Genomic DNA, 50780 nt, shown 5'->3' on the forward strand with positions numbered 1-50780 from the left:
TCCATCGCCGCCCAGACGCTCGCCGATGGCTGCACCGGCGGCGCGGCACGGCCATTAATCACTGCGCCTGCCGCCGAGTGACGGGGAGGGGCGACAGGGCCGCGCTGGCCGCCAGCCAGACCCCGCGGCCCGCTCACGCTTTCCCCACCACCCGGCCCTGCTGCGCGGTGCTCCCCCGCACCCTGGGCTGCCCTGGCGACCCTGCTCAGGGCCTGCAGCTGGTCCCTAAGGGGCGGTGGGCTGGCCCCGGGATCCACAAGAGGGGGAGGAGCGGGGAGCCCGGAGCAGGTGCACGCAGGTGCACAACCGCTCTGCTCCTGGGCTGTACGGCCTCCCGGAGACCAAAAGGGAGGGCTGACCTGTCCTAACAGTGGCTACTGCGTGGCTGGACCAAGGGGGCAGCCGTGTGTCCCCTCTGGCTGCCCCAGGCCTCGCTTTTAGGCCCAGAGGCCCAGCGAGGGGCCGGCACAATGCTTTGGGAAGTCGTGGACAAAGCTCACACCTTTGTCGGTTTCCAGAGCTTGCGTGGCCCTGAGCAGGTGCTTGTCCTTCTGGACCTAACAGAAGCATCCAGCCACCTGGGATTTCTAGGTCTTTCCACAGGCCTGCTCCTGGGATAGGGAGGGGTAGAGCCTAGTTGGACAAAACTGTGACCTCTTCTTCCAAGAGATAGGGATTGGGTGCTCCTTGCCGAGTTTTACCAACCTGGAGTGCCCGATGCAGCCACACACCACCTCACCACGTCTCCACCTCACATATCCCCACATCCTTCTATGGGATACGGCTGCACCCATCTTATGGATGAGGAAGCCAAAGCTCAAGGACCAGAAGGGACCACCCTCGTCAGGACCAAGGGCCAAACCCACTCAAAATCACATCTGTGTGCACCCCTCCACCTAGACCCAGAGGCTCCTGACTCTCACCTGTCGCCTAACTGGGCTCCATCAAGAGCTGCTCGGATGGACCAGCTGCCTAGCCCAGGGCTGGCCCTGGGGGCCACTGAGGACTGCTGGGTGGCCAGTGTTTGCTGCTTTCCTGCCAGAAGCCTGCAGACACCGGGGTCAGACGTGGGGGCCAATGGAGGAGCACACTCCCACTGCTGCACAGCTCTGTTTTGCTTCTTGTTTGCTAACCGAGAAGTAACCTTCTGGTGTGACATCACCCTGTTTAGTCCTACAAAACCCCACAACAGCCTTTGAACCCATCTAGGAAGCACACCCTACGAGGTGTGGCTGTGCAAAGGCATCTGGGCTGAGAAAATGGAGGGGGACGAAAATGGAGGGGCACAGGGCTGGGGACATGGTCTCTCAGGAGCCCTTCCAGCTCTCCCATGTGTCTCTGCTTCTCCAGGGTCATTAGCACCAGCTCGGGGAGCCGGGATTGACACGCCCCAGCCACCCAATCAGCTGGGGGCAGCTGGGAGGCCCCCAGGAGAGCCTGGGCCCAGAGCGTGGAGTACCAGCCCCTTCTACAACCAGCCCCCAACCCTGCTGCACTTTAATATTACAACGATTTTTCACCCCAGAGCTGAAATAGTGCAAAAAATGGGGCTGCTGTAATTGTTGTTAGATTGCGTGTCAGCCTGATAAGATGTAACAAATATTTTCCTCCCCACCAGGGTCTGTTTCCCTCTTGGTAATGGATGGAGAAACTTCTCATAGTCAGCGAGGGATCGGTCGTAAAAACTTCGCCTGGAAGATTAATGTAATAATCACAGGCCTTGCTGGAAAAAAATAGGAGGAAAATTAAAATAACCCAACCTTCCTACCTATCCAGAACCATCTCCCTGGGCGCCCCCAAGGCCAAAATACCGGAGAAGCAGGAACGGGAGCTGTGAGCACACCCCCCTCCCCCACTCCTCGGCGCTCTGGCCATCGGAGTTCTGAGCAGCAGGGAGGGTGCTGTCCACTCCTGGGCCTGAGAGGTTGGCCAGCACCCCTCTTCTATCCTGCTCCTTTTTTTTTTAATGCTTTTTATTTATTTTTGAGAGACAGAGAGAGACAGCTGGAGCAGGGGAGGAGGGTCAGAGAGAGAGAGGGAGATACAGAATCCAAAGACAGCCTCCAGGCTCTGAGCTAGCTGTCAGCACACAGTCCGACGCAGGGCTCGAACCCACAAACCGTGAGATCTGACCTGAGCCGAAGCCGGACGCTTAACCGACTGAGCCACCCAAGTGCCCCTATCCTGCTCTTTAAACGCCGTGAAAGGTCTGGGGGCTGGGGGAAAAGGTCCAGCCAGGGCAGAGCCTGCTTTTGGCCTCTGGGCCATCCCAGCCAAGTCACCATCCTCACATCTGTTTGCCTCACCTGCCTGGTACAGAGATCAGATCTCGAAGGCCACTCCAAAACCTCACCACGGAGCAAGGTGCTTAAGCCTTCGGGGGTCAAGAGCACCAACTCCAGCCAGGCTGACTGCACATCCGGTCCCACCTCTTCCTAGCTGTGCCCACTGCTAGGACTACCATGAGGGCGTGGAAGCAAATAGAAAGCCATGACACAGGCTCTAGAACTTAGTAGCTCCTGCCACACCTTAGGTGTCCCTTTTTTTCTAGCGTGCCTTGAGTTGGGAGGGACACAGCTAGCTCAGAGGATGCAGGCCATAGAGGCAGGCCATAGCAATCAGCCCTGATTTCAGGAATCATCCTGCTGCCTCCCACCAAAGCCGGTCTCCCCTCCTAACCCCCAAAGACCCCCATGTGTGACCTCCTGCAGGGGCCAGGCCCACTCTGGCAACAGCAACCAGCTGGGGCCTTCTTGGGGCGTGCGTGTGGCCAGGGGACCCTCAGGGGGCTAGATGAACTCCCATACATGACAGCCCTCCAGCCCTCAGTGCCCTAGACATGCCCAGGTGGAGATCACCACGGAACACAGGTGGGCCCACCCCACAAGGCCCTTGTGGCTAAGTGGGATTAAAGCCCTGATAGGATCAAGATCTCCACCTTGGCCGGTCTTCTCTCCTACACATAAGGGTTCGGAGACCCGAGACGCCTGGGCAGCTCAGGTCATGATCTCACGGTTTGTGGGTTCGAGCCCTGTGTCATGCTCTGTGCTTCAGATTCTGTGTCTTCCTCTCTCTCTCTGTCCCTCCCCCACTTATGCTCTCTCTAAAATATAAATAAACGCTTAAGGAGAAAAAAAGGAGCATGGAGACCCCCCGCCCACGTGGGCAGGGAAGCCTTTACGGAGGCACCGGCCGCTGAGCTGGTGGCCGAGGGCCGGACAGGGCAGAGGCAGAATGCTGCACTCATCCTACCAGCAAGAACGTTCCACCAGGGTGTTTGTCGATCAGGGCTGCCATTTCCTCTCCAGGGGCTGAAAGCCCCGCTCAGTGGACTAACGCGTCAAAGGGACACAGGAGCCAACCAGAAGAGCTCTCAATGGCCGAAGTTGGACCTATGTGAGTAACAGAATGAGTAACGCAGTGCTGGATTAGAACCCGAAGTACGAATAAGCACCCCTCCCTGACCTGCAGCGACGTTAACGAGTGAGTTGACAGACGGGAGAGAACACAGGAGAATAGGCACCTCTGATGCAGAATTCCAGTGGTCTCTGTTGACCCCCAGTACACGAGGAGGCAGAGCGAAACCCCCACACTTCTGGGGGGGAGGTGCTGTGTTTAGCGACCTCTTCCAATGAGGACGATATAGAAGGGGGACAAGAGAAACGCGATAAACATGACCAGGGCCAGGTGGCCGCGTCAGCCATCAACAGCGGCAGATCATGGCTGTGACCTTTCGCAGAGTGATGGTGAGAAAAGCATCAAAGGCTTGTCCACAGACTACCTGGGCAGCAAACCCCCCCCCCCCCCGCCCCTGTGCCATGGGTCAGGGTCGCCAGAAACAGAGGACAGGTACGAACTGTCATAGCCAACAGGGACAGAGGAGGTAGACCAGCTAAACAAACGTGGTGTCCTGGGTGGGATTTCGGGACAGACAAAGGCATCCCTTAATGCAGGTAGGACAATGTATCCGTATTAGCCCATCAGATGTGACACACACACATATGTACACACACCCCACACCAGCACTGCGGGGTGTTCACAGTTACGGGAGCGGCGTGAGGCGCACGGAATCCCCTGCACTTCTGGAAATCAAAAACTGTCCTAGAATACATAGTTTATTTTTTTTTAATTTTTTAATGTTTTTTTTATTTAGTTTTGATACAGAGAGAGACGGAGCATGAGAGGGGGAGGGGCAGAGAGAGAAGGAGACACAGAACCAGAAGCAGGCTCCAGGCTCTGAGCAGGCTGTCAGCACAGAGCCTGACGCGGGGCTCGAACCCACGAACGCGAGATCTGACCTGAGCCGAAGCCGGAGGCTTAACCGACTGAGCCACCCAGGCGCCCCCATAGTTTATTTTTAAAAAATTCAGAGAGAGACATGGCCTTAAAATAACCTACAAGGATTTATTAGAGAACATTCCAGGTGAGGCAGGGCTCCTTCAGAGCAACCACAGAAGTTATGGTAATTTAAAAAGAAACACTTTCCACGCTGAGCTGATGCCGGGCCCAACCGCAGCCGAGTGGGGACAGAGCCTGCGCGCGGGGCGGCCTCCCGCGGGGCCCCAGGCCGGGCCTGCGCGGGCAGCCTCAGAGCGAACCTCGGCTGTCTCACTTCATGTACTTATCCTGCTGGTCAGCCAGGATTTTGGCCGAGGACTTGGCATCATAGAAGAGCTCACTGATCTCCTCGACGTGCTCCTTCTCAATACTGTCCTTCCCGTTGATCTTCGCCAGCAGGTTGGCTGGGGTCAGCAGCTGCACTGAGTACCTAGAGGGGCCGGGGCCAGGGCACGAGTGAGATGGGGCCACATATGGGAGCCCCCTAACTCGCCGCATCAGAGGAGGGCCACAAGTCACAGGACATGTCCTTGCCCCCAAATCTCTGCCACAGTCTAAATGTGCCGGGTCAGCCTATAACTGTGGCTACTCAAAAGAGACCAGAGGGGCCCTGGCTGGCTCAGTCGGTGATGTGTGAGGCTTCATCTCCGGGCTGTGAGTTCGAGCCCCATGATGGGTGTACAGATTACTTAAAAATAAAAGGGACCACAAACTGTGGTGTACGCAGGTGCAGGCCAGGAACGCTAAGGCCCAGACTAGACACCGAACACTGTAGACGGCAGGCAAACAAACACATAGCCAATCAAAAGCACGTTCCCCAGCAAGGGCATAGAAATCCCGGAGTTTTTAAAGCCCTGCTCCACCCAGAGAAAACATCTTGCACTTGTGCTTTGCCTTCAAGTGAGAAACAGACTCAGAGGGAAATAGGGATTGGCTGGGGGCTGTGAGGTCATGATTTCACAAGTAGGGCACTGAGAGGGACACTGTCCACAGGCTGGAACTCTGGGCTGCCGGTGAAGAGTCAGGCCAGCAGTCTGCGTCCACGCTCATCCTTACCCCTTACCTGCACCCGCCACGCCCTGGCCACACAGCCTGGGGAACAGAGTCATAGAAGGGGCCAGGAGGGGCCTGGCCAGTGAGCCGCCTGTGTCAGACCCTGGTCTCCACACCATAGCCAGCCAGCTCTCCACACGGGAGCAGCCACTAAGCCGTCACTCTGGATTTATGGGTGCCATCACCTAAATATTCTGCATCCTACATTGCAGTGCCAGGACGACGCCTGTCACAGCAGTGAGGGCGGTGTGGTCCACTACCCTGGAGAGGGACCCGCTGGTATGTCTCTGAATGGGCCACACAGAGGCTACACAGGGCAGTTGGCCGGGCAGCAGCCCTGGGCAGACATGCTCACCTCAGAGTTGTCTTGGTACCGATCTCCCCCAGGTGGTTCAGCGCCTCCTCACTGATGTTGATTCCTTCTGTCTGGGCTCGGATTTTAATAATCTTTTGGAGGATAAAGACCATGATCAATAGTGACCGATCTCAAGTGTCCCCTTATCAAGTGCTCTAAAAACAATCCTGCCTGGTGTGTTTTGCCTGGCATCGTCAGAGCAAATGGGCCCACAGCGGGGCTGGAGGGCAGAGAGCTGGCCTCGAGCATCTCCGGGTGCAGGGCTCACGGTGACTGGAAGGTGGTCGATGCCCCTCGGGCAAGGGCCAAGGTGGCTGGACCCCTGCCTCCCCACCCTCCCTCCTGCAGTCCTTAGACCTGGAGAGTGCAGGCCCCTCTGAAACCCGCTGGGGCCCCGCAAGGGCTCTGACCTTCCTCCCCAGCGGGGGCACCACCCCCTATAAGCACTCAGGCAAGAGACATTTTTTATTTGCTTGATAAATACGACGGCAAATAAATCAAAAAAGTTACTTCTAAAGATTTACCAGCCCTCGTAACATGGCGGGGAGATATCTCCTCTATCAGGGGGAGGCTGGCACTGTTGCAGGAAGACCCTGGCGAAGCTAGAGGGAGGCAGGCTGGCGGCGCGGCTGCTCTGACACAGAGGCCCCGGCATCCTGCAGGCGCCCCAGCGCTGAGTGATAAGGGGCAGCTGGGATAATGATGTTGTGTGTTGGGAAGCTGAGATAACTCGAGGAATTCGAGCCTCATATAATACAGGAATTTTTCACTTTGGCAGCTTCGTAAACAAGATATCAAGAAGCCCTTGTTTAAATTAAAGCCATAAAAACAGCCAAGGTAGCGGCAGAGGAGTGGGAAGGACTGAGGCCCGGCCGGAGCCCTGCATGAGGAAGAGAGGGACCTGGGGTTGCGGAGCCGGACCCTTCCCACCAGCCTTGTGGCTCCAGGCAGAGACCTGCAGGGGTGAGTGGCTCGGCGTTGGGGGCTCTGCTGAGCGGACCCGGTGCGTCGGCTTCTGTGAACAGGCATGTCCTGTTCCGTAGGGTAGCCAGGCCTACACAGCTGGACCAGGGCAAGAGCCACGGCAGACAAGACAGCAGGACTAGGGCAGGTGGCCTATTTGCCGCAGGAAACCAGGGCCACCAGGGCAGCGGGCAGGGAAGTTTCTGTTGGTCAAGAGAGACTCAGAACTTAGACTTCTGTGTGAAACGGCCTGGTTCCTAAATGTTGGCATCTTGTTCAGGTAAGTCACATGCCCGCCCCAGCTACGCGGAGCATTTCCATCCAGCCCGGGAGCTGCCTGGGGGTGACCGCCATCAGAGGCTCAGCTCACACATGAGGACTTCCACCTTCCACCGTCTCAGGTCTAAAGCTACATGCACTGAGCAGAGGGAAGTCGCCGAACAGGCCCAAGGACGTCAGGAGAAGGAGTGGGGAGAGAGACCCCTGCTCCTGGCTCCCCGCATAGGACCCCCTCTGCCAACCACCACAGCCGGAGCCGGACGGATCTGGGCTCTAACAGGAAAGGGGCTTCTCCTGGCCAGCTCAGGATTTAGGAAACATTCAGGTCCTGCCAAGAACCATGTCCCCTGGGCGCCTTAGGGAGATGCAAATACTGAGCCCGGAGCCAGGGGCCTCGGGCAGCGCCACAGCTGGCGCAGGACTGCCAGGTGGCTCAGCTCACTCTCCCAGGGGCAGGTCAGAGCAGTCCCAGGAGTTCCTGTTTCACATTGCTTGGAAACAGACAGTTCATAAATTAGATCTTTAATCATTTAATAACCTGCAGGGATAGTTTACGAGGCGTCGGCACTGACGGCAGCGCACACGGTTACATTTACTTTGTGTTTAGACGCCTGCAAAGATGCCTAGTATCCCCTGAATCCACAGGAACAATGCTACGCACGACCTGGCAGCTGTCTGACCTCTGCTCACCTGAGAGAGCACCTGAGAAGAGGCTCTCCCGGCTGAGCCAAGGAGTGAACCGGCCCAGGAGCCAGAGGCACCCTGCGGAACATTCCAGGAGCGCTCAGACCGTGTGCCCTGTGGCTGAATGGAGGCAGCAAAGGTGAACTGCTCTGAGTGAGGTCCTACCCTTTCGGCTTATCTCTGTGGCCCCAGAGCCTCAAAGCCCAGTTTTCGAGAGCTGTGCTAAGGACCCCAGCAGTGACTGAGGCCCCTGCTACGAGGGGTAACAGTAACCAGAGTGCAGCAGGGCGGCTGGCCCTGACCTGCCTTCCGTCACTCTCACCATCTCCCTCAGTCCTCACGATAGCCTTGAGAAGAGAGAGCAGACCTTCCAGAGGGCGAGGAAGGTGCACAGAGGCATGCCCAGCGCTCGAGTCCCTCAGTCAGGAAGTACCGCTGTGGCCTCTTCTGGCAGGAGGATGCCGTGCCCCCGTCCCCACAGTAAGGACGAGGTGCCACCAAGGTCTCCTTTGCTCATGCCTCTGCTTCTATTCAGTGAACACCCTGGCTTCAGCCCAGCACTAAGCCGAGAGCCGGAGACTGTCGGACTCTGTCTCCTAAACAAGGCACCTGGGCCGCTCTACAACCGCTCCAGTGCCCCGTCAGGCTGCTCATGCGGGGGGTCTCTGGCTCCTGCATCTCCATGGCGCTCATGGGCGCTGGCCAACAACAAACGCCAGCAGGGCCAGTGGGTCGGGGCCCCGGTGAGTGGGGTGCTGCCAGGGAGCGCCAGGAGAGGCCTTGCCGACACAGCACCACGGGGAAGCTGACCCCAGCTGAGACAGTTCTAGCATGTGGGCACCGCCGGCGGCCCAGTGGGGAAGCCCACGGGCTCCCAGACCAGGCAGCAGACTGCGGTCTGTCAGTCCTGCCACCCACTAGGCCCTAATGAACTTTATGAGCCTGGGTGGCTTAGTCAGCCTCGGTCTCGGGTCCTCACCTCTAAGAATGACAGTGTGACATGTGACAGCACTCCCACCCACAGGTACTGGAAACTAAATGGAATCACATGAGTGAAGTATGTCCATGGGCTTCACAGGCCATCCAGGCCAAGAGGGCCCACGGAGACACCGGCACAGTCCTGGTGCATGTGGACCCCACAGGAGAAGGCCCACGCCAGCACTGAGCCATCTGGGGCCAGGTGGGCAGAACAGGGCAAGAGCACAGCCATGCTGCCCCAGCAGGGTGCAGCTGAGGGCACAAGCTGCCACTGAGTACACGATGTAGGCTCCGCAGGGCACAGCCTGGCTCTGCATCTTGGCCTTGTGGCCCAGGGGCTGAGCTGTCCACAGGAGGAGAGGGCAACCAACGGTCACCTGGAAGCACCCGTAGGGACTAGAAATTTGTGTAAGTGCCTGGGCACATGCCACTCCAGCTCCGGGACAAGCAAGTGGCCATCCCTCCGCGGACACCGGGCAGTGCTCTTTGGGGTGCAGACACTGAGTCGTTTTCCACCCCCAGGGGAATGCAAATTTGGCTCACGTGGAATTCTGAGCATACGCTGTTACATACACTTCCTTCAGCCTCTTACAGGCTGGTGTTAGGACCCCTGCTCCCAGGGGCCCCTCTAAACTGCATGACCTAGCCTCACCATCTCTCCACGGCCTCCCCGGCCCACAGGACGGCCACCACCAGTCACACTGGTTGTGGCGGACAGGCTCCTGCCCCCTTCCAGCTTCCTGCCCTGCCGGAGTCAGCCTGCTGTGGGAGCTACTGCAACAGAGCCCTCAGCTTCGCCTATCAACACCAGAGACCTTGGACAGGGCATGGCCTGAACAGTAAGAGGCTGTCACAAAATCATACGTTGTTGCCCCTTTCCTGTAGCTGGTGGCTTCCCTAGAGGCTGTCATCGAGCTGAGTTTTTCACTACCCCTTTCCTAAAGTTTATCAGAAGGGAGATGACAGAAGAGACAACGGCCAGGACCGTAGGCAGCTCGGGTTTGGGAACACCTCAAGCAATGTCTCGTTAGTCCAGCCATCTTTCAGACGGGAGGACTGGAGCCCCGGAAGACCGGGACTGGCCCAAGGCCAGCAGCCAAGTGCCAGGACGGGGGTGGGAGGCAGGGGTGCTCCGTGGATGCCTTTCTGCACAGCATCAAGGAACACCAGGGCAAACGAGGGGGGAAGATGTGGGGGGAAGGGCGGCTCACCTGTTTCATTTCCTGTGGAGTGTACAGCATGGTCCGGATGATCATCACGCGGTCCAGAAGGTCAAGAGGGATGCCATGAGGAGAGGTGATGTCCTCAGTACCCCTGCAAGGGTCACAATGATCACATCACCTGGGCTGCTCTGAGACCGGAAACCAGACACTGGAAACCCGGCTGAGGTGCTCGCGATAAACGAGCAGCCAATCCACATCCTGGGCCAAGCCGTGACCATAGAGCAAGTAACATTCACGTGGTGTCTAAAACAATCTCATTATTTTAGCAAATACCAGTATTATAGGAAATTTGGGGAAGAGAAGAAAGAGACACCTAAAATCCTATTAAAAATATTCACACATTTACCAAATTATTGTAGACGTGCCTTTATAAATTACAGTATGTATGTATGTAGTTTTGTTTTGGTTTTGCTCACACTGCTTCCGTCTTAATAACCTATCAAGTATTGCATTTAACCCAAACTGTTGGGCATTTAGGTAGTCTCCAAGTGTTGCTACTAATAACGATGTCTGATGAATTAATTTTATGCATGTAGCCAGGAACATTTCTGTAGCAGCTCTCAGAGTGCCACCACGACCCTGAGCATCTGCGTGAGGGAGTGAATATCCTGATTTGCACAGCTACATAAGGGAGCTGATCTCACTGTGCAGAATAGTCTAAATTTTTTTTTAATGTTTTTATTTATTTTTGAGAGAGAGAGAGAGAGAGACACCAAGAGCAGGGGAGGATCAGAGAGAGAGGGAGACACAGAATCGGAAGCAGGCTCCAGGCTCTGAGCTAGCTGTCAACACAGAGCCCGACGCGGGGCTCGAACCCACGAACCGTGAGATCATGACCTGAGCCGAAGACAGTCGCTTAACTGACTGAGCCACCCAGGTACCTCCAGGGTAGTTTAATTCTTAACTACTCTGCTGCTTTACTGGTTTAGGAAAAAGAAGGGTAACACCTTGTCTGAACATACAGTTCCTGGATTACTAATGAATCACTTGAATGTATTCCCTTATATGCATCAAATGATTTTCCTTCCTTTTGGGAACTGTCCATTCCTGTCCTTGGTGCCTATTTTTCTCTGGAGTCCTTAACCAAGCCATAGGAGGAGCAGCCCAGGAGAGGGGTCCTGCCAAACCCCCAGGCCCTGAGATGCCAGGTGCCCAATAGAACATGTGCCCCGCAGGGCTGGCAGCAGCAAGATCGGCCTGGGCCATGGTTTCTAGAAGCCCGATGTGCCATGGGCTCCCGCCTCAGCTCTGGAGTGAGAGTGGCAGGGATTAACACCAGCACTACCTCTGCATTCCTAATGTGTGCCAGGCCACGGAGTCTCTGCTCATAACTCACCAAACGAACAAAGAACAAGGAATGTGGTTTGGATTTAGTGGTTCGTATCAGAGTACTCAGTTTTAAATATAAGCGCACATTTAAGAAATGTAACCTCAGTAAAGACATCTTTGTGCTGAAATCCTATGTGGTCAGTCGAAGTATTTGTTATTGCAAGAATGACATGTTCTGATGCACGCTACAACAGGATGCTGAGTGAGAGGAGCTAGTCACAAAACACGAGTGGACGTCACCAAGGGCTTGGGGAAGGGGAAGATGGGGCTTACTGCTACGGGTGCAGAGTTTCTGTTTGGAGAGATGGGGAAGCTTTCAAGACGGACAGTGGGGATGGTTGTACAACTCTGTGAATGCAAGTAATGCCACTGAACTGTACCCTTAAAAATAATGAAAACTGCAAATTCTGTTACATACTTTTTCCTAAATAAAAACAATTCAAAGAAAGAATAAAATGCTACACTTGATGAGTAATTAACAATTAAATAATTAACAATTAAGCTGGTAATTAACAAGACTTTTCAAAATAAGTTGACAAACAGCAAATATAAACATTAAGAGGGGCACCAGGGTGGCTCAGGCGGTTAAGCATCCGACCAGCTCAGGTCATGATCTCACGGTTTGTGGGGTCAAGCCCCACATCGGGATCTGTACTGACAGCTCAGAGCCTGGAGCTGCTTCAGATTCTGTGTCTCCCTCTCTCTCTCTGCCCCTCCCCTGCTCATGCTCTGTTTCTCTCTGTCTCAATAATAAATAAAAACATAAGAAAAAACATTTTTAAATATATAAACAGTAAGATAACTTTGGAGAAAACAAATCTTTTCCACCAAAAAAGATTTCTAAGTAATAAGGGAGAATTATAAAGTTTAAATTCTATCACAATTCGAATCTAAGTATTTGGTATGCTTGTAATCTTCACATGCAAAATTAAACAATTAATTTTTAGGTATCTGATTCTGTTTAGGCCATAAGTTTGGTTTTCTTAAGTTCTACTTTGGATTTCTCTTGGGAATTCTTGGGAACTCTCCAAAAGATCCCAACTTTGCCATGTTAAGATATCCCAAATTCTGTAACACTCATGGTAAATCGCCTTCGATTCAGATATAATAACAAACATGAAAAGTGTAAAGAAGAAGTGGTTAGAGGAAAAAATAAAGTACTCCCTAATCAAACTTCAAAAGAGCAGTATTTGTATCAGTGCACTCAGAATTTCTCATGGGGTGAGGGTGGGGGGTGCCTTGGCGGCTCAAGCAGGTTAAGCATCTGACTCTTGCTTTCGGCTCAGGTCATGATCTCACAGCTTGTGGGATCCAGCCTCCCATCAGGCTCTGCACTGACAGCATGGAGCCTGCTTGGGATTCTCTGTCTCTCCCACTTGTTTGCCTTTCTCCCAAAATAAATACACTTAAAAACCAGCAACAAAAAGAATTTTTCATAGGGCCTTGCCCCGTGGACCTGCAGCAAATCCCCAGCCCCGTGGAAGGGTCTCCGCCTGGACATGTGGACTTATGCAAAGAGGAGACATGACAGAGCTTCGAGGCAGACGATATGCTTACGGTCAACATAAAACGTGGGATTAGGAAATGTGAGAGAGACAGCGACAACTACAGAAATGGATGAGGACGCATGTGGAGAGACATAAATCAGCAAAACGGAGTATTCTGACACTCTGTTGGGGGAGGTGGTGTTGCAGAGCCCCCCCGCCCCCGCCCCCCGCCACTGAGTTGGCTGAAGCAGGGAACTGACCTTGGGAACATAGGAGAGTCTGTGCCTTCTTAAGCACAGAAGATGCTCACAAGAGAAAACTGTATACACTTTGGTGTGAAGAAAGATCCCAGGATTCTTCCACTCCCGAAAGGAGTGGATTTGCAGAGAACTCACAAATCCTTAAGTTAAAGGGTATTTTTATTTTTTCCAACCCTTCCAATAAATGTGCTCACCATGTGGAACTCTTTTAGTTGATCTGCACCATGGTTTTTTTTTTTTTCCAGATTATTTCTGCTTTTATTCTTTTAAATTTAATTTGATATTTCCTTTTTTTATGCAAAAAAAAAAAAGGGAAAAGATTCTTACAGTTTTGAGTCCACGAAACCAAAAATGTAAACAAAAAAGTCTGTTTAAAGACTGCTAAGCATTTTCAGGAATTACAGCCAAAAGATTTGTCCAAGCTATCAATCTTAGGTACAAAGTTTCTTTCAGACAACATCTTAGTGAAAAATGGTTTCTGGAATTCTGTTCTGCAAAAAGGGTCCGTCACGTGGCTAAGAGGGCCATGAACGGAGGCCTCCACTCGCCAGCTCCCGCCCAGGAGGTGGGCCTGGAAGGAGCTCTTGGCGCAGAGCAATCCCCGTTGGACAAGGCCGCCGTAATCACCATACTGGATTATGAAACTGCTAATAATAAACTGTAATTATTACATTTGGGTAAAACTGCAGACTTACTCTTACACCCACAGGTTCATTTCGGGCTTTGGCCCCAACCCAATACTGACTTCACCACTAGGCCATCTGACAGTTGTTCAAATGGTGTGAATGCTGCATCTCCTCCAGACACACAGTTTGGGGCTGTGATGCCAGAGGCCTAATCCTCCTTCAGATCCAAATTGGTGCCTCTGCAAGAATGAGGCAATTGCACTTGTAGAAATGTATCCCAAGGCTACACCTACGAGGGCAACTGGCAGAGTCATTTGGGAGTGCTCCCTTCTTACTGCAACTCAGAGCTCCTCCACTGCAACACTTCGGACATTTTAGAGTAAATCAGGTTTCTGCAGGGGACCGTCCTATGCGTTGCAGGATGCTCGGCAGCAGCCCTGTCCTCTACCCACTAGACACCAGCAGCACCCCAAGTCGTGACCAATAAAATGTCTCCGGTTGAGAACCCCTGCCTGACCGCTCCTGGAACTTCGGGGACACAGATAACGCAAAGCTTCTAAGAACACCTCACTGGGCAATGTGAAGGGGAACTCCAGGACGTCCACAGTGGATACGGAAACTGTGCTAAGAAAAAGACCATTTGATTTTTCAATGACGCTGCCAAGGCAATTCAATGAAGAAAGAACGGTCTTCACAATAAATGGTCCTTGGACCACTGGACACCCACATATGTGTATGACTGAGGCTAGAGAGACCTCCTCCTTGGCCCATCACAAAATTAACTATGAAGGATCATCAACCTAAACATAACAGCTAAAACGACAGAATGCTTAAAAGATATCACAGATGTAAACCTCTGTGACCTTAAATGAGGCAATGGTTTCTTACAGATGAGACTAAAAACACAAGCAACAAAAAAAATAGCAGAAAACCTGAACTGCATCAAAACATAAAAACACCATCAAGAAACTGAAAAAAAACAACCCACAGGATGGGAGGAAATATTCGCAAATCATGTATCTGGTAAGGGTCTAGTATCCAGAGCACATGAAGAATTCTTAAACTCACTAGTGAAAAGACAAATAACCCAGGTTAGAAAAGGGGCAAAGGACAGTAACAAGACAGTTCTCCCAAGAAGATGTACGAATGGCCGATAAGCACATGAAAAGATGCTTAATATCAGCAGCCGCCAGGGAAATGCGAGTCAAACCCACAGGAAGCCACCACCTCACACCTGGAAGGCTATCATGTAAAAGACAGACAGCAGCAGTGTCGCTGCCGGACGTGGAGAGACAGGAACTCTCAGACACTGCTGGTGAGACAGCGTAGCCACTGCCGAAACCAGTCTGGTGGTTCCGTAAAAGGTTAAAAAAGTTCCCATCTGGGAGCGCCTAGGGGGCTCAGTTGGTTAAGCGTCTGACTCCTGATTTCGGCTCAGGTCATAATCTCATGGTTCTGGAGTTCGAGTCCCAGGTCAGGCTCCACGCTGACAGGCAGGGTCTGCTTGGGATTCTCTCTCTCCCTGTCGCTCTGCCCCTCCCCCTGGTTTCTCTCTCCAGACTGCTTCAGCAAGAGCTGCCAGAGACTATGGCCGCGGCTGCTGCCACACCATGTCACCCAAGTGGCAGGAGGATGCCTGGAGTGCGGAGCTCTCTGCAGCTCTGCTGAGGAACCAGGGTCAGGGTGTGTGCTCTAGGAGAGAGCTTCGGTGCTAAGCCCTGGTAGGAATTGGTTGTTGTCGTGAGGATGATAATAGTGTCAAATTAGCAACAATAAAAAATGACAGCTAATGTGTATCGAGAGCTCCTTCCCTGCACCAAGCACAGGTCACTTTCGGAGGAAGGGACTGGTTCTCGCTGTTTAGATGAGGATACTGAGGCCCCACCAGAATGGGAGACTTGGCTAAGGTCACAGCAAGGAAGGAAGGCTGGGATTTGACTCCAGGGTTGACTGGGTTCAGATGTGAAATGATGAAACTTCTGGAACGTTGGTACAGTTTGGGCAACATCTGACTTGCTTCCCAGCAGACTTTTTCCTAGAGGGGAGCTGTCGAGCCTCTTTGCCCTTCAGATTCATAAATGACCTCCGGAGCACAGAAGGAAAGGGAAAGGGAGGAAGACTCCAGGAGCTGAGGGCTTCCTCTGTGCCAGACACTGTGCAAATACTTGGCCCGGGTCGCCCCAGGCGGTCTTGGGTGTCCCGACAGTCCTGTGGGCAGGGGATGCTTCTTCCAGGCTTTCGCAGGAGGGGCATGAGTGGGCCCCAGAACTCCTGCCGTCCCTGTTCTCCTGCCCTGCTTCTGGTCAGTTGGGGACGGGGGCGGTAGGGTGTTTGAGCTGGTGCAGGGCGTCTTGACCACCATTACTGAGTGGCCCTCATTCTCTAGGTCACGGCTCCCTGTGCACAGAGGAGAGGGGCCACTCCTGCAGCAGCACCTGGCGCTAAGTTTCTTCCTTGCGGCCTCAGGCTCCTCCTGGGAAGGGATGACACCCCTGGGTGCCCAGGGAGGTGTAGCTGCTCTGCCTCAGCCCGGCCCAAGTCCCCTCTGCACCAGGACCCCCAGCCATTGAAAGGACAGCCTGGCCTTGACCTCAGCTCCCCAAACCTAGGAAGCCTTCTTTTCTTGCAGGGAACAGCCCCTGGGGTTAAGGAGTCTTTGCAGGAGTTTCTCTCTACTTTGTTGCACCAAAGAGCAAGACTTAAGAAACTGTGTGGCCTCCCTTCTGTGTATCCCTGCGGCAGAACATGGCTTTCTCTCTCTTCCTCCCAAAAATAAATAAATAAACTTAAAAAAAAAAAGAAAAAGAGTTTCCATCTGACTCAATAATGCCACTCTTAGGTAGGGTCTGAGGCAGAGTTTCCTGGGTTTCGGGCTAGCCAGAGCTCCATCCCCACCGGGCATGTTCTGGGATGAGAGACACCTCGATGTGCACTTTTTTCCAGGTGTGGTGGGTCCAAGAGAAGGTACTCTGAGTCCTAAGAGACCCTGCTCCTGCCAGAAGGTGAGTGGAGCCTGTTAGCAGCGCCACCCAGCAGGGGGCGCCCTCACTCCAGGCTGAGCCCTGGCCTCACCACAGCCAGGAGTGTCCCGCAAGTCTCACAGGGTGCCAGGCCCCACCCCAATTTCCAGATGCTGTCCAGGTGCCATGGCTGGCCCAGCCCCGGAACAAGCTGTCTTCTCTACAAGAATGAAGAAAACCTCTGTGACGACAGTCTTGTCAAAACAGCGTTACAGGGCACCACTAGCTGCTGCCACATGAACTTGAGTCATATGTGCAAATCCTAATTCTGAGCCAGAGTGACCACCTGAGAGGGGAGCTGCCCCAAGCCGGCTGCACAGCTTCTGAACAATCTCAACGGAGACAAAGCTTCTCCATCAGGAGCGAGCTAAACTCCTGGATGTGACCCACCCTCGCTCAGAGGCAAGTCTGGGTGAATCAGCAATTCGGGCTCCTCACTCGGTTTGTCCCAGCTCCGTGCTGAGATAGTCATGGGCCCCAGGGTCTCTTTCCGGCCACCCCAGATGCCAGGAGCACGCAGCCTCCACAGCTCTGTTTGCCTACATGACTTCATCACAGGCTTGAAAAGGGCTCCTCACCACCCAGCTTCATGCCCCAGCACTGCTGGGACCAGGCCTCAACATTTAAGCAAAAGAGCAAGGCAACTACCAAGTCCAGGGTCTTTGAGCACTAGGAAGACGGTGTGTTCTCAGGGGCTCATCAGCCTCCAGAGGAAATCAGGAGAAAAAGAACCTCAGGGAAGTCCCCCGTCCCAGCCCTGGCAGGGTGAGCACACATGGGCATGCGCCTTCCAGGCCTCAACATTTACCCTTCCCAAAAGCAGGCCTACAGGGTTGGGGTGGGGGCAGGTGCCAGTGCAGCTCCAGGAAGGCCTGGGATAGAGAGAAAATACTGGTTTCATTAACAGAAAGATTTGGGTCCTCAGCCTATCTTTCTGACCAGCAGCAAGTTATTCTGCCATTAGGTTTCTTCATCTAAAGTATGAAGCCAAGAGCACTGACTGCCCACAGCTGGCAGGAAGATGGGAGCTGACTACGCAGGACCACCCGTGGCCAGCCTGTCTGACCTGACCTTTGCCACCACAACTCAATGACCCAATCATACCACACCGCCACCCCAGAGACCATGCGGGAGGCCCTCACATTCAGTAACAAGTTGACTGGCTGTTGCCTCTGGTGGCCACGATAGCAGGAGGCTGATGCATGGACCACCTGTGAAGACAGGCCTCTCAGGACAACCGTGACCTCCCTTCGGCTCCAGCCCCACTGATTAGGTTATGGGTTTAAAGTGATGCCAGAGGTGGACACGAACCCAGACAGAAACTGGCAGTGGCCACCCTACCTGATGACACAGTTGCCTCGGTTGGATGCGAAGATGACGATGGGGGCGATGGAAGACTCCAGGGCCCGGTGCAGGTAGGTGAAGCACTCGATGTCCAGCATGTGGACCTCATCCACAAAGAGCACCCCCGGAACGAGCTCAGCAACGCCCTGGTCGATGTATTTATTCACCACCTTGTTAATCTCCCCTCGAAGCTTGTCTAGGAGGCAGCGAGAGTAGATGGGCAAGGTCAGGTGGGGGAGGTGCTCCCCTTCTCTCCTTGTCCCCCATCCGGATCCAACCCAAACCCAAGTGTGGAGCCCAGTTTTACTGCTAGCTGTGTGGCCCCAGGCAGGGATGTCCCCACTCCAGCGCCGTCATCTGGACGGCGGACAGTCACCATTTGGAAGTCACAGAGCTAGCAGCTTCCCCCGCCAACGTGTCCTGTTAAGTTTATAAGTGGCTTACTGTTTTGCGTGTCTTCGCAAGGGCACGCATCTGCCCCCCAGTTGCACCCCTCACCTTGCCTTACTGCTCACACCCACATACCCAATGCTCTGCCACATCCCAGAGTGGGGAGCCCTGTGCGAAATGAGTTTTCATATGCAAATTCTGCACTCAGTAAATGACTCTTTCTTTTGGCCCTGTAGACAAAGCTTAGGTTAATTAACTTTCAATCAAGTTGCCTAGGTGAAGGAATAGGGTGCCCAGCCTCTCTGGAAAAAAAACCTGGGAGAATTGCGGGCTCTGGGGAAAGGTCCTACCTCAGAGCTCGAGAGGGGCAAGACTTTCAGGAGTCAAAGAGGACCACCTAAGGTCACGGTTCTCACCCTCCAAACCAGCTCCTGTACTATCAGAGGGGAGCAGCTCACAGACACAGAACAGGAAGATCTGATGCCACGTCTGTCACCAGAGCCATGAGGCAGGGCTGGTCAGAAGAGGCAGAGTGGAGAAAAGGGTTAAAGCACAGACACTGCTCTTGGCGACTCTAACAGGCTAACGTGACAACCCTCACTTGCACAGATGAGTACAAGGATACAGACTGTATTCAGGAGGCTGAGCTAGCGCTCAGGGCCAGACAGCACATGGTGTGCTTTATTTACAGCTGTCCAAACCGGCCACAGGCTGCCAGGACAGTGGCAGGCTCTGGGTGAAGAGGAAGGAAGAACCTGGCCCAAGGCCATTTCCTCAGGTCCAGGGTTCACTCACAAAGCCTCACATGGCACATCAGCAACTGGGCCCTGGCACCCAGCATCTTGCTCGCCGGCCTGCTAGTTCTCTTACCTGTGATTTCCGTCTTCTTTGGCTTCATTAACTGGCCCATCATTGACAGGATGTCTTGTCCGCCCTGCGTAACAGAAAACGTAGAGTCAGTCCCGCTCTCCAAGGCCCCTGCGGAAGACTCATCGCCACTACCCCCAACAACTATTCAACTGGACATGGGTTCCCAAGGCGTGGGGAACCCAGACACACCCAAAAGCCTGAGGAGCTTCTAAACACAGAGGAAATATTTTGTTTTGTTTTGTTTTTTTAATATTTATTTTACTTTTGTGAGAGAGAGAGAGACAGAGAGCGAGCAGGGGAGGAGCAAAGAAAGAGGGAGACACAGAATGCAAAGCAGGCTCCAGGCTCTGAGCTGTCTGGAAAGAGCCTGATGTGGCACTTGAACGCACAAACCGTGAGAGCTACCCAGGCACCCGAACACAGAGGAAGTTTTAAGAGGTCCCCCTCAGCCTGCAAGGAGCGAAAGCCCTTCGCGGGAAGTGCCAGCTCTGCAGGGCCTGCCCTGGTCCCCTCCAGCCATCTCCTTCCCAGTCAGTACTCCCTGACTAGCCGCACAGGACTGTACCCTCCTCTGAACACCCACGTTCTTTCAGGGCTTTTGCACACTCGTCCACCCACCAGGAAGCACCGTCTCCTTTCTGGAAGTGTCAGGTCAAGCGCCCCCTATCATCTGCCGACACTCTGGCTCCCTCGGGGACAGACGGACTGTCAAAGGAAGTGTTAGGACATACCCATCTACGTTCCCATGTCTCCTCACCAGACTCGACTACAAGCACCATTAACGCAGTGCTGGCCTGGAGCTGCTCGATTGTGGGGGCCGACTCTGTAGAAGGGCTGGCCGCCAACAGGCTCGCCACTGGCCCACAGCTGGCCGTCCCACCGCCACCCCTCCCAGTGCCATCAGCCAGAGGTGTTTTGTCATCTGCATGGCATTTTGTGATCCCCAGTTGTCACCACACCCTCCGCACAGAGGTGCTTACTAAATGTTCAGCTATAAAACATAGCAAATGTTTCCTGAGAACCCCCAACACTTGATCCTGCAGGGTAAGAACTAAAATGCCATCTTCGCGGAGAAGGGAACTCAAAACCAGAGAGCCCTAAATCCCAGATACCCTGGGGACACCGACTGACTAACTGGCTGAGCTCACTGGTGTCAGAGTGACACAATCCCTGACTCCCAATTCTTGGCTAGATGCTCTAACTCGGGCAAACACTCCCAGGAGGCTGGTTTGGGGGCAGCCGTTCTAACACTGAGGAACCTGCTGGCCCAGGACAATTCTTCAGCAATCTCTGGGCCAAGGCTCCAAGGGGCAAAACACCCAAGGGTCAAATTTCGAGGCAGAAAGTCTATTCCCTGCTGATGAGGAGGTGGACGCTCTTAGGGTCAAAAGGAAATCAAACTGAAAGGCTAACAGCAGGGCAGAATCAGGGATGTAAAACCCCACACTTCCCAGAGGTGTCATGAAGTCATATTATACTTTCCCACACTTGTCAGTCAAGGTGTAAGTGTCCGTGTTGTCAGTGTGAGGAGCAGACACGACTCCCACTCAAAGTGAAAACACTGACGATTTTGCTAAGCCAGGTGAAGACACAGCTTTGCGGGGCTTTCTGAAATCCTGCAAAGGTCTCAAAGAACACTCCCGCCGCCCTCCATTCACAGCTGGAGAGTCCCAGGCGGGAGCGCAGTGCTGGAGAGAAGCCACAGAAGAAGCTGGCTAGCTCAGGGCCAGAGGCTCGGCTGGGATAAGAAACAATACACATGAAATCATCTGTGACTAGAGCATTTGAATCGGAACAAAAGAGTCCCTCGTAGCTCATGTCGATGTTAATTGCTGAACATTACAGATAGAAAAGGATCGGCTGCCCTAAGAAACGGCAGTGAGACTCTGACAGTTGTTCCCAGAGCTGCTGAGCAGACACAAAAGGGCTCGTGTGTGCGGCGTGCCGGCATCGAGGCAGTACCTGGGGCCTCGCGTTGGCCACATCCAAGTCATGCAAGGTCACATCCTGGATGATTTCCTTCTTCTTGTGCACATCCCCCTTTGGCAAGGGGACATACTCTTCAGCCTCAAGGTCGAATTCTGTGGCGTAGGTGTCACACCTGCCCTGCCTCTGCGAGAAGAGAAAAGCCGAGTGCCTGGTGAGTTTTCGCTGCCAAGGCCCCGGATGGCATGGTGCTAAGTGAGAGGAGTCTCAGCTCCCAACCGCCAGCCTGACCACCTCCCCGACAAACTCCAAATGTGCCCCACCCCCTGCTGCCAGGAGAAGGGAGCTATCTCTCATCACCCGGCTCCAAAAACCCAGTTGAGAAACACCTGATACTTTCTCCAAGACTCTTCCCCCACCCCCCCCTTCTTTTAACTGTATGCAATTCCTGATAAAGGGCAAATCCAGTAGATTAACTGAAGACGGAGGGAGCTGTTCAGACCCTTTTATAGGTGGGTGATTTATCGTATGATATGAAGTACTATGCTCATCCATTAAACAGTGAGAAACACTGTACAGGACACTGAAAATCAGATATGAAAAGAATGCCAACTAATGCAGCATCCCTTTCCACATGCATATATCTTGGGAAGAAAATACCAAAGAGATAAAAAGAAGATTAAATACACTGCACATTTCAATTTGAAAATGACTACAGTTGTTTTGCTTTCTCACCCTGCACTCCGCCTCTAAACAGGTTTTAGTATTTTTCGAACAGACTGTCTGTGTTAATCACAAGAAGGTTAAAGAAGGAAGATAAAGGGAAAGCAAACTTTATTAAACCCAAAGGGGCAACTGCTGACCTCCCATCAGCATCGCGCCACATGCTGGCCCCTCCCGGCACCCCACACCCCGCACCCCAGGAAGAAAATCACCCCTTGTCACCTTGGCCTCCTCGCACACACCAGTCACAGCATTACCTTCACAGCCCCACTGTTGGCTTCAATGTAGATCACATCTCCAGCTTCCACTCGCTCTTTCTGCAAACTTTCAAAAATGCTGGGGTCCAGCTTCAAAAAAAAAAAAGAAAAAACCCAAAACTTGACTCAGAGAACTGTGACACAATATTTATTTCCAACATACTATAAGGAACCTTTCCACAAGAGGCTGGAGGTAGCTACCTATATGGACAATGTGTGTGTGTGTGTGTGTGTGTGTGTGTGTGGACTTAGGGGACCACTGGCTTTAGGGATGTGTGTCCTAGAGACAGCAGGACAGTGAGCACCCAGGGAGAGCACAAGGAGAGATCTGTTATTCTTTTTACTCCGGAGGTCACAAAACAGCAAATACAGCTCTGCTTTTGGGGGAGGTTTATCCTGTCCACAGGCCCTAACGTCCCCTTCGGAGGCTGCGTCCCTGCTTCACTTCTTCCCCTCGGCGCCTCAGGTGGGGTGGGACTTCCTGCAAGCAAAGCGTCTGCTGGACCTAACTGCTCTCCGTGGCTGGAACCCTGAGGTCCTATGACTTTGGACAAGGTTCTCTGGGCCTCCGTTTCCCCATCCACATAGCAGCACCCGGGTGTAAACATCCAAAGGGAAACACAAACCAGGATCGTTCCCAGGCCTTCTGATTCAGATCCACGTCTGCTCTTCTGGGCCTGCCTGATGTCTCCAGAAAAGGAGAGGAGTATATTTGGGGGACTGCTGCTTTTCTGCCCATCGTCCAGACTCAGGCCACCTTTGATGTTCAATACTCTAGGACAGCATCTTCATCAGGAGTCAGGATTTAAACATAAGTTTCTTGGGGCGCCTGGTTGGTTAAGCGTCTGACTCATTTCAGCTCAGGCAATGACCCCAGAGTTGTGGGACTGAGCCCCGTGTCGGGCTCTCTGCTGAGCGTGGAGCCTGCTTGGATTCTCAATCTCCCTCTCTGCCCCTCCCTGCTCATGTGTGCTCTCTCTAAATAAATAAACTTAAAAAGTAAGTTTCTCTCTGTCAAACTTCAAGGACACCTGTTTCTCTCAGTTAAACTTTATATTTTATAATGCGCAAAAAACTTGGGCTTTGTCTCAAAATTAAAGAGTAAAAACCCAGGACTCAGTGAAAGAAGGCAGACACAGGGGCGCCTGGGTGGCTCAGTCAGTTGAGCATCTGCTTTCAGCTCAGGTCATGATCTCACGGTTCATGGGTTTGAGTCCCGTGTTGGGCTCTATGCTGACAGCTCAGAGCCTGGGGCCTATCTTCGGATTCTGTGTCTCCCTCGCTCTCTGACCCTCCCCTGTTCACGTTATCTCTCTCTCTCTCTCTCTCTCTCTCTCTCTCTCAAAAATACATAAAAACATTAAAAAAATATATTTTTTAAAAGAAGGCAGACACAAAAGAGCACATGTGTGTACAGTTCCATTTACATGAAATGTTCAGAAAGGACAAACACAGAAACAGAAAATGGATTGGTGGTTGCCAGGGGTGTGGGTGGGAATGAGCGTATTGTCAACAGGCAGGAGGTGTTTTGGGGTGCCGACAGTGTTCTGAAATTGGACAATGCTGATGGCCGCACTACTCCGTAAGTGGCTTAAAATCCCTGGAGTTGCACACTTAAAATGGGTGGCTTTTATTTAAAGCTAAATTTCACTTAAACTGTTAGAGACAGTAACCATTGGAACAAACTCGGGGCTCCGAGTCACAGGCAGGGTGGGGCCTGGCAACCTCCCAGCGCACAAGGAACAGAGCTTATGGCACAGGGCCTGGCGTGAGGGAGGCATGAGATAATCATGGCAAGTATGGCATTCTCTCCTCCTGCACGAATCAATACCTACACCAACTATTTGAGCTCCTTTGTATTTATACATATGCTCAAAGGAGCTAGAAGCACTCATCTCAGAAGAAGAAAATTTTAGTTTCCCCCTCATGTTGTTTCTTTCTTTTTTTCTTTTTAAAGCTTTATTTATTTATTTGGAGAGACAGAGACAGCATATGTGGGGGAGGGGCAGGGAGCAAGGGAGAGAATCCCAAGCAGGCTCCCTCCTTTCTGTCAGCACAGAACCGGATATGGGGCCCAAATTGAAACTGAGAGATCATGACCTGAGCCAAAACGAAGAGTGGACGCTTAACCGACTGAGTCACCAGGCGCCCCCCCACTCTGTTATTTTCTTGAAGAAACTGTGCAGAGCGGCCTGATGGAGAGTGGAAATGTAACCAGCAGTCCTGACTTCAGCTATCCTACACTGGGGAGGGGTCCTTTTTTTTTTTTTTTTTTTTTTGCCTGAAGCACTTTAATATCGGTTAATTTCCCAAATGAATTGACTGAAGATGTAATTACTGGAAAGGCGGCAGATCCTACTAAGAAATCTAATTAATACAGAATGGGAGAGCTGAGGGGGAGGTTTAAAAGAGATACTTGCAGAGGTAAGCTCCTGAGATGGAAACCCTGTTAGGAAGAAGAAAAATGACCCTCTGCGAAAGTGACATTTTTATGATCTCCATAAAGCAGTGACCAAGAAGCCACCAAACAGAATCAAAGAACCATAAAATCGCAGAAGACAGCAAAGGTGGAGAAATTATATGGTCAATCCGCCACAGGTCACAGATGGGCACCCTGAGGCCCAAAGAGCCCAACTGGCTCCTAAAGGTCACACAGCAAGTTGGAGGGACAGCATCACAGCTGGGACGCAGAGTCTGCTCTCCCTGTGAACAAGCCGTAGGGCCCTCAGATAACCGCTTACCCTCCTGATGAAGGCTCAATTCCCTTATCTGTTAACATGAGGGAAGTTATACGCATGGCACATACACGTGTAGAAAGCTATAAATGACAACAAATGAAATATTTGTTGAAGCACTTAGCCCGCTTAGGGCCTGCCACATCCAGTAAATAAGAGCTATAATGCTTTTATAATTATTATAATACTATTTACTATAGATAATAAGGCAATACCTACAAGCCCAATTGCCCTGTTTCTCTAACTGAAGGCTCTCATGGTAACATCAACAGCTACCAGTTGCTAAGTAACTAGGGCTACACCCAAAGCTACAGCTTTTCTATCCTTCTAAGAACTCCAAGACATAGCCAACCATCACCCCATTTAACAGATAAAGAAACCACTGCTCAAAGATTAGGTGACTCGTCAAAAGCCACATCGCTGCCAAAAGCCACATCGCCGCCGGCAGCAGAGCCTGGCCTCTCTTTCAGACCTTGTCTGGCTCCAAACCACACTGTTCCCCCAGGCGCCACTGCCACCCGCCACCCTCAAGGCTGGCACACAAGTGTCTGAGGAGGGTAACTGAGGGCTCCACACTGCCAGCACTATGGTGTCTCCATGAAGCTCTAGCCTGAGCAGAACCAGCCACTGAAGCCACTATATGTGTCGGGAATTGGCGGTCAGGATTCTGTGTTTGGGTCCTTCAGATGTCCATTTGTTATCTTATACAGCTCTTACCAGGTTACTCCATGCCGCTTCTTTCCAGAAGCATGGGTACTGATATCTGAAAAATTAATCCACAGGTTCAGAGCCAGGCCTGTGGCCTCTGACACATGGTCATAAGATAGGATACAGGACAGCAAGCACGCAGCTCATGTTTTAACATACAGCTTCCTAGGGGTCAATGAGAAAAGCAAGAGCTATCTTTATTGAGTCTCCCTGTGAACTTGGCCTATTCCAGGTACTGCTCTGTACACATAACATCCTCAAGCGGCCCTGTGATGTATCATCACCCACAGCACACAGAGAAAAATGCGACACAGAGAGTTTACACCACTTGCCCAAGGCCACACAGTGCTAAGAGATTCTGAGGCAAGAATAAAGAGCCAACAAACATGTACTCACTTTCAACTGTTTGGTTCCTTTGGCTGTTTTTAATCCTATGATCACATGGCTGATAGTCTTGCCATACCCCCCCATGGGGTTCTCTGTCTCACACGGAGTCAGCTCTGTGACTTCGCCTTCGTAAACCTCCTTGGTCTCCTTTATTCGCAGCCCTGGAAGAGACGGCGTGTGAGCTCTGGTGAGAAGCAGAATTCTCTCTCACAAATCCATATTCTCTCTCTCTCTCTCACTCCTTAATAGCCTTTTTAGCCACAAAACTTCCACGTCACAAAGACTGACAAGTCAGTCTTACTAATAATATATGCCCAAAATAGAAAGCTTGCCTGACACCATTTTCCTTACCCTCCAATGACTCCCATGGCAACCTGTGCCTCCCACCCAGCACCCACACAGATTGCCGGGACTCCGGAGACCTGATCCCCCTCTGCTAGACAGTCAATAGCCACACACATAAATGCATAGATGGAGGAAGCTACTCAAGGGTAAGGGTGGGGGTCATCAGACAGACTATCCAAGACCTAAGAAATCTGTTTACAGATACTTCCGCAAATTCCCTGTAATGCCCATGATCTCTAAGGAGGTTGCCATTTGATGCAATAGCCCAGGTCCATCATAACACCCCCCACCCTAAAACGCAGGCCTCATCTGGATCAAGCCTCTTTTGCCTCCAAAGTTAACACAGGATGTCCCTGCAGGGAAGAGTGACTGAAGGGGCACAAGGAGCTTCTGGAGTTCTAATACTGGTCTCTTGATCTGGGTGCTGGTTACACCAGCTGGTTGCTGGTGCTGGTTAAGTGTGCTGACTTTATGAAGACTCACTGAGCTATCTAGCTATGATTATGTTTTCTTCCCGTATATGTACCCACATACATACACAAAGAAAATTGGATTTTTCTTTTCTTTTAAACATTTTTTAAGTTTACTTATTTATTTTGAGAGAGAGAGAATCCGAAGCAGGCTTTGCATGGTCAGCGCTAAGCCCTTTGTGGGGCTCGAACCCATTAACCGTGAAATCATGACCTGAGCTGAAATCAAGAGTCAAACACTTAACCAACTGAGCCACCTAGGTGCCCCTTGAGTTTTTCTAACAAAGCAATGATAATTACTCATAAAGGTTTTGTTTTCTTTTTTCTTAAATTCTGTTAGGATGTATGTATGCATGTATGGATATACGTGTGTATGTATTTACAGGTAAGCTCCACACCCAGCACAGCGCCCAACACAGGGGCTTAAACTCACTGCCCTGAGATAAAGAGTTGGACATTTAACTGAGTCACCCAAACACCCTGTAAATAAAGGTTTTCTTAAGGCAGGAAAACAAATGCATAGCCCTGAACACAGCTTCTCTGAAAGCACACACACACCCATGCACGCACAAGCTCTCCCAAAAACCAAGGTCTGAGTCAAGAGACACAAATGGCTTTCTCTGGAACCACAGCCCACTGCAGGTGAGTTAACAGCTAATGCATCTGTTTTGCAAGAACTCTACATCGGCAAGAAAGCAATTTTAGGTCACTGTACATGCCATCAACTCAAAGGCAAGGAGGAAAACATCCCTGGGTCACTAGTGGAAGACGAGTACAGACGGAGTCCCTACACTGAGGAAAGTGGCAGGCCACACCAGTAGGAACATACTATAAATCTATGGCGTGGTGGCCTCTTCATGCGCAGAAACAGCCCTCCCGCCCCGTCTGTGGAGGGCGTGTGTGTCACTGCCACATCGAATCCTGCACTGGGACCGTGAGGACAGAGGAGGTGCCGGCACACCCCAACCTAGCCCCGTCAAACAGCCAGAGTGAGGATTCTAGGTCATTTTACAGAGGGGAAGTCAGCTCCAAGAGGGGGAGCAAAGCATCCTTTCCTCCTTCCGTGGCAGACCCTGGACAAAAGTGCAAGTCTTCTGGCTCTGAGAAGCTTCCAGCTTCTTCCCACCACGGTGCCCCAGCTCCCTGACTGCCTTGCGCAAAACGCTTGCTCTGTCCTTTCCTCTTCCAGGTAACATGTGCCCACTGACCCCAGCAGTCTTTTCTGCCAGCCCTGGGGTAAGATCCTAGTCTCCAGCAAATTCATGTTTTGCCCCAAGGAAAAAACGCAAATGTAAGGGAAACCCAGAGTCTAAGAAGATAGAAGACATATATCAACCAATCAAACATGCAAATAGACTGTCTCCTGGTTCAAACAATAATTCAAAAAATCCTCAAAAAAGAAGACACACACTGTGACACAAGACAACTGGAAATTTGAACACTAACTAGGTATTTGATGACATTAAGAGGGCGCCTGGGTGGCTCAGCCAGTTGAGCGTCCAACTTAGGCTCAGGTCATGATCTCACAGTCCATGGGTTCAAGCCTCGCGGCGAGCTCTGTGCTGACAGCTCAGAGCCTGGAGCCTGTTTCAGATTCTGTGTCTCCCTCTCTCTCTGTCCCTCCCCTGCTCACTCTCTGTCTCTGTCTCTCAATATAGACATTTAAAAAAAGTAAAAAAAAAAAAATGTTTGATGACATTAAGGAATATATTGTTCGTCTATTCTAGGCAGGACAGAGTGGTACAATGGGGTTTCCTTTAAGTCCTTATTTTTCAGACACAGACTTTATGAATGGATGGAAAAGTAGGTCTGCAATTAACTCCAAAAGAATCTGGAAGGGGAATAATAGGGGTTACAGATCAATCAAGATCCACTATGAGTTGAAGCCTGGTGATGAAACCGGGGTGGGGGGAAGGCCAGCATTTGACTACTTTTTGTACATTTGAAAGTTTCCAAGCTAAAAAGAAAAAAAAACAACCAGCAATGAAATACGATTCTACAATCTCAAGAATCATTACAATGAAAAGGATGACAATTCCAAGAGCTGGTGAGGATGCAGAACAGCAGGAAGGTTTGCACTGTGAATGGGAGTGTAAATTAGTACAAATACTTTAGAACCAACACACTAACATCTCCTAAAGTTGAACACACGAATGCCCGTATCCCTGTAATTAAGCTCCTATGCCCACCAGCTATGGGAATGCGTGTGCACCAAGGGACACAGCCAGTAATGGTCAGAGCAGCCCTGTCGGTGATGGTCACACACTGGGGAAACTCCAACACCCAGCAAATGTCACAGACATAACTTTGGGGAAAAGACGCCAAACACAGAAGAATACATACTGCATGACTGTATATATGAGGTTCAAAAACAGGCATAACTACAACTACAATGCTAGAATCAAGATGGTCATTAATGTGGGGAAGGAAGGAAGGAAGGAGACTGGGGACAGACATGAAGGATACTCTCGGGTATTGGCAATTCTCTCTTGCCGGGCTGTTGGTGGCATGGGTTTTCCTTTTATGACAATTCACAGAGCTATACACTTTACGCTCCATGCACTTTATTGTATGTGCACACAAAAGTGCCACGTCACTTTAAAAAGAAATATTGAAGTAAGTAATAGCGGTGGGACCTGGCAAAGGAGGAATGCTGAAGGCTTAAGGTTTGAGAACGCTGCTCTCAACCTCAGCCGGAGTCTCTGTCACAGCTCTCACCCCTGAGAGAATCCCGAGAGGTGTCCACAGCTCTCCATGCCCTGGCTGCCCTCAGACCATTTGCCACTGAAGTTCAGGGCTTGGGACTGCCCTTGTTATTAGTTTAAAGCTGCCCTGATGATGCCAATGTATGGTCAAGGCGGAGAAGCGCTCATTTAAGAAGGCACGAGGAACTCTTCTACTCACATAAATTGCGTCTGAGGACAGGTAGCCTAGATATGGTGTGGGCGTCCTCACCACCAAGCCACCTCTGTTCTGATACACTAATAGCCCGGTGGCACAAAGAAACAGTGCCCATGGTCTCAGACACTCTGACTCACTTCCCGCTTTTAAGTGTGGGCATTACCTTATCACTGGGTCCACTGCCTTCTTTCCCCAGAAACCCAACCAGGACAAAGGCTCTCTCAGATATTAAAGTTAAGGAAGAGTTCTACTCTGCCTTCATTCAATCTGATAGCCTACAAATGGAAGTTCTGGAATAGCCCCAAAAGAGAGGTCATGTTTCATTTTCATCTTACCAAAGTCTTAGTTCCTGAACATCAAGACAACCGTATGCCAAACTACATGAATGTATCAGAAGCCTGTGACATACTTGTAAAATCCTGTACTTCTAAGATTAACTCGGATTTTTTTTTAAATCAAAAATGTTATATAGCCCACAGAGATAAATTCCTTCCAGTGGAACGCTTCCCTCTATTTCCTGCTAATGACCATGACATGAAATTCCTCGAGTGGGGAAGAAAGGCATTCCCGTCTCTCACGAGTGCCCGTATTTGTTTAGCAGTCGCTCTGTGCTGACAAGCAGGCAGGGGATGCTGCTGACGGACAATGAAAGTGGCTGTTGGCCAGGGAGGGGGCTGGGCAGGTGCTGTCTCTGGCGCCGGCACCACAAACGACACAGGTTTCATCCATGGGCTCGGGTTTCTAAGTCCCTGACAGGGACCTTCATCACGTCAAGGAAACGCCACAGACTCCTTGCTTTTTATTTCTGGTCAGCTTGCTGCTTCTCCCCCACCCCCCCACCCCCCCGCCAACTTCACAAAAATTCAAAGGCAGAGGAAGATGGGCAGGGTTCCTTTTTGAAGATAGTCAATGGCCTGCCTTTTTATGCTGTGGCAGGATCAAGAAATTCTCTCTACCTCACCGCCATCAAAGGGACTGCACCACCCCTCCCCTTGAAAATGGCAATGCACAATACGGATACCTAGGGGATTTATCTCTATTTTTTCAAATTGCAAAGCATTACAGTTGCCTTTATGCAACCTAAGCGCGTGCACTTGTGTGAAAGTCAGTTTTGTCAGATTTTATCGCTGGCAGAAAAATCTTTTTTTTTTCTTTTTTAAATAATTAAAGATAAATGTTAAAAGTGCTTGGGTATTTGAGCCAGTTGTGGCATCTTAATTAGGGAGCTAAATGCAACCTTTGGCACACGTTAAGTTTTTAGAAGGGACTCGAAAGGATTTTATAAACCCTGGGTCCTATGGCCCATTTCCACCCTTATTCCAGATACGATGCAGAAGTCCAAAGACGGCCAAACATGTAATGACACTGGCCTAAACCTCACAAACGTGCACATTGCCAAAGAGGCGACACTTAAACCACCTTAAACCAGGCTCCACTTAGATGACGTTTAAAAGAGCAAAACACAGGGGCACCTGGGTGGCTCAGTCAGTTAAATGTCTGGCTTTGGCTCAGGTCATGGTCTCACGGTTTGTGAGTTTGAGCCCCATGTTGGGCTCTGTGCTGACAGTGCAGAGCCTGGACCCTGTTTGGATTCTCTGTCTCCCTCTCTCTCTCTGCCCCTCCCTTGCTCGTGCTCTGTCTCTTTCTCTCTCTCTCAGAAATAAACAAACATTAGAAAAAAATTTTTTTTAAAAAGGGGGCGGGGGTTGCCTGGGTGGCTCAGTCAGTTAAGCGACTGGCTTCCGCTCAGGTCATAATCTCATGGTTCATGGGTTCAGGCCCTGCATCGGGCTCTGTGCTGACAGCTAGCTCAGAGCCTGGAGCCTGCTTCAGATTCTGTGTCTCCCTCTCTCTCTGACCCTCCCCTGTTCACACTGTCTCTCTCTCAAAAATAAATAAATAAATAAAAATAAAAAATAAAGTTTTAAAAAAAGGGGGGTGGGCAGGGCTCAGTTAGTTAAGCGACCAGCTCTTGCTTTCAGCTCAGGGCATGATCTCCCGGTTTGTAAGCTCGAGCCCCATGTCAGGCTCTGTGCTGCCAGCATGAACAAGCCACATTTAGGCATCTCTTCCACATTTGATGGATAGTGGAGTTTTTCCCCAGTGTTTGTCAGTCACAGCCAGTGCTGCTGTGGGATTCTCTCTCTCCCTCTCCCTCTCTTGCTGTATTTGCCCCTGCTCCATCTCAATCTCTCTCTCTCTCAAAATAAACTTTAAGAAAGAAAATAAGAAAAGGGCAAAACTCAGCCACCCTGCTGTACAGCTCTGATGAGCAGAGGCCGTGGCCATGTGGCCCTAGAACTCTGTGGGTTGGCGGGGGAGAAGGCAGGGGCTGTGGCCAGCCAGGGCCAGAATGACAGCTTCGGTGTGCTGGCTCTACCCTGTCCCCTGAGCCAAGTGGTGACAGCATTAGCGTTGACCTCATGAGAAATTGTTAAATTGTTCAATTACAGGCATGCTTTACATACTTTTCTATAAGTATGTTATATTTCAGTTTATAATGGCCACCAAAAAAATCTCATGTTTCACAGTATGAAAGATTTCCAGTGGGAAATATTTTGCAGTTAAAAAAAAAAAAGTCCTTATCTGCATAACACAAAGCTTAGCCTACAGACACGGCTCGCAGTGTCTCGGGTATGGCACAGTAGTCCCCGCTCCGGCGCTCGCGGGGCCCTGGTTGAGGGCCAGCGCCTGGCAGGCAGCAGGAAGGAGCAGGCCCACTGTCCCGGGCAGAGGGCAGGCTGGAGCACAAGCTGGCTCTGGAAGGGGACCCTGCTGAGACCAGCCCGACTGCTGCCTCTCTCGGGAAGCCAGAAAGGAGGACTTCATAAGACATTCCCCAATTTCTAAACACCGACAACGAACTCATCATGTATTTTAAAAAACCCCGTGTAAACCAAGCAGAGCGTGCCTATCACCAGACACAGACTGATCGCTAAGGGCGTCTGTTCCCTATGTGCATTAAAGTCCGGCCACTTCTCTCACTCAGAAAACGTGCGCTGGGCCCCACCGTGTGCCAGGAACCGGGCCCCAGGAGACACTCCCCCCACAGCAGATGTCTAACAGACACCCAGTCTGCTCCTCTCCAGACTTTCCCATCCCCCAACGGCTCCCTCTTTCTTACCGCACCCCACATCAAGTCCTCTGGGCAGTCTTGTCAGCTCCACCATCTGACTAGATCCGGAATCCAACCACTTCTTACTGCCTCTGCTACCACCACCAGGTCTAAGCCCCAGCATCTCCTGCTCAGTCTCCCCCCGCCATCCCCTCTCCATGCCCCAGCCAGAGAGATCCTTGGACAACCAAAACCATCTCCAACGGCTTCTCTCTTCATGCAGCAAGAGATGCCTAGCCCTAATTGTGCCTAAGTGCCTCCGCGATTCCACCCCTGACCTTGGTGTTAGCAGTCTTAAGGCAAGGATTCCGGGTGAGACAAATCCACTCTTTCTTAAACTCTCATCATTGCCTCCAAGCTTTCCAGTAAGTTTCCTCCTGAAGAATGCTTCCCTTGTTTTGATGACCAAAGGGCCTGGAAAACTGTACAGGCCCCGTGATCAGGGTTCCTAGCCTGTGACACAGCAACTGGATCCTTGAGACAGGCTCCCACAGGTGGAGACATACATAAATAGTTTCCAATATCTTAAAAGGAATAAACAAACTATTTCTAGATGTGAGGGACACTGGGATTTTCCCGGAGCTAGGGCAACAAAAATGGGGCAATGAGATGGGCCCAGACATCCTAGTGGACAGAAGGTCAATATTTGGGAGAAACCATTTTCTTTCACCACAGGTCTCCAGAGCACAGGCTCTAGAATCAGAGACATAGGTTCAGACTGCAGCACTGCCACTCACTGGCTGGGTCACTGCAGGCAAGTCGTGAAACTTCCTGAGACTGCGTCATCATGCACAAAACAAAGACAGAGAATGCCTCTTATGGGAACAAAAGGCTATAATTGATGTGGGGGGGGGGGCTGCCCCTGCAAGCGCAAACCTCTGCCTGTCCCCACATGGCTTCCTGGGGCTCACCATCAAGGACCTGGGACGTTCCAGCATCATGACACATGAAGCTTATTGCATCAGTCCAAACCCTTTCCCTGGACAGTCACCTCTAAAAGCACAATAAGGCCGCCTGGAAAATCTGACTTGCTTTTAAAAGATCACTTTATAGCCTCATCTATTTTGTCACATGAAACACCCCAACCCCGTAGCCAGGGCCCATATTTTCTGATTGCTAAATTGTTTCAGCTAGAAGAGTCGGGTTTTTGTGTGGCTTGCAAAGACAACACTTATGATGCCAAAAGAAAAATGGCAGTATGACAAATACAAGCTATACAGGCATCTGCACCACGAAGCAGCTTCGGCGAACCGGGCAACTGAGAGCAACTCTTGCCACAGACGTGATACTCACCAATGGCCCTACGGAAGTTCTCCATCAGCACCTCCGTCTTCTTGATCTCCGTGGAGTAAACTTCACTCCCCACCATTGGGCAGAAGGGGACCTTACTGCCCAGTTCCTGAGCAATAGCCAGGGCCAGAGCAGTCTACAGAAAACAAGGGGAATGCACTCGTCTTACGTTCTTGAAAATATGATAGTTCAGAAACATATGCTATCAAAAACTTATGAATGAGGAATAACTGAAAATCTAGTCCGTTTAGTTTGAACATCATTTGGCATGTTTCACACAATAAATGCTGAATGACTTCTGTGGACAGTCGATGTATAACCTAAATGGCATCTTTAATCATCCCTGTAATTACCAGTTATCACTCACTGACACCAGTGCAGGCCTGATGCTAAGTGTGTCACGTGACCCTCCCACTTGCCTTGTGAGCTACACACTGAACACTTCCCACTTTACAAACAAGGAAACTGAGACACAGGAGAGGTGAAATCACACGTCCTGGGGATGATAATCTACAAAATGGCAGAGTGGGAACTTGAACTCTGGCTGTAGGGTTCCAAAGATCGTGTTCCAGTCGTAATTAGTAGTCTTCCAAAACTGTCCCCTCAGTATCAAAGGAGGGCTTGAAACACGACTCCAGTCTCTCAGTCTCTGAGCTACTACTTGCTGGTTTTACAGGCACAGGAGGACATCAGACCATCAGAAAATACTCATTAAAGACTCAATTATGCGACATTCACTTGGATTGAGTGGCCCTCACACGGTGAAGAAGGATGTGGGAGCTATGAAGATCCTCAAGCTATGAGCTGGTCCCAAGTTACACTTGAACATGCCCTAGTAAACTACAAATTGATTTTGGTAAGATAGCCATAGTTGACAGATGCTAGACACAAGCAGATTGAATAGATGCATGGTCAAACGTAAAGTATGAAAAGCCAATGCTTTAAAGCTGGTACAGGACAGGGAAATGCCATAGCATTTTAATGTTATTTTTGTCTTTCCTCAACTCCGAAACAAGAGCTTGGGTAAGGTCAGTTCCAAGGGCTCTGGGCTGAGCAAGAAAACAAGCTCGCACTGAACAATAAACCACACTCTGAGGCAGTATTTAAAACTGGCCCAGGAGAGGTTCTCTTAGATTTTCTTTTCAATGCCATTTTGGTGATAGTTTCAAAATGGTAGCAACTGCTCAAGAATCAGCCTGTAACGTAGCACAAAATGCACTGGTGGAAAGGGCAGAAACTGGGCTGTAGCCCTGGTCCGGTAACTCATTTTCCCTAAGACCCTGAGTGCATGGCAAACCTCTGGTGCTTGGTTTTCCCGCCTGTCAAATCAAGATCCTGGATTAAATCACAAGTTGCAAACTCATTGCCCATAGCCCAGTTCTGTTTGCCCTGCTAAGTTTCATGTGGGTTTTTGAACTCAATTTGTTGCCCATTTTTTAATGTTGGAAAATTTCCCATACACATTGAGGTATCTGGCTTCTTTCGAGGAACCAAAGAGTCAGGCCACAATGGGCCCCCATTACTATGTGGTGACACCTGGTGTAGAACTTCGCAGGGGCGGGGGGGCACTCTGGCTACCAGAGTCACCTTGTGCATCTGTGCATGTAGCCAGGCACTCCATCATCCTGCGGCCGTTTTGAGTGAGCATCTGAGTTTGGGACCTTGAGGCTGACCCCTCTAAAACAGTCATTCCTCGATACTCTAAAGCGAAGCAATGATCCCTGGAGCGCAACAGGGTACCATGGGAGGAGTGGACTCCAGCACCACGTCCACCTACTATCCAAACCGGGCACCTTCTGTCACTCCTCTTTCTCACCCAGCTATCTCCACAGGCCCTGACTCCATACCCTCAGTTGTGAACATCAAAGACAGTGACTATATCTGATTCGGTGACATCTCCCCACCTCCGGCTAACACAGAAGAGATGATCAGTGTCCTTCCCTAAAATAAGAAATGCCTCAGGCATGTCTAGTTTCTTCCTTGTAAAGGTTCCCAGAAGGCAGTATACAATATAGCACTTACACCCACGCCTGGTATACAGTGCTAGGTCACCCACGTGAGGTCTCAGTGGACCCTCCCAACTAGCCTATGAACTTGATGATCTAGTAGTTGATATCTGATATTGCGTTGGATAGATTTAGAAACTGGAACACACAAGTTACTAACTCACCCGATGTCAGTTAGCACACAACGAAGCCAAGGGGCAAACCCCCATCTCCAAGGCATTATTTCTTGGTGACTCTCTGCCACACAAGTGGCAAGTGGCATACAAAAAAGAGGTTGTTGCCAGAAGAAGACGAGAAATCCGCTTCACTTCCCATCTCGTCTGAAGACTGCCTTTCTGGGAAACCTAAACCCAAAGTCCTGCTAGGAGCAGGGCGGCATCCTCGAGGGTGGGCGGTCGGACCGAACCACATATGTGCGTCCCTGAAACAAGCCCCGTGTTCCTGCCTCCATTCAGGTAAGCTGTCCACACCGTGGGGCCCAGCAGGGCCTGGAGAGCAGCAGAGTTACCGCACGCCTTGTAAGCATGGAAGGGGCTGGACAAGCCAGCGGTGGCGAGAGCGCCCTGTATCTCCTGGAGGAAAACAGTACCATACTACAAAAGGGACGAACGGCTCATGCTGCCAGGAATAGGCACACTAGACAGAGTCATGGGAAATCCTGCTTGTTACAAACAGCCGGGCATAAAGAAATAAGAAAAAAAATCCAGAGTAGTAAACTGCCATCGCCTTGAAAGTTTGGAGGGTTTTGACAGACAGCAGAAACCTCAGCAAGGTATGATGGTAAGAGAGAATCCCCCCTCAAATAAAAAGAAAGCTTGAACAAGGGCCACACATGCATAGAAAAGGTGAGAAAAAAAAAATCAAACAAACAAAAAACCCCTAACATACAAGGTATAAGCTTGTAGGTCGTGCCTGTGTCTCTGGGGGACGAGAAAAGTGTCACAGCATGCTCTCAAACAACTTTAGGATCAGTCTTGTTGATGCTGATGACCAGAACACCCAGACCCACAACATTCGCAGAAGTAACCCTCAGAAGCACTCTCAGGAGAGGCCTCGCAGATTGGATCGGCCAAACGCGTGCACAAGCAGACCAAGAATACAGAAAAACCGAAGAAACTAATTCAAGGAATAAGAGGCTATCAAAAATGCCAGATTAAAAAAAAAGCCAGATTTTATTTTATTTTTTTTAATGTTTTTTTTTATTAATTTTTGATACAGGAGAGACAGAACATGAGAGGGGAAAGGTCAGAGAGAGAAGGAGACACAGAACCGGAAGCAGGCTCCAGGCTCTGAGCTGGCTGTCAGCACAGAGCCCGACGCGGGGCTCGAACCCACGAACGTGAGATCTGACCTGAGCCGAAGTCAGAGGCTTAACCGACTGAGCCACCCAGGCGCCCCAAAAGCCAGACTTTAAAGGAAAAAAGAAATAGAACTTATAAGAGGAGGATGCTCCTTCTTTACAAAGAACAAAAGTAAAAGCCAGCTACCAACACACGCAGAAGGACAGATCTAGAAGATCACAGCGTGGGAACTGACACAGCAATAACCGTCGGAAATGCTACACCCTTGGGTGAAGGGGTATTTGCCACATCTCAGCAGGTTACTTCACTTCCAATTACTGATTGATAACCAAGGGAACCAGGACCTTCACTTGAACGTGGCTTCCCCCTCTTTTCTGCCAGCCTCCTGCGGTGATACAATGGGACAGACATCCCTCATGCAGTATTTTGGCAAGTGTTGAATTTTTCATACTGATGAAACCATAAGATGATTGCTGAGTAGAAACTTCTTACAAAACAACTGTCCAGGACTCTTCAAAAATGTCAATGTCAAAAATGAAAACGAAACCAAAAAAGGCTAGGGACTGTAACTGATGAGATAAAAAGAGACTAGAGAGGGAAGCCTGGGTGGCTCTGTCGGCTCAGGTCATGATCTCATGGTACGTGAGCCTCACAGTGCAGAGCCTGCTTGGGATTCTCTCTCTTTTTCACTCTCTCTCTCCATCTTGCATCTCACTGGCACACCCTCTCTCTCAAAATAAATAAATAAACTTAGAAAAAAGAGACTCAACAATGCATATAGTGAATGATCTTTGATTGTATTCTGAATTTAAAAATATAAAAAACAAGAAAGTCCTCAAAAAGACCAACTGGGAAAAATTTTAATATAGACTAGATATTAGCTAATACTGCAATTAGCAACATTAAGTTTCTTGGGCGGATGATAGTATCTTGGTAACAGGAGAATGCCCTTGCAGTGGCTTTCAAATGGTTCAGAAATAGAGAAAATACAAATGTCACCAAATATTTACAATTAGTTATTTACATGCAGGGTAGACAGGGGATCATCACACCACTCTTCCAACTCTTTTGCAGGTTTCAGATTTTTCAAAATGAGAAAGAGAAAAAATATTCAGTGGGTTGTATTAAACAGCAGCTTGGTCGTAGCCCACAAAACAGTTAGACTGGAACAGAGGCCTAAAGAAATTACCCAGGATGCAGCAAAGCCCAAGAGACGGAAAATACGAAAACAAGGTTGTGAGACAAGACAAAATGAGAAACTCTGGCCCAAGGTTTCCCAGCCTTGGCACCACTGACATTTTGTGCCGGGTCTTTCCTTCTTGCAAGGACAGTCCTGTACGCTTAGCAGCACCTGTGTGCTCCACCCACAAGACGCTAGGAGCAGTCCCGGCTCAACCAAACTGTGACAAGTGACAGTGTCTCTGGACATCGCAGACATCCCTGCAAAACTGCCTCAGGCTGAGAACTTCTGCACTCAAATATCTGACTGGAGTTCCAGAAGGACTCAGAGAATAGGGAAATGTAGGACTTGAAGGGATAGTATCACAGTGGAGAAATATCAAGAGATAACACATCATAGTGAATCACCAAAACCAAAAATAGCCAGAAAGAAAAGACAAAATCCTCAAAATGGGATTTCTCAAAAGTAAAAATAGAAGCCAACAGGTCGCAAATATCAACAGTAATAGTACCAACAGAAAATAGCTATCAGCAGACTTATATCCAACATAACTGTCTTTGAAAACAAGGGCAACATGATAAATACAAACCTGACTTAGCCACCGACAAACGTCTAGAAGCAACATCTAAACGATGTACTTTTCTCCCTTAGAAAGAAGAAAAACGGAGGGAGAGGGAAGGTCTAAGATATTAAGAAGGGAAAGCAAGAGAATAAATGGTAAATACACTGGACAACCTGAAGTCGTCTGCAGAGATAATTAAAGTCATAGTTATAATGGCACTTAAAAGGTTAAAATAAACTCTTTCACAAACCCAGCACTTCTCTCTTAAGACACTGAAACATGTAAATACACCATCAATTCAATTACATGCTCTCAGAATGATAACGTCATTATCTTATAACTGACCAGGTTAGGATAACTGTCTGAAATGAGGCATGTGCTACCTCAGGAAAGGTTGAGAAACTGACCTTGGGTCACCGCTAGTCAAGACCAGAGCTGGAATGTAAAGTTTCTTCCCTCATGAGCACAGCCCCAGGCTCCTACGCTCCTGTGCCAACTGGCCCTTCTGAGGTACAGGCATGACTTGGACTGCGGACTCTGGTAGGTCTCAAGTACCTGGCCAGTCCCCTCGTAGATCCCGACAAGCCGTGCTGTCTCCTCCGCCTGGAAGGCCCTCTTCTTCCCTGGGAAGCCAAATTCTCTCCCAACAGGGCAAGGTGAACGTCCACCGAGTTGCACTGGCTTTTCCGGCCCTCAGCTCCACCTCCGGCTCAAATTCCGGCTGCATTTAAGACCAGTCAGGACCTCTGCAGTTGGTCAACTGAAGCATTCTGGACTATCATGGCTTTCTCTCTCTGCCCCTGGAGAGACTGGAAGCCCCTTAAAGATGAAAATTGTATCTCTGATTCCTTTCTTCCCTATCACTCACACAGCAAGAATAGTGCAAGGTAAAGTTTGCCTTCAGAAAAATGGTCGCTGTCTGATTTTCTCTCCCCCTCAAGTAAGATGTCATCCCCGAGATTTCATGAAGCCCTAGGCCAAAAGAAACGTATTTCCAAGGCAAAGGAGACTGGAAAGAGATAAAGGACAAATTCTAGACACAATGAGACCCCTCTGAGGACTTCACCCTCTCTTCTCTGGAGGTCAGCCAGGATAATTTGAATTCTAGAGGAGCCCGGATTTTAGCTACTCAATTGTATGACTGCACATTAGTTTTTCAAACATACATATAACCAATTTAGCTAAACAAAGACTAGTTAAGACACGAATTCAATTTGGCTTAAACATTAAGGCCATTCTCTTGGGGAGATTTAGAAAATGAGAGAAAATGAGTACCTTGCCAGTTCCAGGAGGTCCTGCCAACAAGACAGCTCTTCCAGCCATTTTCTTGCTTTTGATTAATTCTACTATCACACCACATGCCTAGACACCACAATGGAAAGAAACAATAAATCAGTATTAAAACGCTTCACGTGGGGAAAAAGTCCAGTTTCTGGTTCAAACACTTCACGTGCTCATTCAGCCGACACTGAGTACCACGCCACCACAGGCCATGTTCTAGCTGCCAGAATTGGTGGAGAGCAACAGAAAAGAAAGCCGTGTGGTCCCGGAGCTTGCCTGTGGTCTAGCGAATGGGACGGACACAAAAACACCGCATGAGATCGCCAATGTAAAGAAAAAAGGGTAATGATGTGGGAGGCCTCTCTGATGACGTGGTATTTGACAGGTAAAGCTCTGGGCAAAGGGGAATCAGTGTTGCGGACAAAGGAAGCAGCAAATTCAAAATGCAGGAATGAGCTGGGTCTATCCAAAGGACAGAAGGGCTGCAGTGACCAAAGCATAGCTAACAGGAGAATGGAAAGATGAGGTTGAAGAGGCAAGCAGGGACCAGGACTCAGAAAAGGATTTCAGTCTATAGTAAAGTTTGAGTTCATCAATATTGGTTGTTCATCCCAAGATGATTTCTTTTTGAAAAGACCTTGATGGCTGCTGTGTGGAGAATGGACGGTAGGATACAAATGGGAGCAGTGATTTTTTAGCCTGGGGACCAAGGATAGACTTCAGGGACCCAACACCTGAATTTGGGGATGAAGTTGAAAACACAACTGAATGTATATGTTCCTACATGCATTTTTCCAGGGAAGAGAGTCACAGCTTTCATCAGATCCCAAAGTACCCCATTAAGGGTTAAAAAATCAAGGCACACTACTAGTTAGTTGCCCATGAGTTAACTCCCAGAATGCTGTAAATACTGCACGTGAGGTTAAAACTCAGGCATCCTGGGGTGTCTGGTTGGCTCAGTCGGTTGAGCATCTCTTGATTTCAGCTAAGATCATGATTTCACAGTTCCGTGAGTTTGAGCCCCATATCGGGCTCTGTCCTGACAGCACAGAGCTAGATTGGGATTCTATCTCCTTCTCACTCTACCCCTCCCTTGCTGTCTCTCAAAAACAAATAAATAAACTTTAAAAAAATCTTATTGGGGCACCTGGGTGGCTCAGTCGGTTAAGTGTCTGGCTCAGGCTCAGGTCATGATCTCACGGCTCAGGGGTTCGAGCCCCACATCAGACTCTGTGCTGACAGCTAGCTCAGAGCCTGGAGCCTGCTTCAGATTCTGTATCTCCCTCTCTCTCTGACCCTCCCCTGCTTGCACTGTCTCTGTCTCTCAAAAATAAATAAAAAACATTAAAATTTTTTTAAATCTTATTAAAAATAGGGCACCATAAGATTGACTGAATGCCTTTCAAACCCTCAAGAGTAAATTGCTTGATGATTTCTTGGTATACCTAAGTTCATTCAAACTCTCTGCCTATTCTTAAAATATTTACAGCACATATATACACATATGTATAGATATATAAATATGTGTGTATATACAAATTCCATAAATGGGTTACCGATTTGTATATATTTTAGAACAGTTAACTATAAAGAAGGCTGAGAGTCACCATTACTGAACCCTTATATCCCAGGTCTACAAGGTGTCTTACATGGATAGAATCACCTAATATGTAGCGGTTAAGGGTGCATTCTCCTTAGGGCAGGCTATGGTGCTCATTTATCCACCCAGGTGAACGGTGAGGACATTGCCCTATCGACCGGGTCTTCTGACCACGTCTTATCTCCTCTACCACTACTTCCCATGGACTGTGGCAAACGAAGTACCTTGTCCCACACTTAGTCACTATAAAAATGTGGGTTCAGTGGTGCCTGGGTGGCTCAATCAGGATTAAGTGTCCGACTCTTGAGTCCAGCTCAGGTCATGACCTTACATAGTTCATGAGATTGAGTTGGGTTCTGCTGTAGCAGCACCAGAGCCTGCTTGGGATGGTCTCTCTGCCCCTCCCCCATGCTGACTTGTACACACTCTCTTTAAATAAATAAATTTTTTAAACTGTGGATTCAAAGAGTGCATGTGGATGGGCTATATTCCAGTTTGGGCTCAGTTGGAAAAGCAGTGCCCTGAACAGAGCCCAGAAGCTATGCTTCAGATATGCTACATTTCCAAGAAGAAAACAGAGCCACGCCATTATGGTCTTCCATAATCATGAAGTTAATAAGCCTCAGTACTCTTTGCAAAGAAACCTTCCAGACCGTGGATGTGTGCTCTGACTGACCCACACGATCTCTTCCCTTTCTCTCCGTCAGTTTAAGCTCCAAATTCTCTCTAGTAAAATATGTTCCGTGATTTCTAAAATTTAAAAAGAACTGGGGGCACCTAGGTGGCTCAGTTGGTTAAGCCTCCGACTTCGGCTCAGATCAGATCTCACGTTGTGGGTTCGAGCCCCGCGTCAGGCTCTGTGCTGACAGCTAGCTCAGAGCCTGGAGCCTGCTTCCAGTTCTGTGTCTCCTTCTCTCTCTGTCCCTCCTCTCTCATGCTCTGTCTCTCTCTGTATCAAACATAAATAAAACATTTAAAAAATTTTAAAAATAAATAAATAAAAAGAAAAAGAAAAAGAACTGCAAGGGCCTTTGAAAGATCACCTAGTCTAACTCTCTCATTTTTCACATGACCAGATATGAAGTACCAGGAAGACTGCTGGTGTGACCAGAGTCATGCAAGAACCTGGCAGCTGCAGTGGGATGCCTATCAATTCAATAAATAAATACTGAGCCCCGTTAATGAGTCAGGTTTGGTGTAGATAACCCTATTTAATCACCTCTCTTCTCATCTTCTCAGGAAGCTCATATCCATAAGGAAGCATAATGGGTTTAAATCTTGTCTCTACCACTACCCACTGAGTGACCTTAGACCCACCTACCTAACCGCTGTGAATCCAATTTCCTCATCTGAAAACAGAGTTCCTAACAGTGGCACACATGCTAACTGGGGTTAAGGGTAAAGTGTACTACCCTGTCTGCAACTTGCTTTGAAACACAAAAGCGGATTGGTGGATGGATAAACGGACAGAGGATAAACCAACACAGTACAACGTTCACTGCACCATCAAGCACACAGGCATTCACTATACAAGTCCTTTAAGTTTTTTGTATGTCCACAAAGTGGCATGGTAAAGTAGGGGACAGACAATTAGCTGTGTTAATTACCAGTGTTAGTTATATTCAGTAACTCGTCCTCAGGAAGCAGAGGCTGGATAAAGAGATTTCAAAGTCATGCTGACCTTGTCAATATTTCCTCTTTGGCCCTTTCTCTTACTTAGCACAATCAGGCTGGGTGGCAATAACTGTAACTGCACATTAAACCCAGGTTTCTGTAGCTGCTAAGCCATGACAAAGCCTTGGCATGAATCTGACCTCAGAGCGCAGCCGGCTGAAAAGCGGCTGTAATATCAGAGAAAGAGCATTGATGTGAGTTGGAAATAAATGGGGGTACAAATCCCAGCACTACCATCGCTAACAGTGGCAAATGGATGGAGGAAGTGACCTCTTCCACCCTCGATTTATTCATCTGCAAAAAATACACTAAGAAGAGCTTGAATAGTTACGCGATTATAATGTAGCTGAAATGACTTGGCATCACTGCCATCTAAAAAGAAAAAAGTGGACTTGATTGGTGAACGGTCAAAAGGGATGCTGGGAGTGTGGGTGAAGCAGGTTGTTCCCCCGAGGCCTTGGAAGGAAAGTGAGTTTTTTAAGGTTGACCACTCCCCTACTTTAAAGCCCGCGTAGACGCCCCCTGCTTTCTCAAAACTAATTCCTTACCATAGCCGACAAAGTCCTGCAGAAACTGACCTCCCCCAAAATGTAACGATTATTTTATTTACTGGTTAAACGTTTACCGTCTCTCACTACACTAATAATGTAATAAGCTACAGGAGAGCAGGGACCTTAACTGTCTTCTTCCCCGCTTATCCCTGCGTCGCGAGGAGAGCACGGCACCGTGGAGGGGCTCCACCATACTTGTCAATGAGGGGTCGGCACCTGTTCTGCTGGAGGGCCCCTCTCGCACTCCCAGGGTGCACCTCCCTCTCCGCCCCCTCGGAGCCCATTCTCACTGCCCAATGGAAACTTTGGCGGGACATCCAAGCGCGCACCCCGCCCTCAGCCCCCAGTTTCAGCAGACTCTCAGCCCCCGCCACACCTCTCGCGCGTTCTCCTGGCCCACGAGCCCCGAGGCCGCCTGCTTGGCCAGGCCGCTCTCGTCCAGCCCCAGCCCCTTCACGTGGCTGTGGGAGGCGATGCGCTGCGTCTTCGTGGTGCTCTTCACCTCCTCAATCTTCATCTTGCCGATGCCGGGAGCCACAGCCTGCGTGGAAAACTGGCAGCAAGCACCACGCGCCCAGCACCCGGGTTACCATGCGGCGGTTACTAGGGCTGTTTGTTAAGGCCCGCCCCACTCGGCGTTCCATTGGCGAGGGCGGGAACGCCTCCGCGCCCCCATTGGCTCATAGCCGAGCCCATCGCGGCTGCCGGCAAGGTTCCGCCCACCCACTTCCGGCGGTGCCGCGCGCTTGGCTTCCCCCACAGCCAGCGCTTCCTGCCCTGATCCTAGGGTGAAAATGCAAAGGGACCTCCTCAGGGAGGCCTTAGAGTGGGTCGCTGCACCAAAGTGGGGTCCTGGAGTCTGGTTTTTAATTGTGCCACTATCTATTATCTTATTTGAAAGTCATACCTTTGTGCGCCGCTCAAGTTATTACCTCCAATTCGTAGATGGGGGAAAAGGAGGGACTTCCTAGAGCTTAGGACAGTCTGCCTGAGGTTGAGACAGACATGAGGTTAAATCTTACTGTAGTAGTTTCTGACTCTCCCATCTTAACTTCTTCATTAGTTTCGAATCCAGGTTTCTATTTACAAGATTATTGGGTCGAAGTTTGTCCCGCTCACTAAACTGCAGGTATGATGAAAATGTAGACTACATTTGTGCCCATTTTAACTCAATTGCCTAGCACATAACCTGACTCACAATTAAGGCTTCTTATGAATTCAAATAAGGTTCTATACCACCACATACACGCTGGAAATCATGCAGTTATGCTGCTTGTATTTTTTTATTTTTAGTTAATTTTTTTTTTGAGTGAGAGAGTGAGAGAGCATGTGCAAGTGGAGGAGATGGGCAGAGAGACCGAATCTTAAGCAGCCTGCATGCTCAGTGCAGAGCCCAACACAGGGCTCCATCCCACGACCCTGAGATCATGACTTGAACCGAAATTAAAGAGTTGGATGCTCAACCTACTGAGCCACCCAGGTGTCCATTATTATTATTATTATTATTACTATAATGCATATATTTTAAACATGAGGTTTTATGGGACTTGGTAATGGTTCCTGTCAGTGAATGGAAGCTTTTGGCAAATCCTTGGAAGGCTAGTTTGCTATAGGTAGCCTGTGATTTGTCAACCCTATAATACTGAGAAGGTTGCTTAGCACCTCATAGACTTTCTCCTGGTCATCACCCATAGTTGAAGAGCAATTCCTTTCACCCCGTTAGGAGGAAAACTTTCCCCCAACTAGGAGTCAAAGTGAGGCATTCTATGGGACTAACTTCTTTGTGTATTGTTCAGTTAGGAGAGAAAACCTTTTCTACATTTAGTATTTTAAGCCCCTAACTTTAGCACAAAGAGGAAGATTTCCTTCCAGCCAATATGAGGGGCAATGGTTGGGGAATAAGGATTTTGGAGCTCAAGGGAACTCAACAGGATCACTTGATCCAGTGATTTTCAAACCACATTCCCTGAGGTTGTAGAATTCTTTTGTGGCCAGTACGTGTGGAGAAAGGGAAAGCTGAGAGGTAGGCTGCCAGTCTGATGCCCCCACCTCCCCTTCCACCAGAGCTGTTCCATCACAGATCTGGCCTAGCATTCTCATTTCACAGATGAGGAAACTGAAGCCCTATGAGGGGTCAGACTTTGTCCAAGATCACAAATTGAGCAAGTACCTGCCAGAGCCTAGATCTGGTGTAGATGAAAGCTGGGCCTGGTTGCAGAACCCAGACAGTTTCTTTCATTTCAACAGAAGACTATGCAGCAGGCCATTGTCCAGGATACACAAGGTGAGTAAAGGGCAGGTGAAGCCCATAGTAGTGGACATATGTGGCCTACCCAGCATCCTTCTGCTTCTTCTGGCTACCATCAGTCTAATTTTCTTTAGAGAACCCTGCCCCCCTTCTTGGACTTTGAGTCCAAGTGCTTTGGATAGTTTTTTCAGGAATGGATATGGGACCCTGGCCTGGTCTATCCAAGTATCCCTTCTCCCCCCACAATAATGATGATTGGTTCACAAATGTGAGCAGACAGTCCAATGACACTGAGTTCTGGGACCTTTACTAGAAATATCAAGAGAGAGACTTGAGTCATGGGGTTCCGGGTCATCTTTGCCACTCCATGGGAAGACTGCCAAAGAATGAAGCCAACACAAAGGAGAAGAAAACTGGCAGACATTCCTAATGAAATCTCTTACATTACCAGCACAACTCTGCCCTACTTGCAGTGTAAATGGCACTGACATTGGGGCTTAAAATAGTTTGAGTTAGGTTTCCATCCATGGAACTGAACATCCTTATCAATGCAATGACGTATAAGTAATCGTGTGGACTGCTACATTCCAGCATTGTGCTGGTGACACTCTCAGACCTGCCAGCTCTCTCATTTTCTTGCTTTTATGACCCTTGCTCTTTCATCTCTAGTTCCTTGTCTCCTCTTTTTCTCCAGTCCAAGTTTGATCTCAGCCAATTGTTTCTCAACCCCTTCTGCTGCTTCTTTGCTTTGACTTCTTTCACACCTGACCTTTGAACCCACAAGCCCAGGTCAAACCTACCTCTGCCCTCACCACTGCCTCATGAAGGCATCATAAAGAGTAATAAATCCTCACATATATGATCAAGGGTGCCAAGAACCATTCAATGGGTCAATTGGAAAAGACAGTTTCTTCAACAAATTGTGTTGGGAAAACTGGATATTCATAGGCCAAAGATAGAAGTTGGTCCTTTATCTTATACAATATAAAAAAATTTAACCCAAAATGGATCAAATGGATTGAGGGCCTATAAAACTCATAAAAGAAAACATATGGGTAAATCTTGATAATCTTGAATTTAGCAATGGTTCCTTAAATATGTCACTATATTTAAGCAACTAAGTAAAAAATAGATAAGTTGAACTTAATCAAAATTTAAAACTTTTGTGCATCAAAAGACTTTATCTCTCAACAGAATGAAATAATAATGCACAAAATGGGAGACAATATTTACAAATCACATATCTGATGGGGACTTAATATCTAGGAAATATAAAGAGCTCCTACAACTTGACACACAAAAAAATAAACAACCCATTTAAAAATGAGCAAAGGGCTTAATAGACATTTTTCCAAAGAAGATGTACAAATGGCCAATTAACACATCAGCATCATTAGTCATCAGGGAAATACAAATCAAAACTGCCCTGAGATACTACTTCACACCCAGTAGCATGGCTATAATAAAGAGTGAGGAGAAGGAAAGGAAGAAGAAGAAAAAGGAGAAGAAGGGAGGAGAGAGAGGGAGGAGAGGAGGAAAGGAAGGAAGAAAGGGGGAACGAAGAAGGCAGGATGGAAGGGGAAAAGAAGGAAGGTGGAAGAAAGGGCAAGAGAGAGGGGAACAGAGGGAAGGGAAGGGGAAGGGAGGGAAGGGAAAGGAAGGGAAATAAAAAAAACCAAAATAACAAGTATTGGCAAGGATGTGGAGATATTGGAACCATTGTGCATTGCTGATTAGAGTGTATAATAGTGCAGCTGCTGTGGAAAACCATTTGTTTCTTCTCAAAAAGTTAAACACAAATTTACCATATGACCCAGCAGTCCCACTCCGAGGTATATACTCCTAAGAACTGGAAATAGGGACTCAGCAGACAACTGTAAACCAGTGTTCATAGCAGCATTATTCACAGGAGCTGTGACACTGTGATTTATAATAAAAAAAATGCATATTTGGTCTGATAACAAACAACAGGCCTAAAATGGAGTCACTTATGCTAAGCCCCATGGCAGCCAACAAGACTTAATTCCTAACCTGATTGGAGCTTCAACACCTTCCAGAAATATGACTTTAACCAGTCAATCTGGAATTATCGGATCACCACTAGTGAGTACTCTGCCTAATTGACAGCTGCCTTTCTGCAAAGGAAGGAGACCTGGCTTGAAACAAGCCACTGTTTGCTAGAAACATCCTTTTGCTTCTCCCCTTCTTCCTATAAAAGCCTTCCATTTTGTACAACTCCCCAGAGCTCCCTTCTATCTCCTGAGATGGATGCTTCCCAATTCATGAATTGTTAAATGAAGCCAAACAGATCTTCAAATTAATTTTGGTGTTTTTTTTTTTTAACAGGTCTTTGTATTATTTCTGGCATCAAGTTCCCAAAGCCCTTGGTATTTCCTAAGCGATGAGAGCTGGAGGCCTGTGATGTTAATAACCTTATTAAATTTAGGAAGGAGGTTGGTTACCAGGAGAATCAACCAAGTGCTTAAAGGGTTGGAACTCTCAGTCCCACTGCCCTGGCCTCCAAGGAGATGAGAGGGGCTGGAGGTTGGATCAGTTGCCAGCAAACAATGATTTAGTCAACCATGCCCATGTAATGAAGCCTCAATTAACACCCAAAAGTGTTCAGAGAGCTTAATGAACACATGGAGATTTGAGGAGTGTAATGTGCTTAGAGGGAATATGGGAGCTTCAGGCTCTTTCCCCATACCTTGTCCGATGTATCTTTTCATTTGGCTATTGATCCATATCCTTTGATATCTTTTGCCATGTTGAAAACCAAAATTAAACTGAGTAAATTTTAAAGATGTTATTGGCTATATTCAACAATTCATGAATCAGGCAGCATCTGATTATCAGAAGGGATCTCCGAGCAACCACACAAAGTGAAAGGGAGCTGAAATAAGAAAGTCCCACTAGAGAAAAGAAGTGAGTTGGTTATTACAAGGTTAATTTCCTCTAGGGGATGCAGGGTCTATCAGGCAGATTATCTAGTGGTGATCGGATGATTCCTGATAAGGTTTTAAGATTCCATTTCTTGGAGAACCAACACTAAGTCATGATTTGGTGATGTGGGGCTTAGCATAAATGAGTCCATTTTGAGCTTAGTTTCTTGTTTTTAACAAATCCACCCTTTCGATCAGACTCTAAGCCAAACTGAAGGATGTGATAAAAATGTAAGGCATTAGTGCTACTCCCAGCTGCTGCTCTAGAACCCTCAGTTTTTGGTTGACTCTTGTGGTATTCACAGGTTACAATGTTGGGTTTACATTTTTTAAGTCAATCATTCTCTTCATTTGTTTTCTGACAGTCTAGCCGTAGGGAGAGCATTTGCTTGGTGATCAGTGGCTGAGAGTGTGCATTTCTAAAGCTTTTGAGAGAATATGTCACACCAAGGAGACTACTGTGCTTATTATAAGTGGAATAATTGCCAGTGTGTGGAGTGCACTTCAGAGTCAATGTCCCAAGATCCCAGCCAGTCAGAATCCAACAAGTCAAAGAAATACCCTATAGAGGGAATCTCTTTTTAAAACTAATTGGCTTACTCAGTGATCTTGCGTTTCCACATCCTCACCTACATTTGGAATTATACACCTCTCTGATTATTACCAACCTAATTGGCATGTTTGTTATTTCAGCCCTAGGCTGATTTTCTGGGCACAGAGCAGACAAAGAGAATTTGGCTGGCGACTTAGAGGTGGTACAAAGACATAAAACTAAATAATATTGATTTTTGTAGTCAGAACATGATTGTCTTTCTTTTTTTCCATAATATTTTATTGTCAAATTGTTTTCCATACAACATCCAGTGCTCTTCCCCATAAGTGCCCTCCACCATCACCACCACCTCTTTTCCTCCCTCCCCCTTCCCCTTCAACTCTCAGTTTATTTTCAGCATTCAATAGTCTCTCAAGTTTTACATCCCTCTCTTTCCCCAACTCTCTCTCCCTCCTCCGCTCCCCCGGGTTCTCCATTAGGTCTCTCCTGTTTTCCTGTTAGACCTATGAGTGCAAACATATGGTTTCTGTCCTTCTCTGCCTGGCTTACTTCGCTCAGCATGACACCCTCAAGGTCCATCCACTTTCCTACAAATGGCCATATGTCATTCCCTCTCATTGCCATGTAGTACTCCATTGTGTATATATACCACATCTTCTTGATCCATTCGTCAGGTGATGGACATTTAGGCTCCTTCAATGTTTTGGCTATTGTTGACATTGCTGCTATGAACATTGGGGTACATGTGCTCCTATGCATCAGCATTTCTGTCTCTCTTGGGTAAATCCCCAGCAATGCTATTGCTGGGTCATAAGGGAGTTCTATC

At 49.1% G+C, this 50780-nt stretch overlaps 1 protein-coding gene across 1 annotated transcript; it reads right to left on the bottom strand.

Annotated features, from left to right (window-relative positions):
- Positions 1-4384: 4384 nt before the first annotated feature.
- On the bottom strand, positions 4385-44824 carry RUVBL1 (RuvB like AAA ATPase 1). Its single transcript, XM_029918604.1, has 11 exons — positions 44588-44824; positions 40381-40467; positions 34060-34192; positions 25945-26096; positions 22106-22195; positions 21162-21311; positions 19200-19263; positions 17937-18135; positions 9862-9964; positions 5747-5838; positions 4385-4768 (listed from the first exon to the last, which is right to left on the bottom strand). The coding sequence occupies exons 1-11, from the start codon at positions 44726-44728 to the stop codon at positions 4609-4611; spliced, it is 1371 nt and encodes a 456-aa protein (XP_029774464.1). The 5' UTR covers positions 44729-44824; the 3' UTR covers positions 4385-4608.
- Positions 44825-50780: the final 5956 nt, after the last annotated feature.

The sequence above is a fragment of the Suricata suricatta genome, chromosome 12 (assembly GCF_006229205.1).
Source record: "Suricata suricatta isolate VVHF042 chromosome 12, meerkat_22Aug2017_6uvM2_HiC, whole genome shotgun sequence".
Classification (NCBI taxonomy): Eukaryota; Metazoa; Chordata; class Mammalia; order Carnivora; family Herpestidae; genus Suricata; species Suricata suricatta.

Excerpts from the sequence above, each read along its gene's own strand:
- RUVBL1 (XM_029918604.1), bottom strand. The coding sequence starts at position 44,728 with ATGAAGATTGAGGAGGTGAAGAGCACCACGAAGACGCAGCGCATCGCC. Across the intron at positions 40,468-44,587 it reads GCCAGGAGAACGCGCGAGAG|GCATGTGGTGTGATAGTAGA; the intron begins GTGTGGCGGGGG and ends TGTGGTGTCTAG. Across the intron at positions 9,965-17,936 it reads CGAGGCAACTGTGTCATCAG|GGGTACTGAGGACATCACCT; the intron begins GTAGGGTGGCCA and ends TGACCCTTGCAG.